The sequence below is a fragment of the Myxocyprinus asiaticus genome, chromosome 24 (assembly GCF_019703515.2).
Source record: "Myxocyprinus asiaticus isolate MX2 ecotype Aquarium Trade chromosome 24, UBuf_Myxa_2, whole genome shotgun sequence".
Taxonomy (NCBI): domain Eukaryota; kingdom Metazoa; phylum Chordata; class Actinopteri; order Cypriniformes; family Catostomidae; genus Myxocyprinus; species Myxocyprinus asiaticus.
Genome location: NC_059367.1, coordinates 45363860 through 45435948, shown reverse-complemented (window position 1 = coordinate 45435948; position 72089 = coordinate 45363860). Strand labels below are relative to the sequence as shown.

Sequence of the window (72089 nt, the reverse complement as noted above, 5' to 3'; positions counted from 1 at the left end):
TTAATCACACATACAGGTGCATCTCAATAAATTAGTATGTTGTGGAAAGTTCATTTATTTCAGTAATTCAACTCAAATTGTGAAACTCGTGTATTAAATAAATTCAATGCACACAGACTGAAGTAGTTTAAGTCTTTGGTTCTTTTAATTGTGATGAGTTTGGCTCACATTTAACAAAAACCCACCAATTCACCATCTCAAAAAATTAGAATACATCATAAGACCAATAAAAAAAACATTTTTAGTGAATTGTTGGCCTTCTGGAAAGTATGTTCATTTACTGTATATGTGCTCAATACTTGGTAGGGGCTCCTTTTGCTTTAATTACTGCCTCAATTCGGCGTGGCATGGAGGTGATCAGTTTGTGGCACTGCTGAGGTGGTATGGAAGCCCAGGTTTCTTTGACAGTGGCCTTCAGCTCATCTGCATTTTTTGGTCTCTTGTTTCTCATTTTCCTCTTGACAATACCCCATAGATTCTCTATGGGGTTCAGGTCTGGTGAGTTTGCTGGCCAGTCAAGCACACCAACACCATGGTCATTTAACCAACTTTTGGTGCTTTTGGCAGTGTGGGCAGGTGCCAAATCCTGCTGGAAAATGAAATCAGCATCTTTAAAAAGCTGGTTAGCAGAAGGAAGCATGAAATGCTCCAAAATTTCTTGGTAAACGGGTGCAGTGACTTTGGTTTTCAAAAAACACAATGGACCAACACCAGCAGATGACATTGCACCCCAAATCGTCACAGACTGTGGAAACTTAACACTGGACTTCAAGCAACTTGGGCTATGAGCTTCTCCACCCTTCCTCCAGACTCTAGGACCTTGGTTTCCAAATGAAATACAAAACTTGCTCTCATCTGAAAAGAGGACTTTGGACCACTGGGCAACAGTCCAGTTCTTCTTCTCCTTAGCCCAGGTAAGACGCCTCTGACATTGTCTGTGGCTCAGGAGTGGCTTGACAAGAGGAATACGACAACTGTAGCCAAATTCCTTGACATGTCTGTGTGTGGTGGCTCTTGATGCCTTGACCCCAGCCTCAGTCCATTTCTTGTGAAGTTCACCCAAATTCTTGAATCAATTTTGCTTGACAATCATAAGGCTGCGGTTCTCTCGGTTGGTTGTGCATCTTTTTCTTCCACACTTTTTCCTTCCACTCAACTTTCTGTTAACATGCTTGGATACAGCACTCTGTGAACAGCCAGCTTCTTTGGCAATGAATGTTTGTGGCTTACCCTCCTTGTGAAGGGTGTCAATGATTGTCTTCTGGACAACTGTCAGATCAGCAGTCTTCCCCATGATTGTGTAGCCTAGTGAACCAAACTGAGAGACCATTTTGAAGGCTCGGGAAACCTTTGTAGGTGTTTTGAGTTGATTAGCTGATTGGCATGTCACCATATTCTAATTTGTTGAGATAGTGAATTGGTGGGTTTTTGTTAAATGTGAGCCAAAATCATCACAATTAAAAGAACCAAAGACTTAAACTACTTCAGTCTGTGTGCATTGAATTTATTTAATACATGAGTTTCACAATTTGAGTTGAATTACTGAAATAAATGAACTTTTCCACGACATTCTAATTTATTGAGATGCACCTGTATATATCACACAATTTAATATAACAGTAAATGACATGCATACTGTGGCCCAGGTGTGCAAAACACATCAAAATTAGCAAAGCAAATAAAAGCTGAAAATACACACACACAAAAAAAGCTCAGCACAACAAATTAAAGCCACACCACAATAAATTTAAGCCACAAAGTAATGAAATTAAGCTGCAACACAACAAAAGTATGAGAAAAGGCTTGATTTTGTTGTGCTGTGGCTTATTTTCATTGTGCTGTGGCTTTATTTCATTGTGTTGTGGATTAATTTTGCCGGCTATGATTTAATTTCATTGTGCTGTGGCTTTTCTGTTATGTTGTGGCTTAATTTAGTTGTGTTGTGGTTTAATTTCATTGTGCTGTCTTTTGTTTTTTTTTTTTTTTTTTTATGTTGTAACTTAATTTTGTTCTGTTGTGGCTTTATTTCGTAGTGTTTTCAGCTTTTATTTGCTTTGATAAATTTGTTGTGCCGTGCACCCCTGGGCCACCATATGTAATAAAATTGTACATAAAATTACTAAAAATTCAATTAACTTTTATCAAGCATTATGTTTACTCAAAACCTCAACTTTGTTAAATTAGAAAATAAATAGGCTATTTAATTTTTTTGTTTTATTTTTGTGCATTTAATAAGGGTGGGAAACTTCAGGCACCTCACAATTTGATCCGATTCTGGGAGTCACAAACCAGTTCCAAAACGGTTCTTAATATATCTACTTTTTATTTATTGATTATTATGCTGTCTAAAGGCAAAACACAGCAACTTCACATTTTGACCAAAACTGGGTCATTAGACTATGATCTGTCCTGTGACAGACAAGTCTGGCTCAACTATGCCCTGATTCTGAGAAAATTGCAGTAACTACAAAATCCACACTAAAATCAAGTAATGTTTTTGTTGGAGTAGTTACTCCCTTAGTATGGCAGTACTGTTATAAAAAATTATAAACACTGTTTTTTTTTTTGGCCATTTAATTTATTAACAAAAGTTGCCCTTTATATTCAGTACAAACCACCTGTGAACAAAACATAGAATATCCATAAAATTAAATAAAGAGTTCTCTATCAAAACAATCAGTTTAGTAGCGTATCACATTTTCTAAGTTTCTTTTTTGGAACCTTTTATCAAATAAATCTCTTTAAAGCACAACCGTGCAGAAATAAATAAATAATAGGCCATAAATTAAATCATAACGTTACATAAAAATACAATATTCACTAAAGTTTATCTATTGGATCCTGTCACATGTAAGTTTTTGTGTAGGAACAGGAATTGATCTACTTGTTCTAGTGTAAGTGTGCTTTGCTGTACTGTAACAATATCTCCTGCAGTGGACAAGACTCTCTGCAGAGCCACAAGTACCAGGAATGCATACATGTATCTCTTTGCCAAATTGGAGAGCCAAGGAAATGTCACCCTTATTGACAATCAACCAGTAAAGTGCGTCCTTAGATACAGAGTGGTGGAGCTCAAAATTTGGCCATCTCCTCTTCAGCTCTGACAAAAACTGACTGATGTTGCGGTGGAACTGTAGCATCAGAGAAGGTCTGCCCCGGCAGATTCTGTAGCCAAAACAAAGGCTTCCTTTTGAAAGCAGGACAGACATTGATCTTTCCTCTCTGCGATTTCAGGTTGTGGGCTGTTGGCTCCTTTCACTGTGCTATGTTCTGGATTTTCATCCTTTTTTGCACAGATGTCTGCTTATTGAACTGATATATTATCCTTTGTGTGCTGGATGAATTGAGCATGCAATGGAGCAATCAAAGACATTGTGAGGTGCCCACTTCTGACAATAGCAAAGTGGCATCTTTCATTGGTTTTAAGGCTTAAAAACAACTTCAGCACATGATATATCTTTTTATCAGCTTCTCCTTTCCTCACCACAGGTGATAGTAAAGTGCCACAGACAGTCCACAATCTCGTACGCACTGTTTTGTCTAGTGATGATGTCTTGATTTCAGTTTGTACCAAGGCAGATTAATTTTTTTTAAATTTTTTTTTTTTATGCTTTGCAATAGTGCTGCAGTGGAAAAAAGTGACATTACGTCTCAACCTCCCTAACAGCCTTGACACAGTCACAACTTTAGCACCAAATTTAGCGTGTGGGCCTAAAATCTCACATGAAGAAACCTGACAAGCCGTGCTACAATAGTCATGTTAGAAGCATTGTCAGTAATGAAAACTAGATCTTTGGTCGTGATTTTCCTTTTTTCATTTTTCTTTTTTTTTTTTTTGCAACATTGTGCAGTTGTTCAACAACATTTGCACCCGTATTGCTTTCATACATAGAAGTCGTAAGCCACTCATCGGTGATGAAGTGTGTTGTAATGGTGACATAAGATTCTATTATTGCCACCCTTTCCAATTTGCTTAGTGATTCTAAGACTTCAGCTTTGTTCTTGTTGTAGAGTGTGGATATCACTGTCTCACTGAAGTAGTACCTCGGCTCAAGCGTCTGTAACATCGAGAGAAAGCCCGGGTTTTTCACAACGTTGTAAGTATGCAAATTTGCTTCGCCCTTTCAAAATTTTGTGGGAGCTTTAATACCTGCTCAAGGGCCTTTTGAGTGGGATTGGCAATTGCAGCAATCGGATTAAATGGCTGCTGTTTTTCCAGCTCTGGGTGGAATCGTGTAATAAGTTTCCATATGTTAGTTGTCTTCCCAAAGTATTTGAATGTGGCGTGGCAGTGTTTACACACAGTATGGCTCTTATCGATAACATTTTTCCCTTTTATTAAAAAAAACCCCTAAAGTGTGCCCACACAGTCGCTTTCAAACCAGATGGTGCATGTCGTAGTTTGTCCATCTTTGTCCAAGTGGTCTAGTTAGTCTATGCACGTCTAACCATTCGTTTTTAGTACGGGTAAAAAAAATATTGTGTCGTTGTCACGATCCTGTCACTTTGTCAGGTTGGGTTTTTGTCTGATGGAACCATGACATCATCGGCCTATGTTCTGTCTTGTGTTTCATGTCGTGTCTTTGTGTGAGCGCATGGGTCCAGTTGTGAGTTACCGCCGTGCGCTCTTAGGTCGGTCTTGTTCGTGTCCGGAGCATGGTGTCTGGATCCTAACTTCCTGTCTGATTCGGTTACAGTGTGTGCCGGGATCCGGACACTCATGCTCCATGTTCTGCTTGATTTGTTCCAAGTGTGTTGATGTTTTCTCCCTCATGTGTTTCAGGTGCCACGGGCACATGGAATCAGCATTTCCATGGGAACCCTGATTGTTTCCATAGCAATGCTGATCATGCCAACTTTCAGCTGCCAAGCGGCACATGTCTCTTGTTTGTTCCTGCCTATTTTAATCCCCTCGTGTGTCATGTTCTTTGCTGGATTGTTGCATATAGTGTAGTGTTGTTGAGTGTGTGTTATCATTATAGAAAGCTGTTTGATGTGAAGTAACTTACCACACCATCTCGTGTATCTGTTTGGTTGCCCGTTTTTGCCCATGTGTCGAAGTGTGGTTACCTTCCAGTCTGCAGGCCACTTGTTCTTTGTACCCACTACACTTCAATGGAGGATTCCTCATAACTCTGCTGAAAGTATTATTTGACCATGGAGTTCGTTTTCTTGACACTGTCTGTGCCCACTGCCACGGAGGCCGTTTCCCCCTCCCTGCCTGTGCTCCTGAACAAGGATGTCGTTCCCTTGTCACTGTCGGTGCCCACGACCACAGAGGTCATTTTCCTGTCACTGCCTGTGCTCATGACCAAGGAGGTCGTTCCCCTGCCAGTGCCCACTACCACGGAGTTCATTTCCTTGACACTGTCTGTGCCCATGGCCACGGAGGCCATTTCCCCTTCCCTGCCTGTGCTCTCGACCACGGATGTCGTTCCCCTGTCACTGTCTGTACTCATGACCATGGAGGTCATTCCCTTGTCACAGCCTGTGCTCACAGTTGCGGAAGCTGTTCCCCATTCACTGCCTGTGCTCACAGCCACAGAGGCTGTTCCCTTGTCACTACCTGTGCTCATGGCCACATAGGTTGTTTCCCTGTTGGTGCCCAAAACCACGGAGGTCGTTTCCCTGTCAATGCCTGTGCTCACAGCCACAAAGGCTGTTCCCCTGTCACTGCCACTGCTCACAGCCACAGAAGCTGTTCCCCTGTCACTGCCTGTGCTCACGACCAAGGAGGTCTGTAAGGGGGTTCAGTGGAAAGGAGGAGGCGAGAACCGGTTTAATAATATAAATAATAATTTAATAAACAATTTAAACAAAACACATAACTATAAACACACAGTACAGCTGCCTGCAATTCTTTCTCTCTCGAACTGTCGTCCCCGGCCGCCTTTATCCCTCGCGCGCCCCATCAGGCTGATTGGGGACCGGGTGTGTCTCATTCCAGCCCGGCCCCGCCCTCCTCGGCTCTACAAGGTCATTCTCCTGCCAGTGCCCACGACCACGGAGGTCGTTCCCTTGTTACAGTTTGTGCCCACAGCCATGGAGGCCATTTCCCCTTCCCTGCCTGTGCTCATGACCACGGAGGTCGTTTCCCTTTCACTGCCATTGCCCACAACCAAGGAGGTCGTTCCCTTGACACTGTCTATGCCCACGGTGACAGAGGCCTTTTCCCCTTCCCTACCTGTGCTCTCAACCATGGATGTCATTCCCCTGTCACTCATGACCATGGAGGGCATTCCCATACCACTGCCTGTGCTCACAGCTGCGAAAGATGTTCCCTGTTCACTGCCTGTGCTCACAGCCACGGAGGCTGTTCCCTGTTCACTGCCTGTGCTCACAGCCACGGAGGCTGTTCCCTTGTCACTGCCAGTGCCCACGACCACAGAGGTCATTCCCCTGTCACTGCCTGTGCTCACAGCCACGGAGGCTGTTCCACAGTCCATGTCGGTCCTCACAGCCACGGAGGCTGTTACCCAGTCTATGTCGGTCCTCACGGTCATAGAGGCCGTTCCCCAGTCTCTGTTGGTGCTCAAGGCCATGGAGGCCGTTCCCCAGTCTATGTCAGTGCTCAAGGCCATGGAGGCTGTTCCACAGTCCATGTCAATCCACACAGCCACAGAGGCTGTTCCCCATAGATCTCTTCTGAAACTCTAGAGGAGACATTTGTAAGAATTCTTTTGTTAGACATTTGTGAGATGAGATTTGAACTTAATGCTAAGAGAACAAATGAGGTATTAAAGTGATCTCTTTTGTGATTTTAAAACAGCAGACAATTTATATAACTGAGGCACAGACATTAGCACCATGAGGGAACCTTGAATGCTTGCAAATTCTCCTCTGTGCTTGATTTTATTTAATTTAATCTTAATTAGCAGAATCTAATCCCACAAGAAAGCCAATAAGAAATCAGAAGAGACACAGATCACAGTACTCACCATATCATGATTAGTTAAGTTGGAATCGTCTTCAGGAAAGGGGATGTAAACAGCTAAGGCCACCCAGTTGGAAAAAATTGACAGCAGAATAAATATATCAAAAGGTCTGGTGTTAAAATGTTTAAGGAAGAATGTGAGAACAGCTTCACAAAGCCAACATACTGTTATTCTACAGACCTGGTGGGGTACATCACTTTTTATAGTGATGTACTCCACCAATACATCCCACTCTGACGAGGAGAATGGCGTGGCCGGGCTGTGATGATGCATGGCCGGTGCTGAATCAGCTGATCAGCAGGAGAGCGAGATAAAGGGGAGACAGAGGCTCCAGTTCGAGAGAAAGAGAGATGCACACGGCCATGTTGCATTTGTGTCTGTGTTTATGTTTGTTTTGAGTTTTGACATTAAACATACGTTTACTGTTCAGCCAGTTCCCGCCTCCTCCTTGCCCATCCTTATACTGTTACACCCACCTTATAAACAAATTATGTTTTACCATGCAATTAAAAAATAAATAGAAATCATGCATAACTAACAAGTCAGAGTCTAGTAGTAAAACAGCAAAGTATCCATTTTGCTAGCTGTCACTTACAGTGGCTACGTCAGCTAACATCGCATGGCAAACACCTATGTTGCACACACATGCATGACGAAAGTGGATGCATTTTTTTAAATGCAAAAGATTGGATTTTTTGATTGGATGCTATTTATCTGGGCCCGTATTCACAAAGATTTTTATCTTATAACAAGGAGTTCTATCTATCTGGTTGTCTGTCTGTCTGTCTGTCTGTCTATCTATCTAAAAACTTAAACCATATCACAGCTTATATAAGGATACTTCTACTCGACTAAATTAATGCAGGCTCTCCGTACAGGGTTATTGAGAGTGAGGCAGAATATTGCTCTTGGCAGTCTGTTGTTCGTGGTGCTCCCCTGCTTCTTGCTTTTGGCATATTGCTGCTGTTTCCTCTGGGCCAGTGAGCCCACCAGAGCCGCACCTGGCACAGACTAGTAGCTCGTGGACTGGGGGGGGCCATGAGATTGTCTCGCCGCATTAATTGCCGCATGCCAGGACAGAGCGGCGGACTGTGCTGGAGAGTGATGGCTGATGATTGATGGCTCTTCTGACCACACAGGAGGGCCCTCACTGGCGACAGGGACACTGGTGTAGTTTGCCCCTGAAATTAATAGATTAGAAATTAGACAAAATTAATGAATGGTCATTAAGTATTTGAGTAGAGAAAAGAGTAAAAATTTGAGAATTCGATATTTTCAGAAAGTGAACATTAATTTGACAGATTTTAAAAAAGTGTCGTGTTAAAATGCTGCTGGAGCTTTTCTCAGAACAAAATTTATTTTTCTGAGCCATTTTTGCTTTTTAAGAAACTGGTGTGGCAGTGATTTTTTGTGGATGTATAAAGTTGTACAGATTAATCTGAAAAATTGATGCCTTGTTTTTTATTTATTTATTATTATTATTACTATTCCTCCGTGTTCCTCTATGGCCGGCGCTGAAGGACGCAGTTGGAACATCTTGGTTCTACAGTATTAAAGTGGCCTCTAAAGGTGAAAAAAAAACAAATAACTCACTCCTCGTGTGGATTTGCTGAATCTAAATCTTAAATCATTGACAATAATGCGAGTATACGGAAATGTGTCCAATAAGCACATACATTGTGTCTCCAACTTCATATCTTGTGAATAATAATTAACCTTATTCCTCATTTAACCTCATCTGATGAAATATATTTACAGTGCTCTTCATCTGGTGAATAAATAGGCTATAAAAAGCTTAGTTTGGTAAATACATTTAGAGCAATGTAACAGAGCCAAGTCTCTGTCATTTCAAAATAAGAGTCCTTAGTGTATTTCGGGCTTGTTTATAGTTAAAAGTCATGCGTTTTGCACCAAATTTGTATTTTTTTCTGGTTAGTATTGGGATTTTGTGGGGGGAGGTTGTTGTGGAAAATGTTGAAGATTCTTTCCCTCTTTCAGACCTGCCAACCTTGGAATTTTTTTTTTTTTTTTTGAGTACCATCAGTGTGACGGGACGGGACACGGTGTTTGGGGGGGTTCATATATTCTCAAATTTTTCAACATATAAATTGGTTGTGAAGAAAACAATGCAGTCACATATTTTTCAGAATAACTCTTTTAATGAAAATACATACAGGTGCATCTCAATAAATTAGAATGTCGTGGAAAAGTTCATTTATTTCAGTAATTCAACTCAAATTGTGAAACTCGTGTATTAAAGAAATTCAATGCACACAGACTGAAGTAGTTTAAGTCTTTGGTTCTTTTAATTGTGATGATTTTGGCTCACATTTAACAAAAACCCACCAATTCACTATCTCAACAAATTAGAATACATCATAAGACCAATAAAAAAAACATTTTTAGTGAATTGTTGGCCTTCTGGAAAGTATGTTCATTTACTGTATATGTGCTCAATACTTGGTAGGGGCTCCTTTTGCTTTAATTACTGCCTCAATTCGGCGTGGCATGGAGGTGATCAGTTTGTGGCACTGCTGAGGTGGTATGGAAGCCCAGGTTTCTTTGACAGTGGCCTTCAGCTCATCTGCATTTTTTGGTCTCTTGTTTCTCATTTTCCTCTTGACAATACCCCACAGATTCTCTATGGGGTCCAGGTCTGGTGAGTTTGCTGGCCAGTCAAGCACACCAACACCATGGTCATTTAACCAACTTTTGGTGCTTTTGGCAGTGTGGGCAGGTGCCAAATCCTGCTGGAAAATGAAATCAGCATCTTTAAAAAGCTGGTTAGCAGAAGGAAGCATGAAATGCTCCAAAATTTCTTGGTAAACGGGTGCAGTGACTTTGGTTTTCAAAAAACACAATGGACCAACACCAGCAGATGACATTGCACCCCAAATCATCACAGACTGTGGAAACTTAACACTGGACTTCAAGCGACTTGGGCTATGAGCTTCTCCACCCTTCCTCCAGACTCTAGGACCTTGGTTTCCAAATGAAATACAAAACTTGCTCTCATCTGAAAAGAGGACTTTGGAACACTGGGCAACAGTCCAGTTCTTCTTCTCCTTAGCCCAGGTAAGACTCTGACGTTGTCTGTGGTTCAGGAGTGGCTTAACAAGAGGAATACGACAACTGTAGCCAAATTCCTTGACACGTCTGTGTGGTGGCTCTTGATGCCTTGACCCCAGCCTCAGTCCATTCCTTGTGAAGTTCACCCAAATTCTTGAATCGATTTTGCTTGACAATCCTCATAAGGCTGCGGTTCTCTCGGTTGGTTGTGCATCTTTTTCTTCCACACTTTTTCCTTCCACTCAACTTTCTGTTAACATGCTTGGATACAGCACTCTGTGAACAGCCAGCTTCTTTGGCAATGAATGTTTGTGGCTTACCCTCATTGTGAAGGGTGTCAATGATTGTCTTCTGGACAACTGTCAGATCAGCAGTCTTCCCCATAACTGTGTAGCCTAGTGAACCAAACTGAGAGACCATTTTGAAGGCTCAGGAAACCTTTGCAGGTCTTTTGAGTTGATTAGCTGATTGGCATGTCACCATATTCTAATTTTTTGAGATAGTGAATTGGTGGGTTTTTGTTAAATGTGAGCCAAAATCATCACAATTAAAAGAACCAAAGACTTAAACTACTTCAGTCTGTGTGCATTGCGTTTATTTAATACACGAGTTTCACAATTTGAGTTGAATTACTGAAATAAATGAACTTTTCCACGACATTCTAATTTATTGAGATGCACCTGTATTTACATTTAGGAAGAGACAGCCATTTGTGCTAACCTGCACATTATGTTGTGCTGAAGTGTTAAAGACTACGACTGGAAAGTGATATATGCCTAAATTATGTCCGAATAATAATGAAGAACGAAGCATGAATAACATACCATGTTTTGCTCATCAGGACATTGTTCTGTGCACACCGCGAGTGAAAGAGAGATGCATGAAATCATCCTCCAGATAAACGCTTATTTTGTAATTAACATTTTTTATTGATTCAAAGAAAAAACACAACAGTGAAAAACACAACATATACACACCGAATCAACATTTAACTTTTAACCCTCATTAACATCCCTCCCCAAACACCAACCCCACCCTACCCCAAAGAACACCCCTGTGGTCACATAAAATAATATACACACACACACACACACACACAAACAATAAAATAAAAAATAAATAAAAATAAATAAAAAATCAAATATATAATAAACATGCATAATTAAACTAAACATCTCCCTCCTCATCCCTTCCCCTAGAGTCCTCCAAAACTGCCAAATACCTACCCCACTTCCTGAAAAATAAGTCCTCCAGCCCCAGCCTTTCATCTATCATCTTCTCATAAGCCGCTACCCTCCCCATCTCTGCACATCACTCCGGAAATGGTGGCGCTCCGTCTGACTTCCATCCCCTTAAAATAATTTGTCTGCCAATCATCACGCCAGTCAGAACCCAACTTTTTATATATTTGTCCCCCGAATGTATAACTTTCCCATCGCCCAAAATGCAAAGTCTGGGGCAAAGTAAAATTTGAGTGCCCAGAATGTCATGCAAATAATTCTGAATCTTTAACCAAAAATCTTGGATCTTAACGCAACCCCAAAAAACATGGGTTGTGTCTCCAACTTCTGATTGGCATCGCCAGCAGGTGGGTGTGTCTTTAAGACCAAGCCTATATAATCTAGAGGGGGTCCAATAAAATCTTTGTAAAATCTTAAATTGCATAAGGCAAACCCTTGCATCTCTAGATGCAGACTTGACATTTTTCAGAATCTTAGTCCACACTCCATCCTCCAATACCAAATTCAAATCGTTCTCCCATAATCTCTTAATAGAAGTTAAAGCTCCATCCCCATACTCTGAATTAACAGGGAGTAGTACACTGATGCCTCATGACCTTTTCCAAAAGCCGCAATCACCTCTCCCAAAGCATCTGCCTCCTTAGGGGGGTGTGTGCTACTCCCAAAAATAGTACAAAGCAAGTGGCGCAATTGTAAATACCTATAAAACTGAGGTCTGGGGATCCCAAAATGTTGGACCAAGTTTTCAAACGATCTCAACACACCACTTTCATATAGGTCACCGAGTGTAGCAACCCCCCTCACAATCCACTCTGGCCAGCAGAAAGGGGACTTTCCAATACATAATCTTGGGTTCTGCCATTATGCTCGAGGCAACATTTAAATAAGTGTCCAATTTGAACAATCTGGACACTTTAGTTCATACCGAGTGTAAATGCAAAATAACGGGGTGTAACTTAACTTTTCCGATTAGTTTGATAGAGATGCTTTGTAATGGCAAAATAGGGGTAAGAACTGCCTGATCAATAACAAACCAGGGAGGGGCTCTCTCATGTGGAAGTGATTAATGAGCCAAATGTCTGAGACTGAACGCATAGTAATAAAACAAAATCTTGGGTAGGCCAGATAAACGCTTATTAAATAATTGTGTTAATAATTTTTTAAGTAATGATAAAAACAATATAATGCAAAGTGTAAATGTGTAAATAAAATGTTTTATGGGAATTCAATATTAACAAACTAGTGGACTATTATTTCCAATGCCGACTAGCAGCAGCTGTACCGACTAGTCTCGCACATCCCTAATTTACATATGTAAAAAAAAAAAAATTTTAAAAGAAAATTATATATATATATATATATAATAATTAAAAAAAAAATTATGTTGTGATGTAAAACACTGTCAATGAGATATGAATTAAAAACCAAGTTTGTGTTCAGGATTTCCATTTTGTTTAATAACTAAATCAGCTTATATAGGCACACATCCTGAAATACAGGTGCATCTCAATAAATTAGAATGTCGTGGAAAAGTTCATTTATTTCAGTAATTCAACTCAAATTGTGAAACTCGTGTATTAAATAAATTCAATGCACACAGACTGAAGTAGTTTGAGTCTTTGGTTCTTTTAATTGTGATGATTTTGGCTCACATTTAACAAAAACCCACCAATTCACTATCTCAAAAAATTAGAATACATCATAAGACCTTAAAAAAAAAACATTTTTAGTGAATTGTTGGCCTTCTGGAAAGTATGTTCATTTACTGTATATGTGCTCAATACTTGGTAGGGGCTCCTTTTGCTTTAATTACTGCCTCAATTCGGCGTGGCATGGAGGTGATCAGTTTGTGGCACTGCTGAGGTGGTATGGAAGCCCAGGTTTCTTTGACAGTGGCCTTCAGCTCATCTGCATTTTTTGCTTTCTTGTTTCTCATTTTCCTCTTGACAATACCCCATAGATTCTCTATGGGGTTCAGGTCTGGTGAGTTTGCTGGCCAGTCAAGCACACCAACACCATGGTCATTTAACCAACTTTTGGTGCTTTTGGCAGTGTGGGCAGGTGCCAAATCCTGCTGGAAAATGAAATCAGCATCTTTAAAAAGCTGGTCAGCAGAAGGAAGCATGAAGTGCTCCAAGATTTCTTGGTAAACGGGTGCAGTGACTTTGGTTTTCAAAAAACACAATGGACCAACACCAGCAGATGACATTGCACCCCAAATCGTCACAGACTGTGGAAACTTAACACTGGACTTCAAGCAACTTGGGCTATGAGCTTCTCCACCCTTCCTCCAGACTCTAGGACCTTGGTTTCCAAATGAAATACAAAACTTGCTCTCATCTGAAAAGAGGACTTTGGACCACTGGGCAACAGTCCAGTTCTTCTTCTCCTTAGCCCAGGTAAGACGCCTCTGATGTTGTCTGTGGTTCAGGAGTGGCTTAACAAGAGGAATACGACAACTGCAGCCAAATTCCTTGACCCCAGCCTCAGTCCATTCCTTGTGAAGTTCACCCAAATTCTTGAATCGATTTTGCTTGACAATCCTCATAAGGCTGCGGTTCTCTCGGTTGGTTGTGCATCTTTTTCTTCCACACTTTTTCCTTCCTCTCAACTTTCTGTTAACATGCTTGGATACAGCACTCTGTGAACAGCCAGCTTCTTTGGCAATGAATGTTTGTGGCTTACCCTCATTGTGAAGGGTGTCAATGATTGTCTTCTGGACAACTGTCAGATCAGCAGTCTTCCCCATGATTGTGTAGCCTAGTGAACCAAACTGAGAGACCATTTTGAAGGCTCAGGAAACCTTTGCAGGTGTTTTGAGTTGATTAGCTGATTGGCATGTCACCATATTCTAATTTTTTGAGATAGTGAATTGGTGGGTTTTTGTTAAATGTGAGCCAAAATCATCACAATTAAAAGAACCAAAGACTTAAACTACTTCAGTCTGTGTGCATTGCGTTTATTTAATACACGAGTTTCACAATTTGAGTTGAATTACTGAAATAAATGAACTTTTCCACGACATTCTAATTTATTGAGATGCACCTGTAGGCAAAATGAATAATGTAGCCTATTCAATTAAAAAAATATCTAGAAATGTAGGCCTTCCTAGATAGCTACATTATTACCTGAAGCTCTTGGTGGCTAATGTCAAAATCGTAATTGCACAATGTGCAAAATGCATGGTTTAGCAGTTTTGACGGGCAGAGGCACGGCCATTGCTCCTGATACTTTGTGAGGAACTGCTGTGGGGAATGGACTCGTTTCTTTTTAGGTCTGCCACTCTCTCTCTCTCCCTGTCAGTGTCCTCACCTGATGTCATGTTTTTTTTTAGCTGCAAGGCACGCACGCACGCACACATGCACGCATGCACACAAACACCTCTCGGTAACTTTCTAGGTAACATTATTTCTGCTGCACATGCACTCACTTTTTCCCATCCTGCCATAATCTGCTTTAATAATAATTATGAATGCGAATAAAAAGTCACGTTTAACAATTTGCAACACATGGTCACTGAGCATATAACTTTACATTACTTTGCCAACTTAAATGCCTGGTGAACAAGCAAGCTAGCTTGCAAATTATGTAGCGTTAGGATAAGGTTAATAACGGTTATTAATGTTAAATATTTTGCAAAGGTTAGCAGGTCTACACTCAGTCACACACACCTTTGTGCTATTCCTGTTAAGGCAGTATTTTAGAGTAAACACTGGTCATAATCTAACCAAAACAAGGACAATACTCATATTTACTGTATGTCTGTCTTTAATTTCTTCATTCTGCCAAAAAAAAAAAAACACTTACTACAGTACATGGTAAAACCATGGTAAATTTTCATAAGTGCTGATTTATAAACTATTCTCATTACAAATCAGGGGAAATTTGTGCTCATCTTGCGGTCACGTGCACGTTATAAGTGGCACAAACTCACACCAAATGAATTTGTGTGGAGCAGCAGTGAAATGAGCTGCTCTGAGACGGAAAAACACCGCGTGTGTGAGCACAGACCACGCGCCTGAACAATTCTGGAACTCTTCAATCTGGAACACGCGGCACATTAAATCACAGCACTTTCATAATCACCAAGCCATATAGCGATTTCAATTTTATTTAGATTTGTTGTTCAGCATTACTTGAGCATTTTATAATTTGCATGAATGATGTCTTCCTCTTATCTGAGTGGCCATGAATGACGGAGTATTTTAAATTAATCCATGTGATCACGCCCGTGTGATCGTCAACTCCAGAGGATTAAGTTAACTCAATTCAATATTTCAACTTTCCACATCCACCCCAACCCGTTTACCTTAAGGAGTTAAAAGTACCGTGACTACTGTACTGTCCTCGCTTAAGAAATCAGTAAGACGGCGAGAATGGAAGGGGGAATCGAGCGGGATTTGTGTTGCTGTCGATTTGCATTCTCTTTTTAATGATAGGCACATTTGTCAATCATCCCCGCTTGCTATTTGGGGAGTGAACTCAGCGCTATGTTTGGTCGATCTCTTCTTCTTTTGCTGTTGCTTGATTTGAGAACTACACGTGCAAGGTTTTTGCATAGCTTAGAGTGAAAAATCGTACCAGCGTACTTTGAGGTCAAAATGCGTACCCGCTACACAAAATGCGTACAGGTTGGCAGGCAAAGAGACTTTGCAAGAAATCTCTCAGAGTCAGGAGTTCCAGATGCCAAAGGTAAAGGTTTGAGCAACCAATAAACCTGAGAAGGCCAGCTGTCCGTTCTGCCCTCTCAGTTCCAAGCTCCTAATCTTTATACATTTCTGTTATATCTTCTGAAATCATAAATTGTTCTCATTATCTCTAACCAATGGGCTTGTGTAATGAACTGGCCATGGAGACGGTGTTAGGATCGTTTTGCAGGCGGTATAATCCAATAAACCAAAAAGACAGTCCAACAAGGCAAACAAAACAAAGAGGTATCCAAAATGCAGAAAATCCAGGAATCAGGCAAAGGTCATAACAAATAAACAATCGGTAATGGCAATGGAAAAACACTTGGTAAGGCAGGGTAAGCTGGCAATACTTTGCAACATGTCAGTGGAAACAGCATGGTATTTATATAGTTCAGACAGGTAGTAACCAATGAAGAAACGATACAGAGTTAGTATTTGCGAGAGGGCTCCATCTGGTGGTTGGTAGGAGGGGTAACAACCTCGGATGTTACAGCTTGCCTGCCACCATTGTTTCTCTGACCAGAACATTTTGGTCCCATTTACTTGGAAAGTGTACATTCTGGGTAAAAGGTTAAGGTGATTATACATTATGAGTATCCCATCAATGGATTAACTTAAGCATAGTAAGCATCTTGTCTATTGGGTTAACATGACGACCATCCTATATACTGGCTATATTGTGCCTTATTAATGCCTTTTCCACTCTGTATATTGTTGAGTGTGACATCATACATACATTTCACATGATACAGCCTTCTGGCTCATACAATGCTCATACTTTTTCTATATTTGATATTGAAAATATACTAAAGGATTCACAATAAACTGCATCTGGGCTTTTATTAGGGGCCAAACACTGAAAGTGCGTAGGCACCTATTGTAATCGTTAGTGTTCTCTTTATTAGGGGCCAAGCACTGAAAGTGCATAGGCAGCTATTGTAATAGTGTTCTTTTTATTATTATTCTTCTTCTGCCATTGAGTCTATGGCAACCCATAGAACCGTATGCGGGAAAGTTGTGAAATTTGGCACACAGATAGAGGACAGTCTGAATATTAACTGGAGCAATTATTAACTGGAGTTTTTAACTCAAACACTCTAGCGCTACCAACTGCCCAAAATTTCACACGTTATGCTAATAACGTTTGAAACATAAGTGCTAGAATCAAAATTATTTTTCCTCTGATTCCTTGGCTTGAGATGAATCGATTGCACCCTATGTCGTCATTTTCCGTCTTGACAATTTTTCCACCATTTTGAATTTTTCAAAAAACCTGCTTTTTTGAACTCCTTGCACGAAAACTGAATCAGATCATCTTCAGACCAGGCTGAAAAAAAGTTATGGAATTCAAGTTGATTAGTCAAACGGTTCTTGAATAACGAGCAAACAAATTCAACGTAGAGCACGCCAAACTGGACGTGAGGCTATATCTCCGCAATGGTTTAGCGTATTCACACCAAACTTAGTGTGTGTTATGACAACCATGACCTGAGGGTACCTATACAGTTTCGGCACAGCGCCACCAAGTGGTCACGAGATATGAAAAATTAATATTTTTGCTTATAACTTCTGAACAGCTTCACCTAAAATCCCAAATCTGGTCTTGTTAGGTTCTGTGCAGGATGCCGAGTTGAATGATACAAAATGTTCCTATGTCAACCATTTTGGGCATCACCCATTTTGAATTTTGTTGTAAAATGGTTTATTTTTCAAACACATTGACATATCATTACGGAACTCGTTATGTGTCATTGGCACAATGCCCTGAAGGTACTCAAAAGGTTTTGGGACAGCGCCACCTTCTGGTCAAAAGTTATACCAAATTTTCATAAAATGCTAATAACTTTTGATAACTTTGTGCTATTGTCATGATATCAGTCTTGGTAGATTCCATGGGTCATGCTAAGAACGTGGATATTAATTATGCCATGATCAATCAAACTTCCTGTCCGCCATCTTGAAATCCTTTAAAAACCTACTTTTTTAACTCCTCCTAGAGCGTTTGTCAGATTTTAACCAAAATCGAATCAGACCACCTTCAGACCATGCCGACAAATTTATGGATTTTGTGTTGATAGACCAAACTGTTTTCGTTTAACGCAACAATGAATTTGATGGCACGGTGCCAGAATGGTTTTCAGGCTCTATCTCAGCAACGCTTTTGCGTATTGACATGAAACTTTATATGTGTTATCATGACCGAACCTTGACCACACCATATCAATTTGGTGACAATGCCACCTGTTGGTCAAAAGAAATAAGCTTTTATGTCCCATTGCAATTAATAATCTTCATGGTTTTTCAACCATTTTGCCTAAAATCATGACCAGATATTTATTTTTTGACATTGTTGTGCCTAATAATGGTTGATGTGCTTGGCCCCTTAATTGCCCCTCTTGTAAACTCTAGAAAGGAAAAAATACGAAAATGTTTAAACGTTCTATAAATCAATTTAAAAAACTATCAGCCGATTAATCGGTTAGTTCTCTGTATCGGCAAAACCCACTACTGGTCGACCTCTAGTATGAAATCAGTTCTCCTCAAGTTCACACAGGTGTCCTAGCAGAGTACCCACAGGTGGAGTTCAGCACATTAAAGGAATATTCCGGAGTCAATAAAAGTTAAGCTCAATCGACAGCATTTGTGGCATAATCAGGGCTCCAGACTGTGACTAAATGGTCACGTTTTGCGACCGTTTTTTTCTTGCCGGGGCAACGAAATTTTGTTATAGATCGCACTGGTGCAACTATGGAGTTGGCCAACTCTCTCTTTCTCTCTCTCTCTCCGTTTATGCGCTGCCATTTTCTGTTAAACAATATCAAACGGTAAACACATCAAAGGTGGAAAGAAACAGCGATATCCACTAAAGATCAATGGACAGCGCGGAAAACCTCTATGAAAACCCCAGGTGAGTACACTAGTTTAGAACCACATTAAACAGCCCGGCATTCTAAACAGCACTGATGTGGAGAAAACACTATGACATTCACATATCACAACCTTTAAAACAATTACCATGAATTTACTATGTAACACTTACTAATATTCATAGAACTATGTTTTAGGCAGAAATATATTCAGAATAAATATTATATTACTAATATAGCTTTATGAAATTTATAAAGTAATATGCTACATTAGAGGAGTGAGGGAACATCATTCATTTTTGTTACAACTATGGCAGTTTATAAATGTTTATATTTTCTATTAATAGTTTTTAAAAGTGTTGAGAGTACTGTTATTCATTACAAAAATGCTTTAACGCTGTAATGCCTTCATTATAAAAACAAAAGATTGTTTTATATAAATTATGTTAAATCTAACCTTGGTAGTGAAGATCCATGCTTGGTTTTACCTGAGGTTATGGTCTTGTTACAAATACCACTATTTAAACTATAAAAACTATAGTACATTTTCATGAGGGCAAATGCTAAATAGAATAAAGGGCTTTAAAGCCTGGACCTTTGTGAATTGTGGACAGGCTAGTTTTTCTGTGTAAAATCTGTTCTCTTCTAATGCTCTCTGTTTGAAGAAAAATATAACTGGTTTTATTTGACTTTAAATTCAGATGACTGAACTTGAATCAACAAGAGCATAATGAAAGGAGTCCCAACTCAGTCTAAATGAACAATTTAGCCCTATATAAATTACTGTAGGTGTTAACTTTTTAATTTTTATAGATGATGTAGATAATCTTCCTGTTGTTAATACCAGTAAATTTAAAGTACATCTGCATACCAGATGAAAATTAATACCTTAAAGGGATAGTTCATCCAAAAATGAAAATTCAGTCATTGTTTACTCACCACTGTGTTGTTATAACTCTATATGACGTTCTTTCTATTTCTAAACACAGTGAGAGAAATTGTTAAAAAATGTTGTGCTCAGTGATGTCATACAATGGCAGTTTATTGTGACCACCTCTTCAAGCTTCAAAAGGACACAAAAGTATAATTCAGAAGTCTAATAAATTATTCCATGAAACTCATGATTGTTTTGAAAGCATACGATAAAGTTTGGATCGAAACAAACCAAAATCTAACGTATTGTTTTGTGAAAATGTTCACTTACAGTTGATCTCCTGTACGCGTTCATGAGTCTGCACGCGAGCTTGAGAGCTCTTTGCACGAGAGCAACAGCAGTTACGCAGCACACGCAAGATGGGGCGTTCAAGCGAAAACTCGATTGTTTCACTTCAACAGGACCTCCAGAGGCAACATTTTCCAGCCTTATTTGTTTGAACTGGAGTCCTCTATTAAACAGACAGATGGGGCTGAAGGTAACTACCAGTACCGCTGCTCCCTATACGCAGTCTCCATAGGGCACCAACTCCCTAGGGGAGCAACATCTTACCTGAGGGGGGCACCTCGCGCTCACACCACGCATTGCATTTTGGACTGTGGCAGTTCAAAGTGGACGGGGTTACCAGGCACAATGTCAGATATGGAAACCAGAATGTCCCGTTGCTCTTCACAGCTTCTTAGGACAAAAAAATCTGATTAACATAGAAAAGATAACTTTTATTGCGTGTCGTTTGCCGTTTGAGTAGGACAGAGTGTGACTGTAGCTACCTTCAGCCCCATCTGTCTGTTTAATAGAGGACTCCGGTTCAAACAAATAAGGCTGGACATTGAAATGCATCTATTCTTCCACTACAAACTCAAAAGACATGTTTGTAAGTTCTGTTCTCTGGTTTGTGTGCAGCGATGTTGTGTTTCTGTTGTTAATATTACTGATGGTCTTGTTGAAGCTAAACAAAATTAGTTTTTGCTTGAACGCCCCATCTCACGCATGCTGCGTAACTACTGTTGCTCTCGTGCAAAGAGCTCTCAAGATCGCGTGCAGCACAGGAGATCAATGGTAATTGAATATTTTCACTAAATAATACGTTCGATTTCGGTTTGTTTCACACCAAGCCTTATCGTATGACTTCATAACAATCAAGAGTCTCGTGGAAAAATATATTAGACTTCTGAATTATACTTTTGTGTCCTTTTGAAGCTTGAAGAGGTGGTCACCATAAACTGCCATTGTATGACATCACTGAGCACAACATTTTTCAAAATTTCTCCCATTGTGTTAAAGGTGCTATATGTAAAATTTTCCATGTAATATTCACCTTTTTTTTGCCAATGTGTGAACGGCTTGTAACGCAACTTAAAAAATGAGCCCTTCCCGGACTTCCTAGGTTGCCTATTAAAGCCTGTAGACTGATTTTCATGCGAAGGGAGTGGGTCGCTTTTGCCGGGAAAATCCAAAGGATGTAATGTTTATGCGCGCTCCCAAGAGCCTTGCCTTAGACAGTAGCTTCTCTTCCACTATTCAACAGCGTCAACAGACAGTCTGCAACACTAGGTAATGTTATCTAAGAGATGGAATCCAGCAAACATCCAGCTCCCAGCACAACACCAACTCCTATACAAACTCAGAGTAAGCCAAAAAAAAAAAAAAAAACATTTATCTACTGAATCCCGTCTGGCTAAGCAGGAATGTGATCGTGGTCGAGAGAAAACTAGAGTGAACATCGGCAGGGCATTTGATTCCTGGAGGGACCTTCGTTCGGTTTTGGGAATCAAAACCGACCCTGAATTAGCGTTCTTCTTATTAGACAGGTAAGCTTACATAAGTGCAAATCATGTGAAATATAGTGCCATAAGGATTAATCTGTGTAATTTTAGCTAACTTGAGCTTGCCTGCTAAGGCTGACGAATTGCAAGCTACCTTGCTTCGTAACTTTCAAATAATTTCAACAATCTTCTCTTTATACTAAAAGTCAGGTTAATGTCAATGTTAATCTGTAATTATTCAGCAAGGTAAACTACAATAACTCATGAAATGAATGCTAGACAATGTTCAATATAATGCAAAAAGCTCCATTCATTAGTGTAACGTAACTTGGTTATACAGAAAATATATACATTCTATTATTATAAAACAATAACGCATCGATATATCAAAATGACAGTTGTGATGGAATCACATCAATACTGAATTGTGTCAACATATTTATAATGTACAGTCTATTTTATAAACAGCTAACTGTCATCATCCACCAAACTTAGCTAACAGCTATTGATAAAGCTGGCTAGCTAGCTAACGCCGACATAGGCTATTGTATGAATGCAGTCAATGTATCATGCAAAGAAAAGTGATTACTTCAAACTACAGTTTCGCATTGTCAGACCTATATCCACACTTTGTTTTAGCCCTGAAATTTTATTTTTTTTAAGAAAAGGAGGGAAAAATAAATTGTCTGCGGTAATCAACATTATGCCAATAGTGCTGGTGTTTAAGCTTAAAGCTGATGTGTGTAACGTTTTCAGTGTTAAAATATTTTCTCCTATTCCACCTTAATATGCAGAAACAACTAAGCCTTTCGTAGATACATTTTTCAGAAAAACTTTAAACCTTCTGTGACGCTTTGAAAATTCATTTGTTTTAAATGCCGATGTTGAGGCGGCTCCTAGCCCTCAATTTATCATAATCCTTCTTTTTTAGTTTATATTCGTCTGACCTTTTTCTCTTGGTCTGCTTCTCAGCCATTTATCCTCCTTGGAGTTTAGAAAGTTTGCATTAGCCAGATTTGCCGACGCTCTTCTAATGAATTTCCCTCTCGCTCTGCCCCCACCCCCATCCTGTGCACGCCCAAGAACCACTCCCTATTGCTGATTGGCTGGAGTAGTGTTGTGTTGATCTGTCGGATCCACTTTGTTTTTGTCCCATTTACAGAGCCAGGGCTGTGTACAAATATTAGATTTTTTTTTCAGCCCACCCACAGAATGGACAGCTAGCAGACTGTGAGGAAGTATTTGCAGAATTTGACAAAAAGTGTATTGGATTAGAATTACTGAGTGCACCTTTAAATGTAAAAAAAAAAAAAAAGTATGCTTTTTTAGGTCACTGTATGTAATATGCATTTATTCTAAAGAGAAGCTTGTAAATACACATTATTTGTGTTATTAATGTAGTGGTAAATGATGTGTATAAAATACTCCATATGGTGAAGTATGATGCGCACTAAGCATTACACACAACTTTTGGAAATATACACTAAACTTCATTAAAAGTGATAGAAGCTGTCACTCAAACATCCTCAAAAATCCCGACGCGCTCCATTCACTTCATCGCGAATGTTATTCAATCAAAGAACAGCTGACTGTTCTCTCTCTCTCTCTCTCTCTCTCTCTCTCTCTCTCTCTCTCTCTCTCTCTCTCTGCCTGTAACGTTGTATGTGTACATCTGCTTTAAATTAAGACGCTCAGAGAAAATAGTTGCCTGGAGTATTCAATTAACTTTCCACAACATCTAACAGGCTTTTTAAGAGGTCATTTAATCCCAGGCCTTTCGCATTGAGAATAACAACAACAAAAGGCTAGATTTTTACCCTTTCTTAGAGAATAGTGCACAAAAACGAAAAATCTTTCATCATATAGTCACCCTCATTTTATTTGATTTGTTTTATTTATTTTTTTCATTCGTCTGTGAAACACAAATGAATATTCCGGCTTTAATGCAAGTTCAGCTCAGTCCACAGCATTTGTGGCTTATTGTTATTGCCCCCCTCGGGTTTGGTACAACTTGGGATACATGATAACAGGATTTACATATTTGGGTGAACTATTCAAAGAAAATGTGAGTGATTTTTGCCCTTGCAAAACTTGCTGCCATGATGCTAAAGTGTTCTGGGTAGGTCCTAGGAAACTGCTATGCAGTTGGTGGGTGATCTGGGTGGTTGCTACTGTAAATGGTTAGTCATGTTTTATGTTATCTCTCTCTCTCTCTCTCTCTCTCTCTCTGTGTGTGTGTGTGTGTGTGTGTGTGTGTGTGTGTGTGTGTGTGTGTGTGTGTGTAAAACACTACCAATCCGTTTTGGGAATGACAGAAAATGTTAACGTTTTTAAAGAATATTGATTATGTATACAATATTATACCATTAGCCAAAAGCACATTTGTCACAAACACCATAAGTGACATTTCCAGGGAACTTCTTTGCAGCTGTTTCTCGGAACCACGTGAGCGGAACTGAAACGCGCACATAAGCCAGCTGTAACCGGAAGTGTTGCTTGTGTAATGCGCTCCGTGTATGTTCAGCGATGGAGTGTGTGAATAAAGCGGGTCAGCTTATGAGTCTAGCAGCTCTACAGCAATACGATCCCTACATAGTCAAATTACTAGACGTCACCGGACAGGTCGCACTCTACACATTCAACTCTAATGCAAACGAATGGGTGAGACTGACTCAGCACGCGCAGCTCAGTTAGCTTGCTGTTGCTAATAGCAACGCCACCAGCTCAGCAGCTCATCAATAGTGTTGTATGCTGAAGTCTGATTTGATTTATTATGCATTAAAGCGTACATAATAGGCCAAGGGCTGCTTATAGCTTTGCTGAAACTCCAATGTCGTTGTATAGCGGTCGTGAATTAGTAAACAAAGCAAAAGCATTTTAGACTGTTTATTCTCTCTGAATTGAAGTGGAGTTGATGAACGTGCAGGGGCAAAGCGAAAAACACAGCTGAGAATAAAATAAACATGCACTTACATGATATTAATATTAGATCTATTTATTATTCTAGATTAGATCAAGCACAGCTTCCATCATCTGAGAGTAAACTCATCTAGCACAACCCTCTTAAAGTAAAATCAGTAACATTTGTAATTTATAGGTTAAGCCGTTTTCCTTTGTAAGGGGTATTTGAAAGCTAACTCTCTCTCTCTCTCTCTCTCTCTCTTAACAGGAAAAGACTGAGATTGAAGGCACATTATTTGTTTATGCCAGGTCAGTGATTGACTTGTTTTATAGTTCAGGGGTCAGTGACCTTTTTGACATGGAGTGCCATTTTTAACATTTTAAAAGGTGCTGTAAGTGATTTCTTTCTTTCTTTCTTTCTTTTTTTTTTTTTTTTTTTTATTGAAATGACATGCAGAAAATGTCCCTATTACCTGTCAAATGTCACTGAAATAGGTGCCATGAAATATCACACCTGTCTCTGTAACAGCCATAGGCTCGATAAACAGTGGGTTAAAAGATGGCCACGGTCAGATCATTAGTTTAGCCAGTCAGAAGACGTTCTGCTTGTCAGTTATTGTGTACATTTACAGGGCAGCCCATAAAAGCTTGTATAAGTGCGGGTATGGTGTCCTGCTCCCATGAAACGCTCAGGGTTGGACTGCGAAGTTAGGAACCCTAAAAACCTGATTTTGTACAAAATGAGTTCATACTAGTGACCCAGAAATTTTGTGGGATCTGAAATATTCCTTAAAAATAAATAAATATAGCTTTTCAGAATCCTAAAACTTTATTTCCAGGTAAAATTTCTATTTTAAATTAGCCTCCGATTTTGACCACCGACATTTTAGCATAGTGTGTGGACATTTCAGATGGTCCCCTATGCACCATAGGCGAATATCCGACAACCATTCAACATAAAACTACCCCACTTAGAAATAGCGCTCTGTCAATAAAAAGGGCTCTTTAATAGAAGCCAAAAAAGGCGATTGTAGTTGACAGCTGTGAAACTGCAGATTGTAAAAGGCTCTGGAATATTACTCGCATCCTGGCAATCATGTCCTTGTTATGTTACTCAGATTGTTTTATATTTCGAATGTTAGGGTGCAATGTCTGTCTCATCCAAAAATGATAATCCTCTCATGATTTACTTACCATAAAGCCATCCCAGATGTGTATGACTATCCTTCTTCAGCAGAACTGAAATAAAGATTTTTATAAGCGCATTTCATCTCTGTTTGTCCATACAATGGGTGCCATGACGCTGTTGGCTGTTTGATGGTCCAAAAGGCATATTTAGGCAGCATAAAAGTAATCCACACGACTCCAGTCGATCAATTAATGTCTTCTGAAGCAAACTGATAGGTTTGTGTAAAAAATAAGCAGATAATTAAAACTTTATTTACTTTAAAAAAACGCTTCCTGCTACCAGTTGACCCATCGTGGAGCTGTCGCGTGATGGTGCGTTCATGCGAGAAGACGGAAGTGTGTACTTTGTATACAACAGAGGAACAAACGTCACATGAGAGTTAGGTCATTTCAAACAGTTTCCCAGCTCTGGCAGTAAGTAACGATTTATAGTTAAAAATGTTTAAATGATTTGTTTCTTACACAAACCTGTCGATTTGCTTGAGAAGACATTCATTGATTGACTGGAGTCGTGTGGATTACTTTTATGCTGCCTAAATATGCCTTTTGGACCATTAAACAGTCAGCAGCCTCACGGCACCCATTCGCTTTTATTGTATTGACAAACAGAGCTGAAATGTGCTTATAAAAATATTTTTTCGGTTCTGCTGAAGAAGGATAGTCATACACATCTGGGATGGCTTAAAGGTGAGTAAATCATGAGAGAATTATCATTTTTGAGTGAACTAATCCTTTAAGACATCATTCAAGCATTTGCAGTGTAGGTTGGAAAAACAGAACCATTAGGCAAATGAGGTCAACAAAACCTAATTAGAATCCGAAGTTGGCAAACCTGGCATCCATTTAATAAAACAAGATTGGAGTTGTGGGTTAGAGTTACTCTGACGTATAAAAAGCACTTAAACATTTTGAGTTTGCTGTTCACAAGAAGCATCTGAAGACCTACGATCAAGAATTGTTGCTTTGCATTAAGCTGGAAAGGGTTACAACGTTATTTTGAAGAGCTTAGATATTCATCTGTCCACAGTTAGACAAATTGCTATAAACTGAGATGATTTAGTACTGTGGCTGCTCTCCCTAGAAATGGCTGTCCAGCCAAGATGACTCAAATGGCACACCGCAGAATGTTCAATGAGGTAAAAAAGAACCATAGAGCGACAGCTAAAGACTCGAATAAATCATTGGAAGTGGTTAACATCTCTGTTCATCAGTCTGCTCTATGGGAAACATTAAAAAGCCATGGTGTCCATGGCAGGACACCACAAAGGGAGCCGCTGCTTTCCAACAAAAACATTGCTGCGCACCTAAAGTTTGCCAAATACCACCTTGACACTCCACAACACTATTGAGAAAGTGTTTTGTGGACTAATGAAAAGAAGGCTGAATTGTTTGGGAAGAACACGCAGCACTACGTATGGTGTAAAAAGGGCACCGCATACCAACATGAAATCATAATCTCAATGGTGAAGTATGGTGGAGGGAGCATCATGATTTGGGGCTGCTTTGATGCTTCAGAGCCTGGAACGCTTGCAACATCGAGGGAAAAATTAATTCCCAAATTTATCAAGATATCCTACAGGATAATGTCAGGTGGCTGTGTGAAGCTCAGCAGAAGTTGGGTGATGCAGCAGGACAATGACCCTAAACATTGAAGTAAATCCTCTACAGAATGGCTTCAAAAAAAGAAAATCAACCTTTTGGAGTGTCCCAGTCAGAGCCCAGACCTTAACCCAATAGAGATGCTGTGGAATGACCTCAAGAGAGCCATTCACACCAGACATCCTAAGAATATGGCTGAGCTGAAGCAGTTCTGTAAGGAAGAATGGTCCAAAATTCCTTCTGATCGTTGTGCAGGTCTAATCCACAGCTACCGGAAACACTTGGTTGTGGTTATTGCTGCAAAAGGAGGATTGACCAGTTATTAAATCCAAGGGTTCACTTACTTTTTCCACAACACTGTGAATGTTAAATGGCATGTGTTCAATAAAGACATGAAAGATTAGAATTGTTTGTGTGTTGTTAGCTTAAGCACATTGTGTTTGTCTATACTTGTGACTTTTATTAAGATGAGATCACATTTTATCACCAATTAATGCAGAAAACCAGCTAATTCAAAAAGGGTTCACATAGATACTTCTTGCCACTGTATCTATATGCAGATATTGCTCATTGTTGTCTTGTGTCTGTTTGTTTATTGATCTGCAATGTGTAATAAATGATAAACCCAGGACAAAGCTGTGTGTGCTGTTTGTGGTAGATTGGGGTCGAGGGTTTAATGCAGTCCCAAATTGTGGCCCCCTCAGAAATTCCAAATGCCCCCTCACGTAATTCATCCTGGCGCGACTCTGCTGTCATCCACTCAACTGGCAACCGAAGCAAAGCAGAAGCGTTTACTTGCACGTTTCACTGAAAGTGAAGTGCTGCCTGAATTGATCTGTGCTGCGCCGCCAGCATGTGGTGCGTGAATGGCTTGCTTGCGTTCGTCTGTTGACTATACCACAGTGTCGTTACACTGTAATAGTGTTAGGCTAATAAAAACATGCTGCGATCATAAGGAAGGATTTCATCAAGAGGTAGATTGACATTCAGGTGCGAGGGACTTCATAAATAAAATTAGTAATGCACCGACATGAAAATTCTTTGTCCGAAACCGAAAATTGTAGACACACTGGGCAGTAAAACGAAAATGAAAAAAGAAAATTATTATTTGTATTTAGACTCTTTGTAATTATTGAACAAATTCTGAATGTTGTTATTATCGGGTTCACCAAAACCACTTTTTCTGTAACTACACATTTAGAGTAGACAGAGAAGAATTTAATAAAAAATGTGTAGCCTATTAAGAACCTTTATTGATTAGTACTTTACTGGATAATGCAGCAGCAAAATTAACAGTAATCCCAGTGAAAAACTTCAGTGGACATGAAGCCAGTTCTATTGCACCCCCCCCCACACACACACACACATTGTAGTTGGACTTGGAATGTGGAATGGATTCTTTAGTGGATCTCTTTTGTGTTCATTTTGGTTTTGATAGGAAATCACATTATTCAGTCAATTTAAATATTATTGTAATTTAATAGTAATAATAACAATGATAGTAAAGTTTTATTAAATAATAATACAATTTCAGTCATAATTTCTCAACTTTAAAACCATGTGACCATTCCAGGAAGAACTCTGAGCTGTGCAAAAAAACATTAGTGCTTCACGAGCTGTGCGTGCTGCTTTGAGTGTGTGTCAACAACAGAGCAGCACTCATTCACTGAAGCGCTCTGCGCATGCAGACTATTTACTTATTAAATGCATTCTTTGCCAACTATTGAATGGCTACAAGAGACTTTAAATATAATGCACTATGGACTACTTTACTGGTGCTTTTATGCTTCTTTAATGTCATATTGGAGCTTGGCAGTAATGGCTTTGACACACAATAACACATAACAGGAGCACTGGAAAATGCCCTTTATTAATGCGCTAATAACCAAGAGAGGGATCACTTCCTTTCTAAGGATGTGGAATTTAATGTGCAACATAAACAATGCTTTTTCTCCAAGTGAGTGTTTCTTTTTTTGGATTTTAAAGTAACAGTTTCTGCTCAACATTTTTTGACATTTTTTCCTCTTTCGGCTGAAAGCTAAAAAAATTCAGTCGAAACATTTCAGCGCTGCATCCCTAAATAAAATAGCCTACTCTTCTCTCGCTTTAGCCTGCGTGCCATAGGTTGCCGACACTTGATAGTGACTGGAATTTGGGTCCAAAACACATTAATTAGTTACATTTGTCACCTACTGAAATGAACCATTGTACAGTTGATCAGTGATGTCAGTATAACTGCGTTTGTTTGCAGGTCAGCATCCCCTTATCATGGCTTCACAATCATGAACCGTTTGAGTACGGAAAACTTGGTGGAGCCAATTAATAAAGACTTGGAATTCCAGCTCCAAGATCCCTTTCTACTGTACCGGAATGGCAATTGTAAGTTAAGAAATTGCTGACTAGGATTGTGTTCATTTGATATGAATCCATTGCAATGCTGTTATACAATGAAAGGGCTCATTGTTTGTGTCTTGTTTAAATTAAAATACAGAGTCAACATTAAAGTGTTTCTTGAGAGTGAAGCAAATATCAAATCTGCAGATTAATGTGTTGTAATGATAATTTCCTAATATTTTACATTTTTGTATTGTATGTTGCAATGGCAACATACTTGGCTGTAATACTGGTATTTGTCCCTCTGTGAAACACATTAATGCTACTCTAGAAGAGAAAGATGTAATCTTTAAAAATACATCTTTTTTTTTCTTTAACCAGTAATATTTATAAGGTTAACGGTCATTGCCATAAACCAAACAGCCGAACATATCTGACTGTTAACAGAAATGTGTAAAATGATAAAGTCATAAGATTTAGCGAGACTTGTCAATTTGCCAACAGATGCTTCTGCAGATATTTCAGCACTTTGAGAACAATGTTCCCCAAAGACAAATTGGAAGGATTTTGGGCATTTCACCCTCTACAGTGCACAATATAGTTAAAAGATTCAAGGAATCGGGGCCTGGGTAGCTCAGTGGTAAAGATGCTGGCTATCACCCCTGGAGTTCGCTAGTTCGAATCCCAGGGCGTGCTGAGTGACTCCACTCTTAAGCAACCAAATTGGCCCAGTTGCAAGGGAGGGTAGAGTCACATGGGATAACCTCCTCCTGGTCGCTATAATGTGGTTCGTTCTCGGTGGGGCGCGTGGTGAGTTGACCGTGGTTGCTGCGGTGGATGGCGTGAAGCCTCCACATGCGCTATCTCCGTGGCAACGCGCTCAACAAGCCACGTGATAAGATGCGGGGGTTGACGGTCTCAGACGCAGAGGCAACTGGGATTCATCCTCCACCACCCGGACTGAGGCAAATCACTACGTGACCACGAGGACGTAAAAGCACATTGGGAATTGGGCAGTCCAAATTGGGAGAAAAATGTTTTTTTTTTTTTAATTCAAGGAATCTGGTTAAATCTCATTGCGTAAAGGGCAAGACGAAAACCACTTCTGAATGCGTGTGATCTCTGATCCCTCAGACATTCTTAAAAAACTTCATTCATCTGTAATGGATATCATGAACATGGGCTTGGGATTACTTTAGTAAACCTTTGTTAGTCAACACCATTTGCTGCTGCATCCACAGATCCAAGTTAAGACTTTACTATGCAAAGCAGAAGCCCTACATCAGCACTGTCCAGAAGCTCTGCCGACTTCTCTGGGCTCAATCTCATCTTAGATGGAAAGTAGAACAGTGGAACCGTGTTTTTTTTGGTCCGATGAGTCCACATTTCAAATAGTTTTTGAAAAACACAGCCGTCGTGTTCTCCGGGCCAAAGAGGAAAAGGACCATCCAAGCTGTTATCAGCTGCAGGTCCAAAAGCCAGTGTCTGGGGTGTGTCAGTGCCCATGGCATGGGTACCTCGCACATCTGTGAGGGCACCATTAATGCAGACAGTTATGTAAAAATTTTGGAGCAGCATATACTGCCATCCAGCACAGTCTTTTCCAGGGCATTTTCAGCAGGACAACTTCAAACCACATACTGGCTGAATAAGCAGAGAGTGCGGGTGCTAGATTGGCCTGCCTGCAGTCCTGACCATCTCCAGTTGAGAATGTGTGGTGCATTATGAAGCACACAATATGGCAACAAAGACCCCATACAATTGTGCAGCTGAAGACCTGCATAATGGATGAATGGGGGGAAAATTCCACTTTTTAACTTGACAAACTTGTGTCTTCAGTGCCTAAATGCTTAATAAGTGTTATCAGAAGAAATAGTGGTTTCACAGTGGTAAACACTCGACTGTCCCAACTCTTTTGGAGTGTATTGCAATCAGCTGATTTGAAATTACTGTACATTTGAACAATGAAATTCACAAGGTAAAACATCTTATCATCATTAGTTTTAGTGCTTTTAGTGCTTTTCAAGGGTGTTCATTGTCATTTTGCGTACTGTCCCAACTTTTTTTGGAATTAGGGTTGTATAAGCTGTCAACTTAAAAGGAAATTCAACCTTTACAATGTGTCTCGAGACACCTGCATTCTGTTTTTTGTTGCACTGCATCTGTTTTTTGTTGCACTGCATCTGTTTTTTGTTGCACTGCATCAGTTTTAACCCAAGAATGCAATCGATCGAATTACATTGTCGGTGCTTGGCATACGTCCAAAGTGGCACAAGTGCTAAAATGTGCATTTGAATGTGGATTTGAATGTGCATATTTATTTTAAAATTGACGGATATTTGAATATTAATTTGAAAGTCCTAGTTGAGTCCATGTTGGTTTCACATTTTTGAAAAACATTTATAGCACTTTCTACAAAAAAATTATTTATTGACTTAGGGTCTAAAGGGATCCTCTCTTTTTTTACATGACAAAAAATGGCTACCTTTTCACAAATCTTTTTCTAATTTTTATCATATTTTAAAATAAAATTGTTTCACTGCTTTTAAAGAAGTAATAGTGATTGATTAATCTGCATTACACATGCAAACAATATATATATTTTTAAGGATTTCAATTTTTAATGGGATTTCAATTTTAACTAAATATTTATTTGCTATCTCTGGACACTTAGACCACATGACATTTTTTTACTTTAAGCACCAGAAAAGAAAAAAATATATATATAAAAATGACTTCAAAGTAATTGAAAACATGTTCATCATAGAAGTGGTGTATTCAAGTAATTGTTTAGTATGAATTGCGTTTGTAAAGTATTTTATGGTAACACTTTACAGTAAAGTTCCATTTGTTAACATTACAATTAGTTAACAACATTAGTTAACATGAACTAACAATGAACAATACTTTTACAGCATTTATTAATCTTGGGTAATGTTAATTTCAACATAGTGTAGGAGCCTTTTTAGTGAATTCTTTATAATTCAGTATTTGTTTAAATTAATATATTTCATAATTCATATTTTTTCCCTTTGAATATTTACACATTTATTGTAGATTTAATACATGTTGTTTTTATGTATAATTGGTACCTTTTAAAAAATGTTCACTGACTTTGCATTGAGTTTAATAGCAGGTGCTGAAATTGGTGCCGCCCCTTTAAGAGGTGGCTGCTCTTTTAGTGAGACACACAGGTGTTTGCCCTTTTCTGTGATTAATAACTAGAGTGGAGTGGCATGGTTTCTTAACTGTGTGAGTGATGTTTATTTAATTGTAAAGAACACAAAAGACATTAAAAGAAGCCATGTTCAACGCAAACTGATTGTGTGGTTGTTGTCTTTGGACACATGGCGGAACAAGTCAAACCAGCTTTAACTCGTTTTGTGGATTGAAAACCAACATATAGTAATACATTTTTTAAATCAAAAGTTGCATATGTTAACATAATGCACTATGAACTAACAATCAACAATTGTGTTTTTATTAACAAATATTAATAAATGATGGAAAAAAATATATTGTTCATTGTTAGTTCATGATACCTAATGCATTAACTAATGTTAACGAATGGAACCTTATTGTAAAGTGTTACCCTATTTCTGAATGATTTAATAGATATGGACAAAAATATCACATTATTGACCCATGATTCATTAAAAAAAAAGCATTTGTCATCTACTTACCCTTATGTTGTTCCAAACTCAAATGTTAGGCAGAATGTTAGGGACTGCTATTAGTTATTAACTTTCATTGGATTTTTTTTCATACAATGTAAATGAATGGTGACTTAGGCTTTCAGTCCCTAAAAATCTGTTTAACATCTCCTTTTGTGTTCCATGGAAGAAAAAAGTAATGTCAATCAAATCAAACATGAGGCTGAGTAAATGATGACAGATTTTTATATTTTTGAGTGAGGTTTTCCTTAACAGTTCAAAATGATGAAAATGTTAACAGCCAGATATCAATTGCTCAAGTGGTTGATATTTTACTGTAACTCTCTGAAGTGTAAATATCAGATGAATTTGTCCATATGGTATATATTCTCAGTCTGGCTACTTGGTCTTTGTTCTTATGTAATTTAAGGCAGATGCTAGATGGTACCTCAGCTATTAGTATAGCTTTAATTGTGTTAGAAGCTCATTGAAAGGATTATGAGTAATGCATTATAAGATTTTTTAAAATCCTTCAGCAGCAGTTTTATTAAATTGTTGAACTCTTCACTGTAACTCCTCACATGGTCAGAGCAAAGCCCTTTTTACCTATTTGTTCACTTAAACATTGTTTCTTGCACTTAAACATGACATTTGGGCTCTTTAATAAGCAGTGCCTGTTGTGCAGCTCTCTCTAACATTCTCTCTCTCTATCAGTGGGCATCTACAGTATCTGGTTCTATGATAAGGAAGACTGCCAGCGGATAGCACAGCTCATGCTACAGTAAGTATCATTTTGTTTTACATAAGACATAAATCTACTGAAACTGAACTGTGATCAGTTATGTATTTACTGTGCATACCATCAGCGGGATGGTAATGTTTAATGTAAGACAAAAGTCTTTTGTCTTGGGGTTGGTTGCCTGGTAACCAGCATGAATGCTTGGCAACAGGTTCAGGCAGTTGTCATGGGGACAAGGTTCCCATGGTCTTGGAAAAGCTGGAAATATCAGGGAATCTTAACATGGTGTTTGCAGGCCTGGTAAAGTCATGAATATTAATAAAATCGGTCCTGCTTTATATTAGGTGTCTAACTATTGTGTACTAACATTAAAATACATTCAATACAATGTGCTTGTGTAACTACATGTTGCTCTGCAAAATCCTCACAAGATTCACATTCGCTGCGACTGAGCTTGAGATACGTGTTGGTTTAGGGTTAGTGTTTAGATTATGGTTAGGGTTTAGGGTAAGGGTTGGGGTAGGTAACCGTGTAACTAAAGATGTAATTAAATTCAGGTACTTTAATTGTACAGTTGTACAGTATGTACATAATAAGTACATTGTATCAAATGGTGAAATACATAGTATTTAAAGACACGTAAAGTGGGTCCATAAAATCTTTTTCATTCATTTGTGAGTAGGGATGGGAAACTTAAATAATTTAAAGATACTTTTGAGAAAAAAAGAAATCAGTTCTGATTTGGGGCATTCCTACAATTCTGTGACATTTCGGCTATGAAACTCTGTTTCATCATTAAAAGGATATGTTAAAGATTTTATAATTCATACCAGTCATGCTGAATGACTTGAAAAATTCAGATGTCCATCCGGTTAAAAGAGCAGGATCAGGGTGGAAAATAACAGGGTGGACATTCAGTGGATAAATTAGCCTCTATATGGTCTGTGAATTATATCTAGCAAACAAATTTGTAAATTTATATTGATGATTTTATTTCTGTTTACATAAATATATTGGCATTTTAAAATTACATACATTTTCCCTATATCTTCCCATAACAGAGTAGACATGTTAATGCTTGACCACATATGACTTACACCACAAAATAAAGGAAAACATAAATGTAACAAGAGTCACGCACTCACAATTTTGCTGAATGGCTGATGTCACCTCCAGTGTGTGATGTAATTTCATAGCATACAGTATATCTTCAATTAAAGGTCATAGTATCATGACATAACAGGGTAGACAATAAATCAAGGGACATATATAAAAAAAAAAAAAAAACTCCGCTATCAGTGTTAAAATGAAACATTTACAGCAAATGAATAAATGTTAGTGAGGAAATGTAATACTTTACACTTAATTGAATGGGAAAATGTTTTTAGAAATCCAATGATTAAGCACTTACAGGTGCATCTCAATAAATTAGAATGTCGTGGAAAAGTTCATTTATTTCAGTAATTCAACTCAAATTGTGAAACTCGTGTATTAAATAAATTCAATGCACACAGACTGAAGTAGTTTAAGTCTTTGGTTCTTTTAATTGTGATGATTCTGGCTCTCATTTAACAAAAACCCACCAATTCACTATCTCAAAAAATTAGAATATGGTGACATGCCAATCAGCTAATCAACTCAAAACACCTGCAAAGGTTTCCTGAGCCTTCAAAATGGTCTCTCAGTTTGGTTCACTAGGCTACACAATCATGGGGAAGACTGCTGATCTGACAGTTGTCCAGAAGACAATCATTGACACCCTTCACAAGGAGGGTAAGCCACAAACATTCATTGCCAAAGAAGCTGGCTGTTCACAGAGTGCTGTATCCAAGCATGTTAACAGAAAGTTGAGTGGAAGGAAAAAGTGTGGAAGAAAAAGATGCACAACCAACCGAGAGAACCGCAGCCTTATGAGGATTGTCAAGCAAAATCGATTCAAGAATTTGGGTGAACTTCACAAGGAATGGACTGAGGCTGGGGTCAAGGCATCAAGAGCCACCACACACAGACGTGTCAAGGGATTTGGCTACAGTTGTCGTATTCCTCTTGTTAAGCCACTCCTGAACCACTGACAACGTCAGAGGCGTCTTACCTGGGCTAAGGAGAAGAAGAACTGGACTGTTGCCCAGTGGTCCAAAGTCCTCTTTTCAGATGAGAGCAAGTTTTGTATTTTATTTGGAAACCAAGGTCCTAGAGTCTGGAGGAAGGGTGGAGAAGCTCATAGCCCAAGTTGCTTGAAGTCCAGTGTTAAGTTTCCACAGTCTGTGATGATTTGGGGTGCAATGTCATCTGCTGGTGTTGGTCCGTTGTGTTTTTTGAAAACCAAAGTCACTGCACCCGTTTACCAAGAAATTTTGGAACACTTCATGCTTCCTTCTGCTGACCAGCTTTTTAAAGATGCTGATTTCATTTTCCAGCAGGATTTGGCACCTGCCCACACTGCCAAAAGCACCAAAAGTTGGTTAAATGACCATGGTGTTGGTGTGCTTGACTGGCCAGCAAACTCACCAGACCTGAACCCCATAGAGAATCTATGGGGTATTGTCAAGAGGAAAATGAGAAACAAGAGACCAAAAAATGCAGATGAGCTGAAGGCCACTGTCAAAGAAACCTGGGCTTCCATACCACCTCAGCAGTGCCACAAACTGATCACCTCCATGCCACGCCGAATTGAGGCAGTAATTAAAGCAAAAGGAGCCCCTACCAAGTATTGAGTACATATACAGTAAATGAACATACTTTCCAGAAGGCCAACAATTCACTAAAAATGTTTTTTTTATTGGTCTTATGATGTATTCTAATTTGTTGAGATAGTGAATTGGTGGGTTTTTGTTAAATGTGAGCCAAAATCATCACAATTAAAAGAACCAAAGACTTAAACTACTTCAGTCTGTGTGCATTGAATTTATTTAATACACGAGTTTCACAATTTGAGTTGAATTACTGAAATAAATGAACTTTTCCACGACATTCTAATTTATTGAGATGCACCTGTATGTCAAAGATGACTGACATGCAGCTCTGGGAACATGAAGAAATGACACTAGTGCAATAGTTGAAAATTATTTCAATTATTTATGCCCACAGCAATGTGAAACATTATAAATGGTCTTTATTCTTTTAACAAGCCTATTAAAATTGTAATTGGGTGATTAAACATTATAAATACCACTACTTGTAGTGAGGACTTAAAAGGACTGAAATGTAGGACTTACCCATTTACTGTCCTCAGCAGTCTGTTGCCAAATGATTAGAGATTTAATGACTTCACAGAATGTAATAATTGTAATAATAATAATTGGTTCCACGAGCTATTAAATAAAAATACTAAACAAACAAAAAATGTGGTAACATATTTCATTTATTTCATTTATGTATTTATTTTTATAAAATAACCCCGATTATAACAAAACTCAATGTTGTCATCTCTGAAGATCTAGTCAGTATTTACACTTATTTAAGTCTCACAAGCTTAAATCAGTTTAAGTTGTCAGAGGGCAGGTTGAGGGTCACATGTGATGTGGGTGGACCACATCCATTTTGTTTGATATCCGAATATATATTTAAATATATATACAGTGCATTCATAATGTATTCAGCCCCCTTCATTTTTTTCACATTTTGTTATGTTGTAGCCTTATGCTAAAATGCTTTAAATTTATTGTTTTTTTCACATCAATATACACTCCATACCCAATAATGACAAAGCAAAAACCAGATTTTTTATGACTGCAAATTTATTAAAAAGAAAAAACTGAAATATCACATTGACATAAGTATTCAGACCCTTATCTCAGTACTTAGTTGAAGCACCTTTGGCAGCGATTACAGCCTCAAGTCTTTTTGGGTATGATGCGACAAGCATTGCACACCTGGATTTGGGGATTTTCTGCCATTCTTCTCTGCAAATCCTCTCAAGCTCTGTCAGGCTGGATGGGGAATGTCCGTTGAAAGCCATTTTCAGGTCTCTCTAGAGATGTTCGATGGGTTCAAGTCCGGGCTCTGGCTGGGCCACTCAAGGACTTGGAATTGAGGCCAAACAGTTCAATCTTCATTTCATCAGACCAGAGAATATTGTTTCGCACAGGCAGAGTCCTTTATGTGCTTTTTTATGTGTCTTGCACTGAGAAGAGTCTTCCGTCTGGCCACTCTACCATAAAGCCCAGATCGGTGGAGTGTTGCAGTGATGGTTGTCCTTCTGCAAGTTTTTCCCATCTCCACACATGATCTCTGGAGCTCAACCAGAGTGACCATCGGGTTCTTTGTCACCTCTCTTACCAAGGCCCTTCTCCCCCGATTGCTCAGTTTGGCCGGGCAGAAGAGTCCTGGTTGCAGTGGCGTAACTACCAGCAGTGCAGGCGGGGCAGCCGCCCTGGGGCTCTCCCTCCATGACAAACTGTCACCCCTGCATTATGTGAGTAAAGAGCTGCCGAGTATCAATGATGCAGTGTCACGGTCAAAGACTTAATATATTTAATGATATTACAAAGCAGAGAGAGTTGTGCTGAGAAAGTATCACTGTTGCTTCATGCTCTATTATTGGGCATCTCCAGCATGAAAATTCACCTGATCAAGCAAACTATGTCTGTGATGTCAGGTAAACTTGAAGTGTCTTGTCGTTTTTTCCCTAGAAAGCTGATAATAATGTCATAAAGAAACTGACAGTAAATTAATCTAGCTCCAAAAAAAAGTACTGGTATAATTGTTTTTATTTTAAATGTTTTTTTTTTTGTTGTTGTTTTGTTAATGCTGCCTTTCAGAATAAATAGCACAACTCATTTGTGGAATTCCATTTTAATAATTTAAGACATTTTAAGATAAATAAGATATTTCTCATAATTTCTGAAAAGGTGTCTTGAGAGGATCAAATCTATTGAGACATTTAGTGACAATATTGCACAAGCAAAAAAATTACATTATAATGTCATATATTTTAAGTTAATTCTTGGAGGCTATGAGTGGGTGGGGGTGGCACGGGCCCCATCAAGTTTTTTTGCACTGGGGCCCACAAAATCCAAGTTACGCCACTGCCTGGCTGTTCCAGATGTCTTCCATTTAAGAATTATGGAGGCCACTGTGCTTTTGGGAACCTTCAATGCAACCAAAAAGTTTTGTAGCCTTCCCCAGATCTGTGCCTTGACACAATCCTGTCTCTGAGCTCTGCAGGCAGTTCTTTTGACCTCATGGCTTGGTTTTTGCTCTGATATGAATTTTTAGCTGTGAGACCTTATATAGACAGGTGTGTGTCTTTCCAAATCATGTCCAATCAATTGAATTTGCCACAGGTGGACTCCAATCAAAGTATAGAAACATCTCAAAGATGATCCATAGAAATGGGATGCACCTGAGCTAAATTTCATATCAAAGGGTCTGAATACTTATGTCAATGTGATATTTCAGTTATTTATTTTTAATAAATTTGCAAAGTTATCAAAAATCAGGTTTTTGCATAAAACCTGATTTTTGTATATATATATATATATATATATATATATATATATATATATATATGTATATATACACACGTATATATACAGTGCATCCGGAAAGTATTCACAGCGCTTAATTTTTTCCACATTTTGTTATGTTACAGCCTTATTCCAAAATGGATTAAATTCATTATTTTCCTCAAAATTCTACCAACAATACCCCATAATGACAACATGAAACAAGCTTGTTTGAAATCTTTGCAAATTTATTAAAAATAAAAAACGAAAAAAAGTCACATGTACATAAGTATTCACAGCCTTTGCGCAATACTTTGTTGAAACACCTTTGGCACCAATTACAGCCTCAAGTCTTTTTGAGTATGATGCTACAAGCTTGGCACACCTATTTTTGGGCAGTTTCCCATTCTTCTTTGCAGGACCTCTCAAGCTCCATCAGGTTGGATGGGGAGCGTCGGTGCACAGCCATTTTCAGATCTCTCCAGAGATGTTCAATCGGGTTCAAGTCTGGGCTCTGGCTGGGCCACTCAAGGACATTCACAGAGTTGTCCCGGAGCCACTCCTTTGTTATCTTGGCTGTGTGCTTAGGGTCGTTGTCCTGTTGGAAGATGAACCTTCGCCCCAGTCTGAGGTCCAGAGCACTCTGGAGCAGGTTTTCATCAAGGATGTCTCTGTACATTGCTGTATTCATCTTTCCCTCGATCCTGACTAGTCTCCCAGTTCCTGCCGCTGAAAAACATCCCCACAGCATGATGCTGCCACCACCATGCTTCGCTGTAGGGATGGTATTGGCCAGGTGATGAGCGGTGCCTGGTTTCCTCCAGACATGACGCTTGGCATTCAGGACAAAGAGTTCAATCTTTGTTTCTCATGGTCTGAGAGTCCTTCAGGTGCCTTTTGGCAAACTCCAGGTGGGCTGTCATGTGCCTTTTACTGAGGAGTGGCTTCCTTCTGGCCACTCTACCATACAGGCCTGATTGGTGGAGTGCTGCAGAGATGGTTGTTCTTCTGGAAGGTTCTCCTCTCTCCACAGAGAACTGCTGGAGCTCTGTCAGAGTGACCATCGGGTTCTTGGTCACCTCCCTGAGTAAGGCCCTTCTCCCCCGATCGCTCAGTTTGGCCAGGCGGCCAGTTCTAGGAAGAGTCCTGGTGGTTCCAAACTTCTTCCATTTACGGATGATGGAGGCCACTGTGCTCATTGGGACCTTCGATGCTGCAGAAATTTTTCTGTACCCTTCCCCAGATCTGTGCCTCGATACAATCCTGTCTCGGAGGACTACAGACAATTCCTTGGACTTCATGGCTTGGTTTGTGCTCTGACATGCACTGTTAACTGTGGGACCTTATATAGACAAGTGTGTGCCTTTCCAAATCATGTCCAGTCAACTGAATTTACCACAGGTGGGCTCCAATCATGTTGTAGAAACATCTCAAGGATGATCAGTGGAAACAGGATGCACCTGAGCTCAATTTTGAGTGCCATGGCAAAGGCTGTGAATACTTATGTACATGTGATTTTTTTTTTTTTTTTTTTTTTTTCATTTTTTATTTTTAATACATTTGCAAAGATTTCAAACAACTTCTTTCACGTTGTCATTATGGGGTATTGTTTGTAGAATTTTGAGGAAAATAATGAATTTAATTCATTTTGGAATAAGGCTTTAACATAACAAAATGTGGAAAAAGTGAAGCGCTGTGAATACTTTCCGGATGCACTGTGTGTGTGTGTGTGTGTGTGTGTGTGTGTGTGTATATATATATATATATTGGAATGTGTCTGACCTGGTCAGGCCAATCATTCAGGTTTTTACTAACCCTGACAACATTTTCACCACAAAAAATTATACATTTTATTTTTAGCTAAATATTTTTGTGTATATGTGCCAGGAATAATGTTTATATTTCATAAATGTTAAGTTTGCTTTACAAAAAACTAGCTTGAAAATTTTATGATGCAAAACATTACTGATCAACATAGTGGTTTGCATTTATAGTTGGTGTGTGTGTCGTTTTGAAATACAATAAAGTATTTATTTATTTTATTATTTTTGTTTTGTTTTTTGGATTTTTTGAGGACGAATCTCAGTTGCCTCCGTGTCTGAGACCGTCAATCCGCGCATCTTATCACGTGACTTGTTGGGCGCATTACCACGGAGATGTAGCACGTGTGGAGGCTTCACACTATTCTCCGCGGCATCCACACCCAACTCACCACGCGCCCCACCAAGAGCAAGAACCACATTATAGCGACCACAAGGAGGTTAACCCAACGTGACTCTACCCACCCTAGCAACCAGGCCAATTGGTTACTTAGGAAGCCTGACTGGAGTCACTCAGCACGCCCTGGATTCGAACTTAAGACTCCAGGTGTGGTAGTCAGTGTATTTACTCACTAAGCTACCCAGGCCCAACAATAAATATTTATTGAATTTTTGTAGCAATAAAAATGGGTTCATTAAAGTGCTGTGAAAAAGTGTTTGCCCCCATCCTGTTTTCTTCTATTTTTGTGAATATCTCATAGCCTAAATTGTTCCAGATATTCAAACAAAATTTTACATGAAAAAGAGGCAATCTGAGTAAACACAAAATAAAGATTTTGAATGATAATATTATTTATTGAAGCAAAAAAAAAAAAGTTATCCAATACCAATTGGGCTTGTGTGAAAAAGTATTTGCCATTTACTAAAACCCCATATCTACAAAACTGCATTGATTATTGGGTTCAGTTGGACTATGTTGGACCTCATGTATTCAGATAGAAGACAAAGGCAGGCCTAACACAGTCGTAAAAACCTAACTCAGGCCCCCTGGGTCATACCAGGTCATAAATTATACTGATAAAAATCGTGCCAAAATCAAACAAAGGGAGTCCAAAACAGACTACAAATCCCATGAAGCCTTGCTCACTAAAGGATCAAACTCTCAACTCCTATTGGATGAGGCACACAACAGAACGTCCCTCAAACCATGACATCATCAGGAGTAGAAATACTTCTGAAATGCTTCTGGGATTTGCTTCCAGCAACTTTGTTTGCAGTGTGTAGACGCAGCTCATCGCTGCTCTCAGGTGCAACCTCGTGGCACAAGGAAGTAACGTCCGACTTGAAACTGTGGCCATACAATCTCCATCTCGCTGGACGAGTTGAGATTACTCTGGGTTCAACCGAACACTCTAACAGATCCGAAGGAGACTGCCGAGCAATCCGCATCTTCATCCGTTTGCCTGCAGAAGTGAAGAGATTAAAGATTTCTCTTCCATCTTCAATCAAGTTGACATTTCTGAGTTCTCCGCCAGCCCGCCGAGAATCAACAGCCGTGCCCACCAACAGAGCGAGGAAACGGCCTCCCGTCATCACCCGAGCCTCAAGGAACCGGGTCGGAGTTAAAGGACGGATGAGCACACATTCTGCATCCTCATGCGATTCAAGTAAGAGGTTTACGTCTGGGCAAAGATAGAATATTATAGTGTGTTATTCTTGTGTTTCAAGGTTTTTTCTTGTACAGTTTACGGATCACCATGTCTGCTCATTATTAATACTTAGGGTATTAATTATCACGAATTTGTTTTGCTGTATTGTGGACCAACCAAATTGGACTGTTGTGCATTTTCGCCATCGCGGGTGAGACCGGCAAACTGAGTTTATCCATTAAAGAGTCAAAGAATGCGGGACATTTACGAGCCGTCCACCGCGTCTCTGAGCGATAAACTAACAGCTGCTTTCTCTCCCACGATCGCGAAATCGGCTTTAGGGCCGTCACTTTATTCTCTCTCTCTCTCTCTCGTTATAACCACACACACACACACTCACTCTCACACACACACCCTCGTGTTATAGGATTATTTTGATTTCCATATCTAATCATATCACTGTTTAGTTTGTAGTTGTAAGTCGGAAGTTTATTGACTGCATTATTAATTATTAATTGATATTGCTGCATAAATAAACTTTGTTATATTACAAAGAGAAGTGTTTTAGTTTGTTTCGCATACTCCTGTGTCATGCTGACGGGATGTCAGTGCTCGGATTCAAGCCTTCATTCATTGTTTTTTTCCCCGAAAATCGATATTCTTCGGATGTCGATTTTCCTAAGAAAACAATCTAATATTGAGACTGTTATACTATCTGGTTATTAGTCCCTGATTCCAGGGTGGTGCCCTGGCAGTATTAATCCTTATTAATATTCTATTGATTTTTGATAATTGATAATTATCTTTGATGATTGTTGAATTTGAATGATCAATAAGCTAGTGTTCATTTTAATTAATGTGTCATCGATGTTAACAATTAACGATTATCTTTGATTTAAAGGATTAGAAAAGCTAACATTGATTCTCATCAATGTTCTATTGATTTTGATAATTATTAATTATTGCTAATAACCAAACTTGCTCCTAAACGTAGCGCACTACATTTACTGGAGCCCCATATGAGGTTTTAATGAGTTAGATTCAATTAATTAATTTAAATAATAATTAATAACTAAAGAAATAATTATTAATTATTTCTGATAGTAACACTGATCTAAACAACCAGTAAAGCCCTACAACTATATACACCCAGGCCTGATTACTGCCAGCCCTGTTCAACCAAATCATCACTTAAAGAGGCCCTATTATGCTTTTTGGAATTTTACCTTTCCTTTAGTGTGTAATATAGCTGTTTGTGCATGTAAAAGATCTGCAAGGTTACAGAGCACAAAGTCCACGCAAAAGGGAGTTATCCTCTCCCAGAGACAACACTGCTCCTGAACTGCACAAAATTCCTAGTTTGTAGTCCAGCCATTTCTTCCGTAAAGTATCTACATCACTATGTAACACATCTGCATAATGCTTTGGCTCGCCCTCAAACAAAGGTAGTTATAGCCGAGGCCAGGATGAGTTGGGTTAGTGTTGTTGCCATGTCGAGAAGACGCTGTTTTCTTCACTACGAAAGGAAAAACTAATTGTTTGGACTTCCAAAGGCAGATGAATTGAAGTATCAGTGGTTAAAATGTTTTACCACTATTCCTCAGCAGTACAACCACAACAAATGACGGATTTTCAAGACGGTTACTCCTGAAAGATGGTGCAGTTCCCATATTGTTGGGGCAATCTGGTGCTTCAGTATCACAACCTGTAAGTATGTTAGATTATTTGTAGATTTATCTACTACTGAGAGTTCAAATGTGGAGTTTTGTGTGTAGCTACAGTGTACACCCAGTGCACAACTGTAGGCCTCTGCAAACCTGCTAGCTAACGTTATTGTGTTGAAATAGTTTTGGTAATCAGCTGCAGGCCCACTTTTACCTACAATTGTGTAGAATTACGCAGATTGTTTGTAATTTTATTATCATGAATAGTGATCAAGTTTGGAGATGGATTTATTTTTACAAACGGTCATTTTACGTCTGCAATCCACGGTAGTGCTCAGCTAACTTGCTATGCAACGTTATTGTTTTGGTAAGAATTTACTATTCGGCTGTGGGCCGGCTTTTACCTAAAACTGTGTAACAAATGGTCGAGCTCAAGAGTCTTATATAATTATATAATTACAAGCTGTAATGTTACGGCCCCTATCCACGTTAGTCCACAACTAACTTGCTCACTAACCGGGAGTAAGCCTCTGTTCTCCGTTCATAGCTCGGGTGAAAAAAGTACACCCATTCCAGCAAAAGATGACTAACTTTGACTAACTATGTGTCTTTTACTTGAAGCTTTGTTAGGTTCACAATAATCAACAGTGTACTTGTAAGAAAGCTACAAAATTAAAACTTACCACTGTGAAACGTCCTGCTCAAGTCATGCTTGCGAAGGTGGTTCGGGACGATCAGCTTGTTCTTCCGAACTTTCATTATCGGACTCTGGCTTGAACTGGTATGGCAAAAACCAACGCCACTGTTACCATAGTTACAGTAGTGTTTACAGCTGCTCAGGATGCCGGAAACTCGGTTATGGTAAGGGGCATTACATTTCCGACACGCTCTAAACAGTTGATCAGTCATAACAGACTGGGCCAGCTGACCAATCAGAGCAGACTGGGCTTTTAGGAAAGGGGGACTATAAAGAGACAGGAGCTACATCAGAGCGTTTCAGCCAGAGGGTGAAAAGAGGTGTTGCAGCAATGTACACTATAAGAAAAATCATGTGTTTTTAAACATTAAAGCATGTAAACCTATTCTAGTAGACCCCCAAAATAAAATTTTGAACCTGTAAATTAGCATGATATGGGCTCTTTAAAGGTTCTGTAAGCGTTTTTTAATTAATTTATTTTTTTATGGAATGGTATGCAGAAAATGTAACTTTCTTGAAAGATATGTCTGAAATAAGTCTCCTGAGATATCTCACGGTCCCTGTGACTGCATTAGACTGTGTAAAAAGCAAACAAAAATGTGGAGCCGGTGCATCTGAGACCGTCAATCCGCGCATCTTATCACGTGGCTTGTTGAGCGCATTACCGCGGAGACATAGTGCGTGTGGCATCCATGCACAACTCACCACGCACCTCACCGAGAGTGAGAACCACAATATGGCGATCACAAGGAGGTTACACCATATGACTCTACCCTCCCTAGCAACCGGGCCAATTTGGTTGCTTAGGAGACCTGGCTGGAGTCACTCAGCACGCCCTGGATTCGAACTCGCGACTCCAGGGGTGGTAGTCAGCGTCTTTACTCGCTGAGCTACCCAGGCCCCCGGAAGTGCTCTTTATTAACTGTAAGCCTTTCTACTCGCTGCAGGAGTTTTCCTAGTTTATTCTGGTGAGTGTTTATGTTCCACCACACGCATGCGTGAGCGCAGCGACAGCTGGCTGATCAAATCACAGACACGGAACAACAATACCCGGACTAAGTTATTATTATTCTTGGGGATTTTAACAAAGCAAACCTCACACGTGAACTGCCCAAATACAAACAGCATGTTACATGCCCAACCAGAGACAGAATGTACTGGATCATTGCTACACAACAGTAAAAGGATGCATATCGCTCTGTCCATAGAGCAGCTTTGGGACTCTCTGATCACTATCTGGTTCATCTTCTTCCAACCTACAGGCAGAAACTAAAATCAGCTAAACCTGTAGTAAAGAGATGGACCAATGAAGCAGAGCTGGAACTACAAGCCTGCTTTGACTGCACTGATTGGAGTGTTTTTGAGGTTGCAGACACCAATCTGGACAAGCTCACACATACTGTGACATCATATATCAGTTTCTATGAGGATATGTGCATTCCTACTAGGACTTATTTAACATACTACAATGACAAACCGCGGTTTACAGCAGAAGTCGGGTAGCTTTGTCAGGCAAAAGAGGATGCTTACAGAAGTGGGGATAAAATCTTGTACAATCAGGCCAGGAACACACTGAATAAGGAAGTCAGAGTGGTTAAAAGAAGCTATTCTGATAAGCTGAAAAACAGGATTTCAGCTAATGACCCTGCATCAGTGTGGAGTGGCCTGAAACAATTTACTAACTACAGGACTCCTACCCCCAAAACTGTAGTGGACCAACAACTGGCTGACAACCTGAATGTGTTCTACTGTAGATTTGAAAGGCCCAGTCTCACACCCCACACCCGCTCTGACCTTCACTTCACACAAACACCAACACCTCCTGCAACCCCCCACCTCCCCCCTCCTGCTACTCAGCCTGCACTTAAGATCTTTGAAGAGGAGGTGTGCCATGTCAAAACAAATGACAAGGAAAGCACAGGGCCCAGATGGTGTTTCAACCACTTGTCTAAAATCCTGTGCTGGCCCCCATCTTCACACTGATCTTCAATAGATCACTGGAGCAGTGTGAAGTCCCATGCTGCTTCAAACGCTCAATCATCATTCCTGTCCCAAAGAAACCAAAAATCACTGGACTTAATGACTAAAGACCCATCGCCCTGACGTCTGTGGTCATGAAATCATTTGAGAGACTGGTGTTGGCCCACCTGAATGAAATCACTGGACCCTTTCTAGATCCCCTTCAATTTGCGTATCAAGCAAACAGGTCTGTGGATGATGCAGTCAACGTGGGATTGCATCATATCCTGCAACATCTGAACAGACCAGGGACATATGCAAGGATCCTTTTTGTGGACTTCAGTTCGGCTTTCAACACCATCATCCCAGCTTTTCTCCAGACTAAATGACACCAACACTCTGTTCCCACATCTGTCGGTCAGTGGATCACCAGCTTTCTGATGGACAGGCAGCAGCTAGTGAGATGGGAAATTCACTTCCAGCACATGTAAAATCAGCACTGATGCCCCCCAGGGATGTGTGCTCTCCCCACTACTCTTCTCCCTGTATGCAAATGACTGCACCACCAAGGACCCCTCTGTCAAGCTCCTGAAGTTTGCAGATGACACAACTGTCATGGGCCACATCCAAGATGATGATGAGTCTGTAAACAGAAGGGAGGTTGAACGGCTGGCTCACTGGTGTAGTCAAAACAACCTGGAGCTGAACACGCTCTAAACGGTGGAGATGATTGTGGACTTTAGGAGGAACACCCTAACATTGACCCCCCTCACCATTCTAAACAGCACTGTGGCAGCAGTGGAGTCATTCAGGTTCCTGGGCACTACCATCTCACAGGACCTGAAGTGGGAGACCCACATTGACTCCAGTGTGAAAAAGGCCCAGCAGAGGTTGTACTTCCTTCGCCAGTTGAGGAAGTTCAACCTGCCACAGGCCCTGCTGATACAGATCTACTCGGCAGTCATTGAGTCTGTCCTCTGCACTTCAATAACTGTCTGGTTTGTTTCAGCTACAAAATTGGATATCAGAAGACTACAAAGGACAGTTCAGACTGCTGAGCAGATAATTGGTTGCCCCCTGCCCTCCCTTCAAGAACTGTACACTTCCAGAGTGAGGAAAAGGGCTGGAAAAATCACTTTGGACCCCACTCACCCAGCCCACTACCTTTTTGAACTGTTGCCTTCTGGCAGGCGCTACAGAGCACTGAGCACCAGAACTGTCAGGCACAGGAACAGTTTTTTTTTCTTCAGGCTATCCATCTCATGAACAGTTAAAACTGCCCCATTGAGCAATAATTATGTGCAATACACAGCTTAATCTATTTATCCAACATACCATACCTCTTCTGTCATTACATTCCCTTGCTTCTGCATATAACAGATTTGTATATTGTACATGCGTGTGTGTCTATATATATATATATATATATATATATATATATATACATATCATTCATTGACATGATCTGAGCAAGTCTTGAGCAGTCACAGATGCTGGGATATTTTCACATATTTCATCATATCTCATGATCACTCTAATTTCTCGTGAATTTATGTGAGAAAACAATGTTTTGCTTTTGGTCGGGGTTACCTCTTGGTCAAAGGTCTTGTAATTTGTGCACCTCATCTGCATTCTGTTGTGTAGTTTGAGTGCTGATAAGACAAGAAGACAACAGATAACAACAAACCTTGTTGTGTAATGTGAGCAGTACTGTGATTCAGGTAGTCGGGGGTTGGGTAATGAGAGCCCGGCTTAAGTCTCCAATAACGCGCCCAGCAAGCCACGTGATGAGATGCGCGGCAACTGAGAATCCCCCTGGTTTTATATCATTGTTTTCCTATGTGTGTGTTTGTTTGTAGGATAGTGAAACAGGAGGCGTTGCGAGCACAGCAGGCCTCTCCTGACAGAAGTTTGAGCAGCAGAACGAACAGTTGTGTTCACACCAGACCCACAGATATCCTGGAGCTTCTCAGCAAAGCTAAAGAGGAGTATCAAAGGGTAGCGTTGCATTTTTTATTGTTTTTTACAATAGCAAGGTTTCTGGTAAAAACCAAAAGCAACTCGACCTAGTTTTCCAAGTAGTAAAGAATATCTTCCCTGGACTACATTAAGTGGTTTAGCAGTGTTTAGTGTTTAAGCAGCAGCTTCAATGTTTAAATGGGTCATATCCAGATTCTCACAGAATCTGCATCTGCAAAAATCCCTTTGCATCCCTTCCCTCTTCATATGTAAAGGAAAAACAGCTGCTGGTTTGCTGTTAAATCTAATATAGTTTTTGACTGCCCCATCATTCAATAACAGCCTCTTTGCAGAACTGCATTACAACAGATTCATAAAACAATACAACAGATTCATAAAACATTTCACACTGAAATTTGCGGCTTAAATTGTTAAGATCAGACTGAAATGATCAGGTATCTTATTAAAAGCCACTAACAGTGCTGTACACAACCAGAAACAGCACAAGCTTTGACATTTTATTCTTATTTTTAGTTCTTCTAATTTAGGAATAATAGTATCTATCCTACTTCCTCAAGTTTCTGTACATCCAGTGGAGGCGTAATTGACATTTGTGGGTGGTCAAGGCCATTGCCTTTTCTGTCTGATATCAGAAAGTTACAAAAGTTCTGAACAAATCATTTTTGCCACTTAGTTCCGATAAGTGCTCTTCTTGGACTGGGGAGGAAGTTTTCAGTTCTGAGATTAGTGCGTTTTCATTGTAAACACACTAATAGACTATTATTTCAGAAGATCAATGATAATTTGATTTCTCATATGATGTGCATAATCTTTACATGCTAGATATTCACCATCTTTAGAATGAAACCATTAATAAACCTTTCCTAACAGTGTTGATACACCAACAAACAAGACTAGTTTGATAGAAACACACTGATAGTGAGTTTATGTTACTGGTGTGTGTGTGTGTTTGTAGAGTCAGTCGATTGAGAGAGATGTTCAGATGAAGTCTGAAGACGTGCAGTCCCAGGACAAGAGCGAAGACATAACAGACCGTACCGCAATGACAACACCACAGGAAAAGGTACAGCTAAAAACTACTCTACTAATAACACTGATCTGACTGACAGTAGTTCCGCTGTGTCTTGCGTCCTCACTAGTTAAAGGTGCATTCAGTAACCTTTGTCTTTGTGTCATCTTGGACTTGGCTTGGATGCAGCATCATTTAAAATCAATATTTTTCAGTTTCTGATGTCATTGTAGAAATGTATTATTCACAGTCAGCCATGATTACTTTAATCAATGAGTGAAAGTGTCAAATAACAGGATGGTTACTGAGATTAAGTGAGTAGTATTCGGCTGGTCATGTGATTCTTAAATGGCAGCCCCCATGAGGAGAATAAAACAGCTTTTATAAGGTTACTGATATGACTGGATTCTTCATTATATTGCGAGTGCTTATGATTTCCTATATATATATTGCAAAATTACAATTTATGTTTTTATGAGTTCAGCTTTTTTAATGAGGAAAAAATTACTGAGTACACCTTTAAGGGGTTACAAGGGGCGTAAACGTTAACAAATACCATGCATGAATTTTAAACCAAACAAATGAACTCGAATATACAACAAAAGGGCTTGAAATGAGAGGCAGCATTTTACTTGAGATTCTATTTACATAAGGGATGTTAATTGATTAAAAAATCAAGCCATTTTCAGGTTTTTGTCCCTAAAACGCTCTTGAGTAGAACTACTTTCTTACACCACGGATTCAGTGACTTGCTTTCAAACTAGCAACAAGGGCTTGGGCTCATCACTTTAGAACTATTAACAGGGGCTTGTGCTTCTTTTAAGCATTTATTTAAGTAAGGCATGATGATTAGCTGTTGTGGCTCTCTTCAGCTGTATTCGTCAGTAACATCACTTTAGATCGCCAAGTTCAATTAACTACACTTCTCAGTAGCAGTCTGTGTCTTGTTCATGAGTGTCTGTGAGTGCATCTGTATGTGTGTGTGTGTGGGTGAAGTGATAGACGGCGAGGTTGCTTTTCACAGAAATTAAAATAAATGTAGGATTTTATTACAATTATTTGTCATTCTTATCCGATTTACTTAGCCAATGTCTTTGTTTTATATGGTTATTTTGCTATGATAGCCTGTACAACTCTTTGAATGAACTGAATTTGGCGAACTGATATGGAACAGTGATGCGGTCAAGACCTGGAACTACATCATAGCCATGCGTTTACTAAAAAATAATCGCTCACCTTAGAAAGTTTGTTCTCCAGAGCTGACGAGCACTGACTCGGCCTGATTGGAAATCGGGACTAAAAACTAGGTTGTGTAATCCAGCCTTAACAGATACAATACGTGCCTACACACTACGGGTGTAATGTTATGAGATTTTCACAGTATGAACTGTGTTAAATACCGTGGTATTACGGTATCACGGTGTTAAGGTGCATTGCTAATATTAATTGCAGTTTAATATTTAGTTATGGCTAAATTTAAACTAAAAAAAGATATGTTCCCTACTACAATTTAATTGTATGCCATACTGTCAAACATAATTGTTTTATTATTTTAAGGTTTATAAAATTGAATTTAGCAAAAACAAAAACATTAAAACGAATAATTTGTAATGATTACTGGCCAGGTTAACAGTGCATTTGATTCAGTTATTGGTTGCTTTCCTAATTTAGTTTGATTTGAAAACATATCTACTAAAAAAATAATTATAATTATTTATTGGTTTTTTCCAGTACTGTCAATTTTTTTACTACAGTCTCACTGTCCATTCCTGTATGCTTAACCTTGTGCGACCCCGTGTTTACATGCGTGAACTTAGTATTTTGGCTTTGTTATATGCAACGCATAATTTAAATGAATAAAAACCGACTGAATACTGCTCACAAGACTGTCATTTAAAGGGTGTGGCAGAAGTTTAACCAAGTCACGTGACAAAACAGCATGCCATTGATTTCCATGAAGCGCTTCTACATACGCAGTGCCAACGAAAGTGCCTCTGGTAGACATCTCTACGTTTTTTCATTGAAACCTGTTTGGTTGTAAAGAGTAGAGTCTCTCGTTTCGTTTAATATGCCACTTTAAAAAATCCATTAATGTTTTGCATGTCAGAGCGCTGATAAACATGATGTCCACATATGTGGAAATTGGCACCCCATTACCTCAAAAGTAGAAAAAACATGTTAGTTGTTTTTAATAACTTTCAACATCTGTGGGTCATTTTGCTTAATTTTAATATACATTTTGTTATATTTTATTTTATCATTGTACAATATGATTCTATTCATTAACATTAGTAAATGCATTCCTATATTTACTGTGCATTATCACATTGAGAATAAATGGATTCATCCAAAAGCTGAAAATGTTTGCTATCAGAGGCTTTATATGGAGTTAGGATGAAAATAAGGTGCATTTCGAACTGTTCTGAGACCAGTGAAGACAGACAGCATACTGGAGGTTAAGTCCTTCACTAAATAGGGAGCATCCTATAACTTTCTATGCAGCTTTCTAAGTAGCTTTCTAAGTGCATTCAATCCTAAAATCCAACCAAAAGTTCAGTTTCAGGCTGCAGATGATGTTTGGATCACTCAACATGTTTGAAAGACATGTGACAATGATAATCAGTACATAGATTCAGAATTGTATAATGCTACATTTTATTTTAACATGGTTTGCAGTGATTGGATGATGCTGGTCATTACTTGGAATCAGAATGAATTATGCTAATTTCTGATCTATTGTCTGTAACATCTCAAAAACATGAAAAACCAACACTCCTAGAAAAAAAAAATCGTATTTTCTACAGCTTATTATTATTTAAAATGTCACAACTTAGTCCTGCTGTCCACATATGAGGACATTCATTTTTAACTATTTGCTCTAGAAAAAAACTTTGTTTATTAGGAGCTACTAGTTACAGCTCAAAAAGGGAAATAGAAATTGCACACAGCAGTTATGCTCGGGTCTCAGGAGTATAAAGCACTTTAAGCCCATTTAGTCATTTACAAATAAAACATTATTATTAGTAGTAACATTAAACATATTTTAGGCCTACTGTTCCACTGCACTTAAGCAAATAAATGCATGAAAAAAAACAGTCGATCCATCATAATGTTGCATATAAGTGCTTCCTTCTGCTGCATTGAGTGTGACAAAAAGCACAACCATAACTTTAGTCTACCTACTGTATAAAGCTAACGAGTCATTACAAATCATGTAAAACTTCTATCTGCAGTTTTTTTTTACAAAAGGGGGTCTTATAATTTATTATCCTATACAGTGTATTTTCACTTGCATTCGTCTCCGTAAATTCTGTGAAGATCCTCGCGGAGATGGTACTTCAGGTTTTAAGTGTTTCCTGCCTGAGTTGACACTTTTTATGCAACAAATCTTGCAAGCTGGATAAGTCAGAAACATTTATCATTCCTTGTGGGTCTTTAACACACCCAAAGTATTCCCACACCGCGAACCTCAACTGCTTTGTTCAGAAAAATTAAGTTTCAAGCTCCGACATGTCTGTGTGCTGCACTCATGACGTATGCGTGGCGCCTTCAAAACGGAGTGATGGTTGAATGTAAAATTAGTAGGGATGTCATAAGTCAATAAAGATTAATAAAGTGTCATGTAATTAATAAAGTGTATATAAAATAAAAATTTCTAGTATGTATGTACAATATCAATGGCTATATTTTTTAAATCTAATTACATAGTAGTAATAAATATTTAATATGAAATTGGGCCAGTCAACTTGGTCATGAATAAGTCTTTTCTATTCTCCTCAGTCAGGTCACTCAATAGTGAAGCAGATCACAGTGGAGGAACTGTTCAGCAGCTCTTTACCCAAAGAAACGCCTCCATCATCAAACTCCACCCCAGCGGACAGCATGCGTGGGCTGATCTTTGCCCCTCCACCTCACTCTGTGGAGCCTCTTTTGACCCCGTGCTTTACTGCTGACCCAGGAGGCCCAGCACTGGTTTCCATGCTCCAGGGTGTCAGCGCTAGACACCCCCAGCACCCTATCACCCCCAGAGCAGCAGAGGAGAGCGTGGTGGGGTCCATTGGTCCTTTTCCTCCTGCATATATGACTCCGCTCACAGATAGGCTGCCCGGGTTCCTGCCCAGCCCTTTAGTCACTCCACAGAGCTTCAGAGAATCTGCCTGCAAAGTTTCAGCATCCTTCACAGGAAAGAGCACAACATCAGCACAGGTGAGTACGACACTCTCTGTGCCACAGAACGTGTTACCTTAAACCAGATTTACTCATTCCTGCTCTTGAAGAGCAACATTCCTGTAGAGTTTGGTTCCAAACCTGCTCCAACAAACCCGCCGTTAATTTTAAACCCAAAGACCTTGATTAGCCTGATTCACACTATGCTTAACCCTTTGTTAATGTTATTTTTAACCCTGGGTTAATGGCACTTTTGAACCCTCTTCTTGTCTATACAATGTAAGTCAATGGGGTCCAATACTTTCAAGTTCCAAAAAGGACATAAAACAGCATAAATGTAATCCATACAACATGCGTGGTTTAATTCATGTCTACTAAACCGATACCATCGGTTTTGAGTGAAAAAAACTAATCAAAAAGTTCCGCCCAACTCTCTCAAGCCCATTTGTAATCCTGGACAGCAGCAAAGCATAGCAATTCCAGCGTTACAAACGTCACATTTGCAGTGAAAGCGTGAATATAAAGTAACCGCTGTTGACAGTCTAAACATAAGAAAAAAATGTGTTTTAGGAGACCACATTCTGTAAAAACTTTGTGAATTTAAATGCACAATCCAGAAATAATAATAGCCACAGAATGTAGAAGGGTTGACACTCCTAAAAATAATCAGTATTTTTATTCATTTTTGTTTTCAAATTGAGGGGAAAAAAGTTATGAATGTGACTGTTGTGATAGAGGAACTTACGTGATGAGGGACAACCTTCTAAAACGCTTTGAAACATGTAGACTTTGACCTCTGAGACATCGTTTTGATATCCATTAGCAGCAGCAATATTACATGATAACTGTTTCATTTTTTATCATATCACAATTTAAATCGCAAAGTTCAAAATTATCCTTTCCCAAATGTTGGCTATAAAAGCAATAAGGTTGAAACAAGTCACAGATCAAATCAATAGTCAGCAGTCTATCAGATTATCATTGTAAAAGAACAAGCATTTGTGATTATCCCATTGAGAACCATATGATCTCATCACATTCGTAATGCATTTAGTATGGGTATTTACAGTAAAGAACACTTTGTTTGAGTTTGAGATATAAGCTATATAAGCTGTAAAGCGTTAAGGATGTGACAGCACTGAAATGCAGCTACCTCATAAATGTGGCACTTTTAATTTTAAAAAGAAGCACTGGTATTATTGTGTATTATATAGTGTATTATTTCTTAGGCATTTCCTTTTCTTTCTGGAAAATTATTATAATTAACATGCAGGGAAAATAAAGTAATTTGATTCCTCTTTTGCAACCGTGAAAATGACTGGTTGAAAATGTTGTTTTAGAAATGGTACACACGTCATGTAAGATAAAAAATGCAATTTCCTAAAACAATTATAATAATCCATTAAAGCTCTATAATACAGTGAAATATAGGCCTATGTAAATGAGTAATTTAAAAAGGGTTTTGTTCCTTTGCTTTAAAATGTATTTTCCATGGTTTGGTTGACATTTCTATGGAATTGCCCCACACCATCTACTCACCTGTCAATCAACAATTGAAAAAAATGTATCTTAACCTCTTACACTTGGAGTGGCCAAGCCAAACCAGGCTGAGAGGGGGCATATATCACTATATATATATATATATATATATATATATATATATATATATATATATTATGTTATTACTCAACAACCATTTGCTTGATCTGCACAAAATAGGTGTCGTTTTAAAGCGTAGACTCTTATCTTTACAATGAATATGATCTGACCAATTCTAAACTGCTAACTACTGCTTTTAAATTTGCTGACAAAGTAGAACTGTTTCATTTTCATAATTCGCAAATTTGCAATAACAGCAATCGTATTTAGAACCAGTAAAAAGATCAAAAGATCACACAGCCATGTGTCATATATCTTTGAAAAGGTCTTGATTAGTAGAATATAACAAGCAAAAAAAATTCACTCAGAGACCAAATGAGTATTAGCCTGTGAAATGCACATGAATGATAAACCGAGAAAACAGAATCATCACATTTTGGTTTATAACTTAAAATAAACCTTGATATGAAAATGGCATATCATAACTTACAGCAGAGGGCTCTGAATAAAACAAGCAGACACTCAACATAATACAATGAGTAGATCCTGAAATATTCTTCAAAGAGTGTCATATGCTATGGTGGCTACCGCTAATGGTGTTTTCCTGAGTAACCACTGGGTGGCGCCATGATGATTCTATTAACTGATTTCTGTTTCTGGTCTTGAGAGTAATGTAAAACTAACCGAAACGAGCGATCCAGACGGAGAACAACAACCATTTAAGTGTTATTATAACTTGTGCAGTTGTTGTCTGTCATAACAACTCAAAGTAGTTAATTATATAGGGCTGGGACGATTCATCGACGTAATCGATGTCATCGATTACAGAAATACGTCAATTTGCATAACATGCGTCGGCACGTCGCAATGGAGTAATTAAAATGGCAGCGCCCTGTTTAAGTATGGATTTCCCCCCAAGCTGCAGCTAAAAAAAAACTTGCCTATGGTCATCTAAAGCGTGAGAGTATTTTAGCCAGAGACCCAACAATGTGGTGCTGTGTAAGCTAAGCAAATTGGAAATGGCTCATCACAGCAGTACAACCGCCATGAACGAACACCTGAAGCAAAAGCATCCCGGAGCACTTTGTCAAGACGGCAGCAAGGCAGCACCGTAAGTCCTGTTTACTTTTTGTCCCCACCCAAGCATGACGTATTAGTATTACAACACGTGTTTCTGTTTGTAGTAGTTACTTAAAATTGATTTTCTAAATGTTTCCTCATCGCCCCCATGTTAAAAGTAATTTCTGCACCGCTGCTAACGTAGGGATACGTCCTCTTTTTCCCAGACATGTACTCTTTTTCGGACCTTAAAAAAGTGTCCGGCCGGGATTTCTAAATTTGCGAAAATGTCCGGGATTCGGGTTTAGTTGCATTATGATGTGCATCTGGTCTAATATTTCATTGTGTGTGCGCACATATTTGCATTGCTATAACCCCTCTTCTCGCCCACCAGTTGGTTTATTATAAGAGGCTTGCAGCAACTATTGGCCAAATTCCTGCCTGTCAATTTCTCCGCGAACGTGTGAAGCACTGTTGTGTTGACAGCAGCAGCAAATGACAGCTGAGTGGAAACAATGCCCAAACGAAAGTGCAAATTTACAGAAGATTTGCACAGAAAATTCCCATGCTTTCGTCCAGGTCGAGATCCGTTTGAAGCAGAATGTATGACAAAGCTGACACTTACGTGTCAGTTTCTAATAAAGGTGCAAGTGATTTAGAAGCACACATTAGCTCTGTGAAGCATAAAGTATCAGCAAAAGGTGGAAGTTCATCAGGTAAATTAATGGATTACTTTTTGCGACCAGGTAAAATTGTTATCACATTGCTTCATTTTCCATTCAAAATAATACTAATAGTTAATAAAGGTACACTTATGACATAAAATATTTTATTTTAGTACATGGACATTCAAAAGAATGTTGGAAATTTTTATTTATTTATATATATATATATATATATATGTTATGCTAATAGAGTGTCTTTTTCACTGTATTAAAGTTTGCATTCATAGTAACACTGTTTTTTGTTGCAGAATAATGCCCTGCAGTGCACACTTTGTTTCTTGTATATTTGTTTGTGTTTAAGAGAAGATGATTTAATAAAATATTGAAATATTAATGACAAGTTTTTTATATTTATTTTGGGTTAATTAATTGTTATATCAAGTAATAATTATAAAAAATCTTTAGAATAATTGGCAAATTAGTCGTTATATTAATCGATAAAAAAATAATCGTTAGGTGCAGCCCTATAATTATATCAACATAACTAACCTCTGACCATAGCTTCATGTCATCTACATACACGTAAAAAAATTAAATAAATAAAAAATAAACCTTCATCTCGACTCTGTGAAGTATAGGCACCATAGAGCCACATGTTGTTTGACAATTTCTATAAATGAAATATTTTACTTGCTAACAATATATGCAGATGTGGGTGAAAACACTGGAGACCGGAAACTGAAAACATGTGAATCATGGAACACTTCCGTGTTCAGAAAAAAGGTGGATAGCGACGGTTTCTCTGGGATCGATTCACTGAAACATGATCCTTCACGTCATAGATGTCTGATCATCCTCACTGGCTGTCTGTAGAGTGTTGGAATCCATATTTGGAATGTCCGTGTGTCTGCATGGGGCAAACAGACTCAGAGCGCACATACATAGACTGAGACATACAGGTGCATCTCAATAAATTAGAATGTCGTGGAAAAGTTCATTTATTTCAGTAATTCAACTCAAATTGTGAAACTCGTGTATTAAATAAATTCAATGCACACAGACTGAAGTAGTTTAAGTCTTTGGTTCTTTTAATTGTGATGATGTTGGCTCACATTTAACAAAAACCCACCAATTCACTATCTCATAAAATTAGAATATGGTGACATGCCAATCAGCTAATCAACTCAAAACACCTGCAAAGGTTTCCTGAGCCTTCAAAATGGTCTCTCAGTTTGGTTCACTAGGCTACACAATCATGGGGAAGACTGCTGATCTGACAGTTGTCCAGAAGACAATCACTGACACCCTTCACAAGGAGGGTAAGCCACAAACATTCATTGCCAAAGAAGCTGGCTGTTCACAGAGTGCTGTATCCAAGCATGTTAACAGAAAGTTGAGTGGAAGGAAAAAGTGTGGAAGAAAAAGATGCACAACCAACCGAGAGAACCGCAGCCTTATGAGGATTGTCAAGCAAAATCGATTCAAGAATTTGGGTGAACTTCACAAGGAATGGACTGAGGCTGGGGTCAAGGCATCAAGAGCCACCACACACAGACGTGTCAAGGAATTTGGCTACAGTTGTCGTATTCCTCTTGTTAAGCCACTCCTGAACCACAGACAACGTCAAAGGCGTCTTACCTGGGCTAAGGAGAAGAAGAACTGGACTGTTGCCCAGTGGTCCAAAGTCCTCTTTTCAGATGAGAGCAAGTTTTGTATTTCATTTGGAAACCAAGGTCCTAGAGTCTGGAGGAAGGGTGGAGAAGCTCATAGCCCAAGTTGCTTGAAGTCCAGTGTTAAGTTTCCACAGTCTGTGACGATTTGGGGTGCAATGTCATCTGCTGGTGTTGGTCCATTGTGTTTTTTGAAAACCAAAGTCACTGCACCCGTTTACCAAGAAATTTTGGAGCACTTCAGGCTTCCTTCTGCTGACCAGCTTTTTAAAGATGCTGATTTCATTTTCCAGCAGGATTTGGCACCTGCCCACACTGCCAAAAGCACCAAAAGTTGGTTAAATGACCAAGGTGTTGGTGTGCTTGACTGGCCAGCAAACTCACCAGACCTGAACCCCATAGAGAATCTATGGGGTATTGTCAAGAGGAAAATGAGAAACAAGAGACCAAAAAATGCAGATGAGCTGAAGGCCACTGTCAAAGAAACCTGGGCTTCCATACCACCTCAGCAGTGCCACAAACTGATCACCTCCATGCCACGCCGAATTGAGGCAGTAATTAAAGCAAAAGGAGCCCCTACCAAGTATTGAGTACATATACAGTAAATGAACATACTTTCCAGAAGGCCAACAATTCACTAAAAATGTTTTTTTTATTGGTCTTATGATGTATTCTAATTTGTTGAGATAGTGAATTGGTGGGTTTTTGTTAAATGTGAGCCAAAATCATCACAATTAAAAGAACCAAAGACTTAAACTACTTCAGTCTGTGTGCATTGAATTTATTTAATACACGAGTTTCACAATTTGAGTTGAATTACTGAAATAAATGAACTTTTCCACGACATTCTAATTTATTGAGATGCACCTGTAGACATGGCAAGAGGGCACTCAACACACATTTTATGAAGTGATGGAATAAGAGTCCAAAGAAATATGAATTTTATCATTATGGACATTATGGACTGTGGATATAATTTTAAGTATTTTTTAATTTATTTGTTTAGATTTTTGCATTCATAGTTTTCATTTATTTTGTTTTAGTGTTCAATAAAACCTGCTTGGAGATGTTTTTGGACACTTTGATAAATAAAAGTCCACCTTGGGATCCATGGTTCCAAATGCTATATCTTTGGATTGCATTGTACTATCAACAGTTTTTTTTTTTCCTGGTATAGTTGACATATTGAAGAACAACACCAGCGTTAATTTAATGACCTTCCATACTTACTATCTAAAGGTATAATGTCAAACATGAATAATGACAGAAAAGTGTATTTTTAACACTCATGTTTTGTGTGTTTTGTCAGCATTGTATCATGAGAGTCTCCGAGCATGATCAAAATATATTTTCTTCAAATTTTGAAAGGTTTTCTAAAAAATTGTACCATGCATTTGACCCTCTTTGCTATTTAAAAAACAAAACAAAACACAATTCGAGTTATAAGCTCTTTTGGGTATGCCATTTAAGCATTAAATCCTTAAAATTGGCTTCAGGGTGTAAAGGGTTAAACTTGCCAGTTATGTGCAGATTTTCAATACAACAACCATCCAATTAAAATTATGAGTAAAAGCGCACATACTGTATATAAATTCATGGAACATCTTGGATATGCTTGACATTAGCATGCAGTAACTGATGTAGTGAGTGATATATCCATTGCAGTGATGAAATCAGAGACCTGTCCTTCGAAATCTGAACACAAGTGGTCACAGGAGATACATGTTAATGGCCAGCGATGTGTCCCGGCTGACCACTTGTGATCAGATGTTCTAGACATGACCCTAGACATTAACTAATGTCATTTTGATGAATTTTGTTTTTCTTAGCAAATGTAGTTATTTTATTAGCTTACTGAACATTGAAAAATTGCAAAGCCATCGTCACTTACAGTAGTTATTTTTTTCCCTATTTGTCATCCCTCTCTCTGTTTGTCTTTCTCTCTTTTTGTGACTCAGAGTAAAGAAGTGAATGCTTTTACACAGCCTCAGACTCTGGTCAAACCCATTTCAGTAAGTACACCCTTTCAAATATTGTCATCTGTTGTTACGTGTGACACAGGCTAAACTTTTGCAATATTGATCCTTATTGTCAACATGGTTTTGTATTTAACTTTGCACCATTCTGGACATGACAGGCTTGCCCAAGTTGTTTTTTATAAAAGGAATGTTCTGGGTTCACCAGTTCAAGTTCTATGCACAGCATCTGTGACACTCTGTGAGCTACAAAAGAAAAAAATCAGATTCAGTGCTTCTATTAGTTTGTAAAAATAAGCAGAAATCACATTTACAATAATTCTATGTGGCATGACATTGCTCTGGAATAAACTTCATGCCATCTCCAACCATAAGACATGGGATACCTCATATGCCATTGCCTGAACCTTGGACTTAGGATAGACCTCACCAAAATTTCCGGCCAGGTTGAACTGCGATGCACCTCACTGATCTCGGCCTGCATCACCTTGGTCTAATGATGGACTACACTCTTGAAATGGAATACATAGACTATCAATAAATTGCCAACAAAAGTCTTCATCAGCCAACTAACAAAGGACAATGCATCTATATGAACTTCTGCAGTAAATCCAGGATGAACTTCAAAGACATCAGTCATTAATCTTACAGTTCATACAAATTTTTTGCTTAAACACTGGCCCTTAAATCAAATCAAATCACTTTATTGTCACACAGCCATATACACAAGTGCAATGGTGTGTGAAATTCTTGGGTGCAGTTCCGATCAACATAGCAGTCGTGACAGTGATGAGACATATACCAATTTACAATAACATCAAATTAACACAACGCAATTTAAACATCTGTTATACATAATTAAACTCGACTTAAAACATCAAATTAACACAACACAATTTAAACATCTGTTATACATAATTACACAACTTAAAACATCAAATTAACACAACACAATTTAAACATCTGTTATACACAATTACACTCAACAATATACAAATAGTAACATACACTGTACAGTATACAATATACCGTTTTTTTTTTTTTTACTATATAGATACTATATAGATACACATTATTCAATAAAAATTAAAATATATATGAAAAAAGTATATATATAGAATGTACAGTATTGTACTGTATTGACATTCAGGCTGTCGGTTGATAGTCAGTTGTTAAGAGAGACATAATATAATGACAGTAATATAATTTATGACAGTCCGGTGTGAGATAAAAGAGTAATAAAGTGCAGGGCTGATGTATTTTGATCGTGGGAGATCAAGAGTTCAGAAGTCTGATTGCTTGGGGGAAGAAGCTATCGTGGAGTCGGCTGGTGCGGGTCCTGATGCTGCGATACCGCCTACCTGATGGTAGCAGTGAGAACAGCCCATGGCTCGGGTGGCTGGAGTCTCTGATGATCCTCCGAGCTTTTTTCACACACCGCCTTGTATATATTTCCTGGAGGGAGGGAAGCTCACCTCCGATGATGTGTTTGGCAGTTCGCACCACCCTTTGCAGTGCTTTGCGGTTGTGGGCAGTGCTATTGCCGTACCAGGCGGAGATACAGCCAGTCAGGATGCTCTCCACAGTGCAGGTGTAGAACCGTGTGAGGATGTGGCGGTTCATTCCAAACTTCCTCAGACGTCTCAGGAAGAAAAGGCGCTGATGAGCCTTCTTCACAACGACTTCAGTGTGGACGGACCATGTGAGTTCCTCAGTGATGTGGACACCCAGGAACTTGAAGCTGCTGACTCTCTCCACTGGTGCTCCATTGATGGTGATTGGACTGTGTTCTGTCTTTTCTCCTGAAGTCCACCACAAGCTCCTTTGTCTTACTGACGTTGAGGGAGAGGTTGTGCTCCTGACACCAGTGTGTCAGAGTGTGCACCTCCTCTCTGTAGGCTGTTTCATCATTGTCAGTGATCAGACCTACCACCGTCGTGTCATCAGCAAACTTAATGATGGCATTGGAGTTATGTGTTGCCACACAGTCATGTGTGTACAGGGAATACAGTAGTGGGCTGAGAACACAGCCCTGCGGGGCTCCAGTGTTGAGGGTCAGTGATGAGGAGATGTTGCTGCCTATTCTAACCACCTGGCGTCTGCTTGACAGGAAGTCCAGGATCCAGCTGCACAGCGATTCCAGTCATTTAAACAAGTTATTTTCGATTGTTTTGGAACAGGCACAATGGTGGATGTTTTAAAGCATGTGGGGACTACAGACAAAGAGAGGGAAAGGTTGAAAATGTCCGTAAAAACACCAGCCAGCTGGTTCGCGCACGCTCTGATGACGCGGCCCGGAATGCCGTCTGGACCCGCGGCTTTGCGGATATTCACCCGTCGGAAGGATCGGGTTACATCCGCTACAGAGACGGAGAGTGAACTAACCTCTGTAGCTTCGGCCGTGAGAGCTCTCTCCGCGAGGGCGGTGTTATTTCCCTCGAAACGAGCATAAAAAGTATTTAGCTCATCCGGTAGAGAGGCAGCGGTGTTCATGGCGGAGTTTTTATTCCCTTTAAAGTCCGTGATGATGTTAATTCCCTGCCACATGCTTCTAGAGTTGGTGGTGTTAAACTGTCCTTCAATCTTACTCCTGTACTGGCGTTTTGCTGTTTTGATAGTTTTTCGGAGGGCATAACTGGCTTGTTTATGCTCCTCCGCGTTCCCGGAATTAAAAGCGGAGGTCCGCACATTAAGTGCCGCGCGAACATCGCTGTTGATCCACGGCTTCTGATTCGGATAGATTCGCACAGTTCTGGTCGGAATCACTTCCTCTACACACGTTCTGATGAAACACATTACGCTATCAGCGTAAAGCTCGATGTCGTCATCAGAGGCGGACCGGAACATCTCCCGGTCCGTGCGATCAAAACAGTCTTGTAGCGTAGAGTCTGATTGGTCCGACCAGCACTGGATCGTTCTGAGGGTGGGTGCTTCCTGTTTCAGTTTCTGCCTGTAAGCGGGCAGAAGCAGAATGGAAGAGTGGTCCGATTTGCCAAATGGTGGGCGGGGGAGGGATTTGTAGCCATCCCGGAACGGAGAGTAGCAATGGTCCAAAACCCGGTCCCCTCGTGTGTTGAAACTAATGTGCTGGTGATATTTTGGTGCGACTGATTTTAAACTGGCTTTATTAAAGTCCCCGGTCACAATGAACGCGGCCTCAGGGTGCGCGGTTTCCTGCTCACTTATACTCCCATACAGTTCCTTGAGTGCCCGGTCTGTGTCGGCTTGTGGGGGAATGTACACAGCAGTGATAATGACCGCTGTGAATTCCCTCGGTAGCCAGAATGGTCGACACAGAAGCATAAGAAATTCCAGATCAGGAGAACAGAAAGACTTGATGGAATGTACGTTCCTCTGATCACACCAGGATTTGTTGATCATAAAACATACACCACCTCCTCTAGTTTTACCTGATAGGTCTTTCGCTCTGTCCGCTCGGGAGCATGGAGAACCCCGCGGGTTCAATGGCTGAGTCTGGAATCTCCGCAGACATCCAAGTTTCCGTAAGGCAGATAACGCAGCAGTCCCTCGTCTCTCGTTGGAAAGAGATCCGCGCTTTCAGCTCGCAGAGCTTGTTATCCAGAGACTGAACATTTGCCAGTAGAATAGTGGGTAGCGGGGGTCGATTTGCGCGGCGTCTTACTCTGATGAGAACGCCGGCTCTGTTTCCCCTTTTCCTCCTGCGTTTCCGCGGCCGTGCTGCCCAGACAAAGGGCTCCGCTTGCGTGTTTGTAAACAGCGGGTCGGCATTGAGGAATGTGAAGTCCGGTTTACGGTGTGAGATCGCTGAGCCAATGTCCAAAAGTGTTTGTCTGTCGTAGACAATAAGGCAGACAACATCCAAGACAAAAAACATAAGAATTGTAAACAAAACAAACAAACCATTGCTATGTTGTGTCGGAGCTCGCAACGCAGCAGCCATACTCGGCGCCATCTTGAGTCCAATATAACACTTAACACTTAACACTTACTTAAATAATTTTAAACCATGACTTGCACTGCACATAAATAATTAATATTGGCATTATATTCATGCTGTTAGCCAGAGGGGAACTGGCCCCCACAGTGAGCCTGGTTTATCCCAAGGTTATTTTTCTCCATTAACCAACATCTTATGGAGTTTTGTATTCCTTGCCACAGTTGCCTTCAGCTTGCTCACTGGGGTTATAAATACAGTAATTATTTAATTACTTATTTCTAAACACAATTCACAATTGAATTTAATCAAACTACACAATGATGACTCAGACATTATAGATATTACAGATTTATCTTCTGTTAATGCCTGATCTTCTGTAAAGCTGCTTTGAAACTGTGTGTTGTGAAAGGCGCTATACAAATAAAAATGATGACTTCAAAATACAAAGTGATTTAAAAGTATAGCCACATAAACATTATGTTGTTAACATAAGTAACAAGTTAGTTGTATTCTAGCAGACACTTCTATACATAGGGACTTACAGTATAGTACACTTATTACAGGTTCAGTCCCCCTGGAATGACCTGAGGTCAGTGGCTAATGGCTCAAACCAACAACCTTCTGGTTATGGAGTTATATATGTGCCAAAATTCTGTGCACGCAAAATGATAATTTGAGCGCACAAAAATGTTCTGTGCGCGCAAGATGATATTTTGAGCATGCAAGTTGATATTTTGAGTGCAAAAAAGTCATTTTGCATGCGCAAGATGATATTTTGATTGCACAAAAATGTTTTGCGCACACAAGATGATATTTTGAGCGCACAAAAGTTATTTTGTACGCACTTGAATTCAGTTTTGTAAAGCAATGTATCTTCTTGCAAAGATTAAGAAATTTTTTTGCATGTGCAAGATCTCACTCATTCTCTCAGAACTTTAGACTGCTCATTTGCTTTTCCAACCATATTCGGACAAGTCCCACATCCTACTCCGATTATAACGCTGTGACCTTGTTGAGCAAACAAGCAGTCAAAGCTAGGAGCACACACAGAGTGGGTAGGAGGAAAGAGCGAGTAAGATCTGGCACACGCGAAAAACAGTGGAGTTACGTAAATTTCAGAATTCTGTGCAAATTCACCTTCAAATAAAGGTTTTTCAAGTGCAAAATTGATTTTTGTTTGCTCAAAGTTCATTCTTCTTTCCAAAAAAGTACATTGCTTTCACGCATGTGCTAAATACCTTTTTTGTGCGCTCAAAATATCATCTTGCGCCCGCAGAACATTTTTGTGTAAAATAAAATCTTGCACGCTCAAAGTATAATTTTGCGCACATAGATCATATAACTCCATATCTGGTCACCAGCCCAAAGCTTTAAGGCACGGTCACATTTACCGTATGTGTCCATTGACCCGTGGTGAGCGAAGCAGGTATTTTCAGTGTATTCCAATGTGAGCGTAGCGTCATGCTCGCGAGGTGGATTCTCATTGGAATTAAACAGAAATGCCCGCTCGGCTTTGCTCACCACACGCCAGTGGACACGTACGGTTACATTTGCATGCCGAAATTCCACAGACAAAGAAAGTGTGGGCGGATGTTGAGCATGTGTGAAACCAGTTAATTGCCAAGCAGCCTATTTTTTTAATGTTGTGAAGTTAAAAAGAAACTCGCCGCTAAAATGATATCCTTGTCCATTTTGAATATTCAGTGTAGCTGTGTACAGTGCACCACCCACACATAGGTCACTGCCAAACTAAGCAACTTCCTATTGGTCAACGCGGAAAATTTCACCTGTGAAAGTTCACCAAACTTTAACTCCACACGAAATCCGCGAGGGGAAATTCTTCGCCACCATTTTACGAAATTAAACGATCACGTGGATTCCCATTGAAACTCTGTAACTTTCATTATGCGCACAGGGATATCTGTAAAGCACTGCTTACATAGAGCAAACTCCACCTACAAAATCATCCGCCTGGAGAAGTAGTCCCACCAATAAAAGGATGATGTAGACAACAGCTTAAATAACCTTTTTTTTTTTTTACACAATGAAGGTATTTTAATGGAGATATGATGTATATCATATATCATATATCCATACAATGCAAGTCAATTGGGTCCAAAACTTCCAAGCTCCAAAAAGGATGTAAAGGCAGCATAAAATTAATCTATATGACTCAAGTGGTTTAATCCACATATTCTGAAGCGATACAATCAGTTTTGGGTAAGAAATGGACCAAAATCACTATACATTTTGACATCCGCAGTCATTGGTAAGTTCATAAGAGAAGCTCGTTCACACACTTCTTTGAGCTTAACGCATGCGCAAAGCACTCGTATGAATTACTTTTATGCTGCCTTTATGTCCTTTTTAGAGCTTGAATGTTTTGGATCACCTTCACTTGCATTGTACGGACAAAAACACCTCATACAGCCTTAAAAATGGCAGCTAAGCAGCATCTGTTTGGTGATGCAGTTTATAAGCTAAATTTAAGACAAGTCAGACCCTTTGTGTTTTTAAGTTATTTGATTTATATTGTGTTTTGGGTCAAATTTCAAAAGAAACAAAGAAGGGTGAATTCAGGACAACTGTACAAATTTTAGGCATTGAGATAAATTTACTCTAACCCTAAATGTGCTGAGATGATGGAAGCTAACTTATTGTCTTACTCAGATTTTAATTCAAATTAAGTTTCAAAGTTCAAAATGAACAGCTTTGTACTTTCAGTGTTTCAGGCCTATTAAGGCGCGGTCACATTTACCTTTGAACAGCGAAAATCCACTGGCGAAATTCAGTCTTTTCAATGGGAATCCACACTAATGTTAATTCTGCGCAATGGACATTTGTGGATTTCACGTGGAGTTTAAGTTTAGTGGACTTTGATAGGCAAATTCGTGGTGTTGACCAATAGAAAGGTGCATGGTTTGGCAGTGACCTCTGTGTGGGCTGTGCTTCGTACATCACAATCTTCACAATGGACAAAGATATAATTTTTTTTGGCAATTTGTTTTTTTTCTTGTTTCACATGCGCTCAACATCCGCCTATGCTTTCTTTGCCCATGTAATTTCACCGTGCAAAGGTAAATGTGACCTCGCCTTTAGACCTGTTTTTATGTCTTCAGTCTATCTCATGTTTATTTGAATCTGTCCTATAAAGGCAGGTCCAGTTGTCCAGGGGGAGGAGTCTTCACTGCTACTGTCTCCCAGTGTATTTCAGCATTCTATCACCAAGACAAAAGAGCCACCAAAAAATCCCACCTCCCCTCCATCACCCACCAGCACAGATCTGCCCTCTGTACTGTACAGTCGAGTTCATTTACAAGATACACTTGTACATCTCATAAAGGTACAAACATTCACCCAACACTACTATTAATGTTTAACTGTTGGTTTGTAAGTTAAAGTAATCCACTACAAATTACTTATTACTTTTCTAAAAATTGTATTAGATTACTTCACTCATTACTTAATGGAAAAAGTAATCACATTACTAATTACTTCACTTTTAAATTACTTCAACAAAAAAATTTCACAGAAAAGTTTTTGTTTTTCCGTTCATTGTGTCTCTGTCATGAAACTTTCGTAAATATGAGCAAATTCGCTGTAATTTGCACATAAAATGTACCTTCCTGAAAACTTTCCACCAGATTCACAAACGCTTTGTATTCCACAGATTTGATAGTAAAATGTGTGTATGTTAGTGAATTCCAAACATTCATAAATAGTGTGCACGTTCATTCAAAATTATCATAATCCATGCTTATGAAAACACCATATAAGGAAGGCACCAGACTCGCTGGTAAAAGCTGTTAACATCTATGTGGACCAGTAATGAAATAGTTTTTTATGAATGAAGTGCATTCACATTGTAAAATGTTGATTTAGCAAGCACAATATCGTCTCAGAAAGTGAGGACTCACTGTCATTGCATGTTTTTGCTGTCATATGATGCTCTTTTGTGAATCAAACAGTTTAAGAAGTCAATAAAAATGGTTTGACATGAGTGTAAAAAATTTTCAGTTCACGCCGGGAGGATGTTCACCCCCATTAACCTTCGCTGGTTCAGTTCGCAGTGCATCTCAAGCATCAACTGTGAAACTTTTTGGGGTAAATCATGATTGGAACAGTGATATACTTGCAACTGGAAGAATCTTCAGAGAAATAATGAAAATGCCTGAAGATGATTTTTGATCGAAATGCTGTAAGATTCTACAGATTTGTAAAAAGATATAACAGATTTGCAAGCTATATACGATTATGCAGGCTTTTTCAATTTTTTCCCCATTGTGTTGTGCACGCACCTTCCTGCAATGTATTTATTAATGGGTTTAACAGCATTAGCACTGACCATCCGTTATCAGCTGAATGCGATTTACCGATGCTTATACTCAATTATGAAACCTAAATTATAAAGCTCACTTATATCAAGTAAAAAAAAACTGTCTAACCAATCACGTTAGATGGCATTAATTTTTTCGAGAAAAATCAAGCACGTCTGCTGGAAAAACGATATGGCATGTTAGGGAAAAAAATATACTTTGAAAAAATTAATTCAAGCAGTAAAAAAACATTTCTAAATAAGTATAGGCTATAGTTTAAAAAGAAAACAAAGCTTTTTTCTTTTTTTAAACTAATTGATGCTATTTTTTAAGGTTAATCTCACTCATTCAATTGTTAGAGTTTTTTCATTACTTATTTAATTTCACTTCTATCAAAATGCAGTCACGTAATTTTTCCTGAAAGAACAACACGTTCTGATGTTTTATGCACGATTTACATGTGGACGGAGCAGGTGTAAATTTCGTTCATACCAATGAACATTTCGAAAATACGAAAAATGTTCATGAATTTACATCAGAACGGCTTTACGAACTATTTATTCTGCTCATGTTCATGAATGAGGCCCATTAAATAAAATAAAAAATTCTATATACTGTAACCTGAAATAGTTCCAGGAACTAGGAAGAGTACCTGCAGTGGATTTAACACCTTTTTTATGTTGCTGCATAATTCACACACTTCCATTTGCTATTTGATATGCTATTTTTTGATTTTACTATTTTGAAATGTGGAAAATAGTAACATTTAAATAATAAGTAGATGTGTCCACATTTTTGACTGGTTGTGTGCATTTACTTCATGGACACGGAATTTGTCCATCATAATGTTGTCTTAATGTTAATTTGGAGCTAATGTAACCTGATTTTATTTGGCTTACCATCTGTCTTGATTCTTTTCAGAATGATGCCCGTTTCCTAAGTACAATCCACGAGGCTTATGTTCAAAGCCTCACTAAAAGCCTCAACAACATCAAGTTATAACCACACAATCTGCTGGAGCCAATGTGTGCTACAGATTCAGCATTAACCACTGAAGCTGTCATTACTGGACTACACACTGGTTCTTAATAATGTGTTCTAAATCCTGAAGCCATACACTGTTGGCCCTTATGAACAGTAGTTTCCCAACTACACCTGACTGTCCTATTGCATCCAACTGGCTGTAATATTCCATTGCACTGAGATTCCCCACTGGAAACATAATGGTATTCTCAACTCAATCTCATGACCTCATGCCAATCTCTTGTTTGACAGTCTTTTTTTTATGATTTTGGACCCACTTTATATTAAGAGTCTTTAACTACTATATACTTACAGTAAAACAAATATTTAGCATTTAATACAACATGCTCGTGAGATTTTTGCAGAAGAACACGACACATACTGTATGTACACAATAAATACATCAAATGCTTATTTTTTTAAGCATATAGTTAAGACATCTAAAATAAAGTGGGACCTCCCAGTTTGTAATGCTTTCAGTAACTCCCTGCAATTTGACTGCTTATGTTAAGGGACTTGTGCAATACCAATCATTGCCTTTTTGGGAAATTGCTTTTCATTTATGACTCTGCTTTAGACATTGGATATATGATATGGTGATGAACAAGAAAAGATGTCAGTAAGTTTAATAAGCCCTGAGTTTTTGTTTTGTAGCATTGCAATACAGAGTTTACACGTCTCAACGGGTTCCCATAGACGGTAAATAACTTGTTGATGTTAAAAAAAGTATATGGGAAAAAAAAGCACTTATTCCCTCTTTTCTTACAAACATAGTTGATTATTTTTGGCTTCAAAGATAAATTAGTGAATAAATAAAATGTTGGGAAAGATTAACTTTTTTTTTTCTCCAATACCACGGTTATGATTAAATGGTAGACTTTGTCAGCACTGGTGTACCAGTAATGGCTCCATTGATGTATTGCCTTTCTTTAATGGCAAACAGAGTTTGTTTTAAGTGAAATCAAGACTGAATTTTTGGTGTTCCCTAACTAATGTGTTGCATTATCGGATAGTTTGTGAAATTGTTCTGATGACAGTAGGTCTGTGGGGAAAAAAACAATAAAAAGCAAGAATTGTAGTCATTGCATAAACAAGGTAATTTAATATATATATATATATATATATATATATATATATATATATATATATGTATATATATATTTTTATACAGTTTTGTACATTAGAAGTATAGATAAAATTGCTTTTGCTTGTAATGATTACAGGTTCATCTGTATTTTTTATTTTATTTTTTTAGACCCATTCTAAAGTGTTGTTTTTTTTACAACCATACAAGGCTTATGTACTTAATATATTTACACTAAACAACAGAGCCAGTTTGAAAATGAATTCCACAAAAATGCAAAATGTTTAATTTCATTTCACTAAATATCATGGAGAATTGTAAAACCTCACTTCAAATTAAAGATGATACTGCATTGCTGCAACAGCAAGACTACATACCATTTTGAACAACATAATGCCTTTCTTAACAAAAATTAATAAAAAAAATTTCAAATGAGGCATCTTGGCATCTTGCACCTCTCTCAGGCTGGGTGGTGCAGCTGCCTTTTCCTTCCTCTGCTGTTTGCTGTGGAATTTGATGAAGAGGCTCC

General features: G+C 39.0%; 1 protein-coding gene across 1 annotated transcript; it reads left to right on the top strand.

The window, feature by feature from the left end:
• The first annotated feature begins 23993 nt into the window (after positions 1–23993).
• LOC127415227 (mRNA-decapping enzyme 1A-like) lies at positions 23994–71554 on the top strand. The gene is made up of 10 exons (XM_051653883.1): positions 23994–24164; positions 24673–24713; positions 29443–29570; positions 33893–33959; positions 48953–49091; positions 50029–50136; positions 53863–54288; positions 61201–61254; positions 68292–68480; positions 70375–71554. The coding sequence occupies exons 1-10, from the start codon at positions 24030–24032 to the stop codon at positions 70453–70455; spliced, it is 1368 nt and encodes a 455-aa protein (XP_051509843.1). The 5' UTR covers positions 23994–24029; the 3' UTR covers positions 70456–71554.
• The last annotated feature ends 535 nt before the right edge of the window (positions 71555–72089 follow it).

What these genes read in the sequence shown, in the direction of transcription:
- LOC127415227 (XM_051653883.1), top strand. Translation starts at nt 24,030, where the DNA reads ATGGAGTGTGTGAATAAAGCGGGTCAGCTTATGAGTCTAGCAGCTCTA. An exon ending in ACTGTACCGGAATGGCAATT is followed by an intron (nt 29,571 to 33,892) that starts GTAAGTTAAGAA and finishes TCTCTCTATCAG; the next exon opens with TGGGCATCTACAGTATCTGG. An exon ending in ATAGCACAGCTCATGCTACA is followed by an intron (nt 33,960 to 48,952) that starts GTAAGTATCATT and finishes GTTTGTTTGTAG; the next exon opens with GATAGTGAAACAGGAGGCGT.